Raw genomic sequence first — 72,089 nt, 5'->3', positions numbered from 1 at the left:
CCCACAATAGATTTGAATTCCTTTTGCAAACTGTATAATTTTTTTTTAGCAACCAAGTCACCTTCCTTCGGAAACGTAAATGATGTCCCTATAATCAGCGTCCATACTTTTAAGGAAGTCCTGGATTGGCAACAATTCGGTTCCTTGGGCGATATGAAATTCACAGCTTTGCTGACTATTTGCATGACATTATCCATGCAGTGACATTTTATCTGGCTGCACTGCCAGGGGCAACTGAATCATCTCCTATTAATTTTACAAGTCCCATTTTTTTACCAATCACCTCCACGGCGCCATCAGTAGCTCCTAACAGATATCAGGAGAAATTATATCTGCCACACTTCTCAAACACTGCTTAATAAATTCAGTCAACAGTTTTGATTTTTTTTTTTTTGCAGTCAGATGTGCTACCATGTAACTACGTTTTAAAATAAAGCCCATTGAGTTTCAATTTTAAAGATTTTGTTGAGATCAACTGTTTTGTATTTACAAAGCGTTCATTGTTATACACTGAATTTGTTAGTATGTTTCTGCATGTAATGTCATTTCAAATTGTTATCTTTGAAAGCTGACACTTTTTTTTAACAAGTTAAGCATACTGCCACATTATTTATCTTGACAAAAGAAAAAGTACTAATCTGTCCTTTTTTTTCTTTCATCCACAATTTTTCTTTTTTCTGGGTTCTGTTTGCTTCTGAGACGCTGTGACTCAGGATCAAATATTAGTATTGGCAATCACTGCATTTTGCTCAACAAGAGGCACAAGCACATGCTACACAAAATACATGTGGGGTTTGATTAGAGTGCATGTGTGTATGACAGATGTGAGAGGGAGAGTCAGCACTCCCCTGCATCCTCCCTTACCCATTTCCAGCCCAATATGTGCTGATAGCACAAATCTTTTGGTAGTTGTGAGCAATGGGTGAGTGCCTAGGGAGAGGCTGCTTGGCAGGGCAGAGCCACCACTGTGATGCCATGAGGTGAGGGGAGCTGCAGTGCAGCTCTGCTGGGGTGCATGTGGCCCACAGGACTGCAAGGTAAAAATACAACCACAACTCTTGTCTTTTCAAGAAAGGTTGTCATCTTGAGTAACTATGGCTTTTAGAAGAGGATATTATTCACACATTTGTATACACATCAAATGACTCGGATACAACAGTTATATCAACACTTTAACATATGACAATATTGATGATTAGACTAGATGATCTTGTAGGTCCTTTCCAACCTAATGTATCTATGAATCTATGAAATTTATGCCAAAGCATGTTCTGAAAAACTCTACGGAGAAAATTCTGATGCCAAAAAGAATTGGTAGCAACAACCTCAGAGTTTATTGTCTGTTAAACATCAGCAAGACATTTTAGAAATCATACCTACCTAAACTGTTATGCTGCTAGTTGACCAGGAAGCTATCCTATCTCTTAACTTTTCCTTTTTACAAGAGTCCTCAGATTTCACAGAAAGCTCTACTTTCTCCTTCCTGATTTCTTGCACCAGTCGCATGCGACACTGACTAAAATCCTGGAAGGAAATTTTTCCATTTTCATCTGCTCCCAGCTGGTGCATCTCAGTGACAGACTCGTCCATTGCTGATGGCAGCACACCATCAGCAAGTTTTCCTAAGGATATTTTTAGAGGGAAAATGAGTGTTAGGGAGGGAGAAAAGTGCAAGAAAGATTGGAAAAATGGGAATGAAGAAGAAAACACAAGAACAATTTCGTTTAGAAGGAATACTGACTGTGTCTAATTTTGAAATTCAGACTTTTAAATATACATATTATAAGACATTTAAATATACTTATACATATACATGCATATAATACATATTCAGACATTTAAATATACACATTATATTATTTATAGACATTTAAACCCAATAAGATAACTACGGTTTTCTGTCAATCTATGACCCAAAGTTGGAAAGAAATCTTGAGAAAAAAATCGTTGGTAAGATCATGGAAAAACAGAAAGATTTCTCCTTGAGGATGAATCTTTATTTTCAAGACCTCCACTACCAGAGACACAAATGGGAGCTGAATCATGTTGCTGATCTTGAGACTAAGGTGACACAGTAAGAAATTAAATTTAAACCCAATAAGATAACTACGGTTTTCTGTCAATCTATGACCCAAAGTTGGAAAGAAATCTTGAGAAAAAAATCGTTGGTAAGATCATGGAAAAACAGAAAGATTTCTCCTTGAGGATGAATCTTTATTTTCAAGACCTCCACTACCAGAGACACAAATGGGAGCTGAATCATGTTGCTGATCTTGAGACTAAGGTGACACAGTAAGAAATTAAATCATCATATTCCAGCTGGATCAGTGGCAGCTTTGATTTCCATTTATTCAGGATAAGCCAAGGAAATCTCTTCAGCCGCTAAACAGCAGCTAAGTTAAAAAGGAGAAAGATATTTAGAGACAAAGAAAAGAGTATTTGGAATAATTATTTTTAAGACTGCCTCCAAATATTATGACTGCAAAATCCTCTCAAGAAGTTTGTTTGATCTAACTGTTCAAGGAAACTCAAAGCAGAGAGGAGGGCAGCACTACACAAAATACTCTGACACTAAGTGCAAGCAGCTAAAAGACAACTGCCAACAAGTCAGTAGGGTAGATACTGAAAGCATACAATATACTTAAAAATGTGCTGTTAGAATAAATACAAATAAATACATATAAACAAGGAACAAACCGCCAGCAACACTATGGTCAATATTATTTTCTATTTTGTGTGAAGAATGAAAGAATCTCAAGAACACACTGCAGGCTTAACTTGAAGTTAAACATCTTCAGCAGAACATGTTCTATCTGTTCCTCATTATTAAAATTGCATTATATGTTTGCTGAAAGAGTTCACAGTAGAAGCAGTTGGTAGAAACCAAAGTATGAATTCAAAGTTGATGACTAAATGATGACAAATAAATGAACTTATTAGACAAACATCTGACATTCTCTAACAAATGCCTTCAGAAAATGGAGGATCTTCCTGAAGAGATGGACATATTATCTTTTCTCAAAATGTAAGCCTCAAGAAAAGCCACTGCCATTCTTGTGCTAACAGAACTTACTCAGCAAGACTGAATCACCTTCCTGAGCATTCCCTGCTACAACTTCTCCAGCAACTGAAGGAAGACATATGTCAAACAACAATTGCATTCTAAATGAAACGTGAGCAACAATCCAGACCTCAATCAGCTGCCCTACACTATCAAAAACCTGGTGCTCTATTCTCTCCATTTTCAAAGGTTAAAAAAATTTATTACTTTGGCAGTCTCACCTTTTGCTATTTCTTTCCTTTCATCACTTTCTTAAATACTTTTTGTTTTAGATTGTGAAATACTACCACGCTGATTCACACCAGACATGGTATTTCATAGCTTATTTTAAAATATGTTGCTCATTTATACATTGGCCAGAACCTTTCCAATGGAATGCATAAGAAAAAATATTATGTGAAATATACCGTATTTAGTATTATTATTTCAATACAAATAGTGACCATCACTCGGAATATATCTATGAAAACATCATAAAGTGAAGTATCTAAAGTTCCTGCACAAACTGCTTCATTAAAGGCATTTAATACAATTGCCTGTAATATGTAATAACTTGTCTATTCTACAGATCAAAGCGATTTGCTGGGTAGAACATGGCAAGAGCATCCCCAGAAGATTTTTTGGCAGAGATTTTTACAATGAGAGTGAACTGTAACAACAAAATAACAAATGCTATGAGCATGTATTTTAGCATATATTGTCAGATAGAACAATATATTACTATAAGACAATTAAATTACATGCACCAACCCTAAATGACTGACATTTGTTGTTAAAATTTTGGTCAGAGTTTTTTCTTAGCATTTAACCCAGACAATGAATAAATAAGTAAATAAATAACAACTACCATGGCTCTTTTCCTTTATTTTAAACATTAGGATAACAATACAAACCAATCTCATAAGGATGTTGCAAAGAAAGATGCCCAACCATTCTCACAGGGGATACAGCTAAGCTATGTCTATATTAAAAATTTAAACCAGATCTAGCCTGAATTCAGATGCCAACAGCTGAACCTGAAATTAGCCCTCAACTTTAATATCAGTGGTGATGTGGTGGCATTGACAGCAACTGTTTTAGCCACCTCGTTATAGCAACAAATATATGAATAGACATTTGTAAAGGAACTTTTCTTGCACTTCAAGCCGTATGTTCTCTTAGACCAAATAAGGGGTTGTGCTCTTCATGGATAGAGTTCAGGGACTGTCTGGACAATGCTCTCAGGAATACAGCTTGAATTTTGAGTGGTCCTATGTGGAGCCAGGAGCTGGACTCGATGGTCCTTATGGGTACATTCCAACTTGGAATTATTCTGACTCTACAGTTTCAGCTACTAAAAGGTTTTACGGTAATTATGCGAAGAAACATTTTATCTTTGCTTATGCAACCTGCAGTTGCACAAGTGATTTTGAAGATTAGAAGTCAAAAGTAAAGATTATCTCCTTAGAGGCAGACAAAGCTAAAAAAACAACAAACAGAAGAAAATCTGTTCCATGCAGTTGCATTATGATCTGCTTCTGAACATGTTCGCACGTTCTGTAGACAGACAGATCTATCTTAAGTATTAATTTTGAAAAGACTGATTTGGAAATGTCCTTCCAGTAGAGTATTCATAACATCTTCGGGAAGTGAAGCAATAAGAAGTTTTCAGTATAAAAAACATACTGGAGTTAGATGACTTTTTTCTTTTGTAACAGTATATTTTATTTATTTTTCTGGTGTAGCCATGAATTTTCAAAGCCTCCTCTGCTGGACATCTACCACCCTGCTGTGTTTCTAGGCCTCACACAGTGTCCCAACTGCTCTGACTCCCTCTGTGTTCACAACGAGTCGAACTGCTGACTAATTAAACCATGGAATTACACCAGTTCACAAGCACTGTCTTTTCTGTGAGCAGCCGTGCACAAGTGACTCTGGAAACACTCCAGGAATTTTTTCCCCCACTTATGATTCATGTTTGCTATTCATCTGCAGACTACTGACCTAAAATACCTGATCTTGCTTTTCATTTAAGGAACTATGGGTCCTAGCAACAAAGAAAAACTTCATTTAAACAGCTGCTGACAGAATATGAATATGAACACAAGAATGAACTAAGAATGAACATGAATAAACAAGAATGAACAAATGGAGATGCTCCCTCATCCAGCACCAGCATATCCATACAGGAGAAAGACTCTTTTAGACCTCCAAGTGTGAGAATGGCTTCAAAAGCTGTCCTGACTTTAATTGGCACCATCACATCCACACATGAGAGAGACCCTACAAGTGCCCTGAGTGAGGGAAGAGCTTTAGAAGCAGTTCTAAACTCAGCTCCACAGGAACATCCTCAAAGGAGACCAACTGTAACAGTGCTGTGAGTTTGTGACAACCTTCAAATGCAGTTCCTGCCTCGGAACCTACCCGCACATCCACCCAGGAATCACAGAATCACAGAACTGTCGGGGTTGGAAGGTACCTCTAGAGATCATCTAGTCCAACTATAATGTTTACTATTCGTGGTACCACAGCAGCTAGAGCTGAAGAGCAGCATGGGTTGATGCTGCAACACCTCAGTGGAGGGAGCCCCAGGAGCCCGGGATCTCCTGGATCACTGCCACACAGACAAACCAAACCCAGCGCATCAACAGCACTCCATGGCTTCTATCTTTTCCCTCCCTATGCTGTTTTCTTTGTGATCCCAAAGCAGTACCAAGGAATACTTCCTTGTCCCTACAGCTCTTTCTTCCCCCAGGAGATGCACATGCTGGGGTTCTGCTGCCACCTGCTGGAGAGCAACTTTTGTTACCCACTGCATATTTCAGCATCTTTTCCCTTTGTTACTTGTTTCCCCCAGTTGTTACCTCATCTTCACAGCCAGCTAGCAAGGACAGCTTCTCAAACACATCCCTGTTCATTGCTTTGCTCCTGTTTTTAACATGCACACACCACCTGCTGCCTCCTCTGCACAGGTTTCCTTGTCTGTGTTCACACAGAAGAAGAAGAAACAAGGTGAAGATCCTTTTTTCCATGACACTTACAGGAAACAAGATGACTCTTAAGAAAAAAAACTTGAAGAAACTTTGTGGCAGTTGTAAAGGAAAAGAAAAATCAAAGGCAACACAAAACCCAACCATATTTTGGAGATGTGAACAAGTCATTGTGCCTCAGCACGAAGTGCAGGGTGTACTTTCAAACACCATAGCTTTCAGCTGTGGCCCCAGCACACAGAGATGCTAAAAGCAAACATGAAGAGCATTGCTCTGAATTACAGCTTTACAGGTAACATTCTCTAAGCAGAGAAACGCAAATCCCAGTTCATCTCTTCCACTGAAGGAACCATCTCATACACACAGCACCTCGCATCCTCCAGGTGAGCGACAGCAGCCAAGGAGGACTTTGGGCTCTGCGGGGTCCCAGTGTATTACACACAGGAACAGCTGGGAATAAAGACGATGGCAGAGGTACAGCGCTAACCATCATCAATAGGCACAGTGGCTCAGCACGTTTCTCAGCATAATGCAGGGTGTGAGAGCCATGTGGAAAATGCAGCTGCACTCTGCTTTCCTCTTCTGTCCCATTCCTTCTGCCCCCGTCAGAGGGAAGGAACAAGCTTTAGCAGTAGGAAACAGGACTGAGCTCGTACTGGTAAACAGAGTGATGGCAAATGGAGTCACTCCCAGCTGGCGACCAGTCCAAGTGGTGTTCTCCAGAGATTGGTACTGGGGCCCATCCTGTCCAATACCTTTGCTGATGACCTGGGCAAGGGCACTGAGTGCACTCCCAGAAAGCATTCCTCTTCAAATGCAGGAGAAATTGCTGGAAACTTTCCTTTTCCTTTCCCACTGATGACGAGCAGGACTGAATAAAATAAATAAATAAATAAACAGTAGCACGCATGAGTTGACATAACAACTGTTTACTAAGACAGAAAAAATAATGTAATGGTAATGACAGCATATAATATAATATACATACACATACATTCTACAAAACAAGGGGCGTGCAGTGCAGTTGCTCAGCCACTGAGTGATGCCCAGCCCATCCCCAAACTGCAGCTGCTTCTGTCCGGCCAACTCCCCACTGGTTTTCCAGCTTTATGGCATGATGTCACCTGGTATGGAATAGTCCTTTGGCAGTTGCCCTGGTTCTGTACCTTCCCAGCTCCTTGTATCCCTAGCCCCTTGGTGGATATGCAGTACGAAAAGCTGAAAAACTGAAGCGTCGCGGTGTTACTGACACTGCTCTTCTCGTGCAGCCAAAGAACTACGTCATGCCAGACATTAGGAAGGAAAAATCTGGCCCTGATTAAAGCAGGACAATCCTTTTCTGTGAACTTGGTGGGACAGTATCAGAGGAAACAACACTCTGTTGTGATGAGTGCTTCCCTGTGAAACTCAGGAATCTCCCTTGGAGATCGTTTCCTTTCTTAGCACACCAGTATGGACCACTAATTAACAGTATGGACCAGAAAGGAACAGTGTGGACCCACTGTGGTCAATAGAGACCCATAGGAACCAGTACATGGCAGTATGAACCACTACAACCCCGTAGGAACAAGTAGGACTCAACAGTACACATTTCTCCAACATGTTCTCCCACACATGTCAGGATCAGTATTTACCAGTATGAACCAGTAGGGACCCACAGTGGCCAATGGAGATCCATAAGGACCACTAGGAACCAGTAGGAACCAGAAGGGACCATCAGAACCCATTTCTTCACCACATTTTACTGGACCAGTGTGCACCACTCTAAATGAGTATGGACATTTACAAACCAGTATGCATCAGTAGACGCCATTATGGACCAACAGTGGACAATAGAGACCACTGGGAACCAGTAGGGGTGCACACCAGTATGGAACAGTAAAGACTAGTAGTGACCCACAATGACCACTAGAGACCAGTGGGAACCAGGAGGAACTGGGAAGAACCAGGAGAACCCATTCCTTCACCACTACCCTCACCAGTGTCATCCAGTCTAAACCATTACACACCAGTACAACCCAGTAGCCAGAGGAGGCAGGAACGATGCTGGGGTGCAGCTGCAAGAGAATGTGAGGAGCTCCCCAGCAGGAAGCAACAAACCCTGCAGAAACCTGCACGAGAGTCGGAGACCATGCGCGTGCCCAGGAGGAAATGCAGCACCTGGCCATGGAGTGCTGCTGCCTCTGCTGATCTGGCTTCCAGAGAAGGACTTGTGTGTCCCTATCGAACCCAGGGGGCTGGTTCATCCAAATGCTTGCTGATTGCTTGGAAGCCCAAACCCTTCCAGCCTCCAAGCTGGAGGCAGCTCGGGGCCAATGTCTCCTGGGTCCCATTGAGCAGTACCTGAGCAAGAGGAGGACCCGAGCTGGCTGCACAAGACTCATCTGAATTTGACTATTTATTTGACTTCAGATGACTCCATTGCATGACCCTGGTGTTGGTTTCCTAAAATTTGGAACTGAGAGGTGACCACTTGTCGTGTGGGGCTCCACACAGCAGCCTTCCATCTGCGATGCTTCCCAACGATACGACACGATCCATCAGTGAAGAGGGCATACATCTTTTCATTCTCTGGTAGTTCGTTATATGGTGGGGCCTCTTTAGCACGTGGTATCTCCTCTGATGGGGATGTTCCAAATTTCTTGCCTTCAGGCCAGTCCATGATCACCTCCAGGATTCCTGGATGGTTGAGGTTCCCCATCCGAGCTCGCTGTGTAATCAGTGCAATCTACTTACTCCAGGTGGCATCGGTAGCATGATGGGTGGGGGGAACCTTTCCTTTGAACATCCAATTCAGCACTGGCAGTCGAGGTGCCAGGAGGAGCTGTGTCTCAGTACCAATTACTTCAGAGGCAGCCCGAACCCCCTCGTATGCTGCCAAAATCTCCTTCTCAGTTGGAGAGTAGCACTCCTCTGAACCCCTGTACGCTCTGCTCCAAAATCCAAGGCGTCGGCCTCAGGTCTCTCCAGGAGCTCTTTGCCACAGACTCCAAGTGGGACCTTTCTCTCCAGCAGTAGTGTAGAGGATGTTTTTCACATCCTGTCCCAACCATACTGGTTCCAGGGTCATAGCACGGGCTGTCTCCTGCTTAATTTGCTCAAAGGCCTGCTGCTGTTCAGGACCCCATGCAAAATTATTCTTTTTTCAAGTCACTTGATAGAGGGGGCTTACTATGAGGCTGTAGTTTGGGATGTGCATCCTCCAAACACCTACTACACCCAGAAAAGACTGTGTCTCTTTCTTGTTAGCGGGTGGTGACATACTGGTGATTTTGTCAATCACATATCCTGGAATGTGACGACGTCCATCTTGCCATTTTACTCCCAGGAACTGAATTTCTTGGGCAGGTCCCTTCACTTTGTTCCGTTTAATAGCAAAACCAGCACCCAGAAGAATTTGGATTATTCGCTCTCCTTTTTTAAAAACTTCCTCTGCTGTATCACCCCACACAACAATGTCATCAATGTACTGGAGGTGCTCAGGTGCCCCACCCTGTTCCAGTGTGGTTTGAATCAGCCCATGGCAGATGGTTGGGCTGTGTTTCCACCCCGGGGGCAAACGGTTCCAGGTGTACTGAACGCCCCTCCAGGTGAAAGCAAACTATGGTCTGCACTCTGTGGCCAAAGGAATAGAAAAGAATGCATTGGCAATGTCAATGGTGGCATACCACTTGTCTGCTTTTGACTCCAGTTCATACTGCAGCTCCAACATATCTGGCACAGCAGCACTCAGTGGGGGTGTGACTTCATTCAGGCCACGGTAATCTACCGTCAGCCTCCATTCTCCACTGGCTTTACACACCGGCCATATGGGGCTGTTAAACGGTGAGTGAGTTTTGCTGATCACTCCCTGGCTCTCTAGCTGACGGATCAAGTTATGAATGGGGAGCCAGGAATCCCTGTTGGTGTGGTACTGCGGAACCCTTAGTCACTCCAGAAATATTAATCAATTCTGTCCCTTAATAACTCAAGGGCATTAGAGTGCACTGTGCACCAGTGTCCACCAGTGCCTTATATCTTTGTGGCTCTAATGTGCCAGGCCATCTAATCCACACAGTCCAATACACTCTATTATCCCTTTCCCTCCCCTGGCTGAGGGCAGGGCCCCTCTATTAGTTACCTGCAGTGACAGGAGCAATTTTGTTGGTGGCTGATCTCTGCTCTAGTTCTCTCACCCGTGCTCGCAGTGCAGGAGTGGGTTTTTTATGCCACTTCCTCATGTCCTCTCCGTTTTCTCATAAGAAGCTCCACATGGCCACACGTGACATGATGTTACTGCTGTCATTTGCTCACGGTCCTGGTGTGGATTGTTAGGGATGAAATTGGGATCATACAGCATCTCTACTACGGCTGTTTCTCTCAAAAATTGGATGCCTTTCTCCACGGTGTTCCATCTTTCCACCCTAGGCTCCAGATCATCTTTGTAAGGATATCTATCCTTTACAGCTACTAGTACTCATTCCCAGAGGGTAGTGACTCCATTTAGACATCTGCCAATTCCTCTGTCGATAGTTGTGTCTCCAGCAATGCTTCCCAGTTGTCGGGTTTCGCTGCCTTCTAGGGACATGCTGCTGGCACCGTTGTCCCAACACCGCAGCAACCAGGTGATAATAGATTCACCTGAGCGCCGTACAAACTCCTTTCTTGAATCTTGTATTTCAGTCATCTTTAGGGGCCGACAAGTAGTGGTAACAGTGACTTTATCATCATCGCTGTCTTCTCCATGTCTCTCACTTTTCTTAGTGGCCTTTCTAGGTGGTGGTGGTGGTGGTGGTGCTGAGGAGGGCCCCTCGCCTGGATCTTCCTCTTCTTTCTCTGCTTCTTCTTCTTTCCGTTCTAGGCGCAAGGATGGCCGTGTCCATTTCTGACCTTCCACAGGGGCAACCGACACTGATACCGGTGTTTCCTGTGATTGGTCAGGTCTAACTTCGAGGTTTTCATTTTTGCTTTGGACCTTGGTTTGGAAACCATTTCTCTCCAGAACATCAATTATAGCTCGATAAGCACAAGCCAAACCCCAAACAATCCATTCCTTCTCAGATCGTCCTGAGTCACATGGCTCCTTACCTAAACACTCACTGAATTTCTCAGGATCCCACAGATGCTCAAGATCAAAATTGCATAACACCAGGGGTCCCCATGCTTCTAATTTCTTTCCTAATTTTTCCCACCTTCCCTGCCATCCAACACTCTCTGGTTTTGAGGAAGGCTTCCTCCACGCAATATAAAATGCTATTGTAAAGAACACATTCAGGAAAATGGATAACACAGTTACCAGGCTGGCATCCTGAACATAGGTAAAGACCTGAAAAGAGTAACTGGAAACCAATCCAAATGCTGTATAATTGGTCACATTAGCCAGGGTGTTTAGGCAGGAGGTATTTTACCCTCCTCAGCGCACTAAAGTAGCTGTATGCAGATATGACTCCAGTGCTGAACATGAGGAGCTTAAAAAAACGCCAGCATGCTCTAAGGTACATGAAAACCCTTAGTCCACTTAGCACCAGATTTACAATGGAGTACAAATACTTTATGCCTGCATTCTCTACCAATAATAGTCACGGTGCTATCTGTGACAGTGACCCAAGGGAAACCAAGAAGGGAGAGAGCAGAGAAAAAGAAACTGTGTCAGTGGCCACGCGGCCACCGGAGCAGAGCCGCGCTCCGGGGGGGAGGGGGAAACAACGGGAAGAGATGGGTCTACAAAAACAATGGCACGATCTGAGAAGGAACGGTAACTTTACTAAATATAATAAAATTGAACAATTGAGAGATAAAATTTCCAAACCAAAGCTGTGAGCTGACGTTAAGGCGGAACTGCAGGGGAAGCACACGTGCTGAACCTCCAGGGCAGCCCAGAGGAACGCGCCCAGGGCAGCCCAGAGGAACGCGCCCAGGCAGAGAGCCGCCTCGCATCCGGTGCGGAGCTCCGCCCCTCTGCTGCTCCCACAGCATTAACTCCTTCACTGCTGCATGATGCTCTGATGTGGAATACCGGGATCAAAACCACGAAACCACAACAAAACATAAACGGAAAGCTCCTGCATGTAAGAACCTCTTGTGAGCTGTGGTGTGGGTACATGCCTCTAAATGGGGCTGCATGAAGGGGTGTGTGTGATAGAAGAGACAGGAAAGTACGCTCCAGATCTGTGCTGACTGCAAAAATAGCGCATCTTTGTAACAGCGGAAGGACATATTGAATAAACTACACTTGAAGACGATGTTTGTGGTTGGCTGTGCTAACATCTTTCTCCAAAGAGATGCTCTTCAAGTATTTCTTCTTTCTGTCAGAAGCTGATGCAAGCAGCCTTCCTTGGAAGCACAGCCTTGCAGAAAGCCAGGGGAGGAGCACGGAGTGTACCCAAGAGATGTACAGACACACAACAGACATCTGGGCTTGGTGGTCTTAATCCCTGGGATTTACAGTTACCTTTCCAGTTCTGATCTGTAATGTGAACCCAATTTTCACCCAAGACCCTAAGATGCCTTACCTGGAACACAGTAGGGGAGAGCTGCCATTGACCCTTTGGGGATTTTCTTACTGTTCCATCAGTGACGACTAGTTTGGATGTGCCAGACGACATCATGGACATTCACGGTCTGTTCTCTTGGATCAAAAGTGAATTTGTGGGCTGCAGAGCCCACAGGTGGGAAGGCTATTGAATGTGGGAAGGCTATCATCACCATTTTAGGGGATGTGCTTGCCTTTTCAGATGTGGCAAGAGCTGTCGAAGTCCCCCAGGAGGGATTCTCTCTCGAGGTCCCCCCAGCAGCCCTGCCACTGAATGTTTCATCTCTGAGCTCCCTCACATCCCCACGGACAACAGAGAGCTCAGTACAGAGGGACTGGAGGTCATCCTGGAGATCTATCCTTTCCTATCTCTGTCTAACTCATTTCTTGAACAAGTGTTCCCTGTGAAAGACAAACCTCATGAAATGCAGCTTGGACATAGCATGCAGTTCATAACTGTGTTTTACTGTTCGTTCAATTGCATATTTCCTTCTGTTTGTTGGCAAAAGAAAGAGAAATCTTTCTTTTTCCATGTTCAGCAAGGTGGAGTCGATGCAAAGGCGGTTTAACACTGAGTTCTCATTACATTTTATCATATTTTATTTTGCAAGATTGTCCTTCAGGTGTGTGGCCATGGGCCAGCACCAGTGCAGCACCAGTTTCCCCATGCAGGGTGAAGTTCTCCATGTTCTAGACATGGATCACACCTCCTCGGCAGGTACTCAGCACCATGGGGTGGCCTGGGATGAAGGCCAGGGCACAGACCCAGACTCCGTGCACATTCGGGATCTGCTGTAGGCATGGGGTAGAGCAGAGATCACCATCAGCCTCATGCATGCACGCAGGGATTCAGATCATCACTGCTGCCCCAGGGTCGATGCAAAGTACTGAGCCGGACTAGAGACTTAGTCTTATCTCTGCAAGGACAGATCAGAGGGGTCCCTTCTGAGCATGGGAACAAGGACACAGACACATAGAGCTTGGCTTTGCTGAGGGTTTTATTGATCATCAGAGGGTGTCATTGATCATCAGGGTCTTCACTGGTCATTGGAGGGCAACACTGGTCATCAGAGGGCTACACTGGTCATCAGAGGATGTCAAAGGGCATCACAGGTGAGAAGAAGCCTTGTCCATGCAGGGTTTGTCCCCAAGGACTTAGCACAGGAGAAAGACTGGCAGCAGCCTACAGGCCCAGGGCAGGATGTGGGTCCCCTGGGGACAGCAGCCACAGCCCCTGTCCCATCTGCACGGTGACCCTGGGCCATCCATTAGGCACCCTGTGCCTGCCCCTTCCAGATGCCCTCCTCAGCACATCCCCATAGAGCGCAAGACAAGGTCTCGAGGTGACAGTGCCCAGGTTCACCTGGAACAGGTCGGGTACTGCCCTCCATCGCATCCATCCGCAGCCCCTGATGCCTGGTCCTCAGCGCTCTGGAGACACCCAGGTTCCCCCCAGGTGCCCTGTGGAGTCTCAGATATCCCCGTGCTGCTCACCTAGACATGGAGATCCAGGGCCGCACGTCCCACACGCAGGGGATTCTCCTCTGTTCTGCTGAGCACGACCTGGGAGGAAGGGGATGCTAGGGATACACCGAGGGCACTAGGACAATGGGACACGCTGGGGGCAGTGGGATGCACTGGGACACACTGGGAGCACTGGGGAAAACGGGACATACTGGGACACCCTGAAGGCACAGGGACCCACTGTGTGCACGGGAACACCGTGGCCAAGGCACGGTCCTGCAGCCTACTCAGCCACAACTGCCCCCCATTGCCTCCTTCCCCTGCTCATTGCCTGCCCACAGCAGGAGGGAGCGCAGCAGAGGCCTTAGGGCCTCAGGGGTGCCCCCATGTCCCAGGGAAACAGAGAGGACAGCAACACATCCAAACCCCGTCCTCAACCCAGGGGCACCCCACAACTCACAGGAGGCGGATGGACATCAATGGAAGGTGGCTGCACCTGGGGAAGAAGAGCCATGGGGCAGCCATGAGGGAACTGTGGGGCTGGGGGATCACCAGGTGTCCCCATCCAAGCCCCCAAGTTGGCCCCGGGGCTGCCCCCAGCCTCATGGCTGCTAAGGTCTGTGGGCACCTCTGCCCATGGAGGAGCCGAGGGTTGGGGACGGACATGGGAAGGGGAGAGGAGATTGGGGGGCCCAAAGGGAGGGGCATGGGAGTGCCAAAGAAGTGAGGTTTGGGGGTCCAAAATGGATAAGTATAGAGATCACAAAGAGGAGAATGGGAGAAAATGAAACAGGTCCCCATATCAATTGGGGACCTAAAGAGATGAGAATCAGAGTGTCAAAGAAAGGAGATTTGTTGGTGCCAAAGGGATGGGCTATGGGGACCAAAAAGAGAGTTCCATTTGGAACCCCAAAGACAGGAGATTTGGGCACCCAAAGAAATGGGGAGTAGGGTGCAAATGGAAGAAATTTGGAAGCCCCAAATTGAGGGGTGGCTTCTGCCAGGCAGGACCAGACCCCACCTGTCCCTGTGAAACTCCCTGCTGGGCCACCCATGGCTGCCCAGACACTCACCACAACATCATCTTCCTTGGGCTGCAGACGCAGCAGTGGCTGTGGGGAGAGGAGTAGGAGAGGGAGTGAGAGAGACCCTGGCTTCAGGGACCCCCATGACTGAACATCTCCAGCCCCAGCCCTCATCCCCCATGGATGGTTCACCTGAGCTTTCCCTGTGTGGCACAGGGCAGCAAGGAGCAGCACGAGGCTGAGCACAGCCGCCTTCATCTTCCTCCGTGCTCTGGGAGTTGGGTGAGGCAGCAGGAGGACAGGGCTGCATTTATCTTCCCAGAGCTTCTCCCACAACCCCAAGTGCCCCTGTGCTTGGCAGACTCCCCTGGCATGGACCGAGCCTGACATGCAGCCATACTCTGCCCTAGCCCAAGGGCACATGAAGAAGCCAAGGATCAGAGGAAGAACATTGAGTGCTGGGACACTGATAACATTGACCCCAAAGTCACCGCCAGCACCCAGCACACCCCATGTGTGTCCCAGGTTCACCCAGAGATAATACTGCCCCCACATCAAGGCTTTCTACAAGGAGTCATCCCTGAGCTCTCTCCAGTCCTGTGAGGCACCAAGATGTGGGGCTGATTTCTTGAGGAAATGGGGACATGGCATCTGGGGACACGGGGAAGTGTTCTCAGAAGCTCCTACACCATCCCTAATGACCCTGGCCTTGACAGAGTCCCCTGGCACGGGCTAAGCCCAGCATGCAGCCAGCCACTGCCCTGGCCCCTGGGAACAGGAAGGAGCCAGGGATTATGGGCAGGCACTCTCTGCTGGGATCCCAATGGCATGTAGCCTAAAGCCACCAAGTTCAAGAACCCAGCAAAGCCTGTCCTTTCTGTCACTCAGGATCACCCAGAGATGAAGACATCCCCATATCAAGGCTTTGTCCCAAGAGTCATCCATGAGTTCTCTCCAGTCCTGTGGGGCACCAAGGTGCTGGGCTGATCCCTTGGGGAAATGGGGACATGGCATCTGGAGACACTGGGAAGAGGGAAGACAAAGGGGGACATGGGCAGTGGGGACATTGTGTGGATATGGGGACAACAAGGGGACACTGGGATACAGGGACATCATGGGGACATGAGAATATCATGGCAATATGGAGTCAGCATGGAGATATGAGGACATGGGAAAATGGAGGTATGGGGGCATGGGGGTGTGTGCACAAATGGGAACTGGTTGGTGACAGGGACCTGGAATTCCATAGATGGGCAGTGGGGACAGGCGGGTGACGGGGACACAGACACAGGGAGGCTGGCAGTGTGTCCACTCAGTGCCCTTGTCGTCATGCAGGAGGTCGGGAGAGAATAACAGATCTTGGCTGTGGAAGATGGCTTTCCTCCTTATTTCTTTCTGCAGAGAAAGAAACCCAGAGACTACAACTTCTAAAATCATGGACTCTAAGAATCATGGAATACCTGAACCATGGGGTCACAGACTCACAGAACCAATGAGTCACGGAATCATAAAACCACCGCACCACTATAACTATAGAATCGTAGAATCATTTAGGTGGGACAAGGCCCCTAAGGTCACATCAGGAAATGTGTCATGCATTCTCTGTTCTCTTTAGATCGCTCGCATTAGAAGACACCATGTTACATCCAGAAATCTGTATGGTATACCTGACATGGCAGTAGTGCTGCCTCTGTCCATGGGTGCAGTTTGTCAATAGGACACGCAGGCAGGGAATCCAAGGCTGGGGGTGAAAATTGGCTTTGAAAGCCTCTGGGCTGTGTGCCTGAGCTTCAGCAGAGCAAAGGTGTCCTACCAGTTTTGTTCCCTTGATGATGCAGCCTCCTGTCATGGCTTCAAAGAAAGTGAGTCTTGTTTTACCCAGATGAAAAGGAAGACAGAACAGAACACTGATAAATGGCTCCGAACTGCAAACAACTCAAGGATACATCTGTCAGAACAGCCAGCTGGTCACAGCTTCACGGAGCATTTCCCATAAATAAGAGAGCTGCTGTGGGTCATCTCTGACAAGAACACTTGAATGTTTGCTTTGGGAATCGCCCAGAGAGCAGTCAGCTGGAAGAGTTTCCCTTGGGCTGATTCTGCTCTGGGCAGTGTTTGTCAGAGCTTATCAGTGCTGCATTATTCACCGTATTTCAATGCAGTGTGGCCTGTATTTCAATACTGTATTTCAACGCAGTATTTCTACTCTGGAGTTACTGTTACAAGAACTAATGAATTGTCCGTACTGCCTCATGGAGAAATATTGACAGAGGTGCAGTACAGACTGTCTTTGTGATAAATGCGAAGCAGGTGGATGACACTTGATAGCAAGTGTCTCATTAAAGATTCTCCAGGAAAACCCCTTTGATGGTTTGATGACACCTAAAAAGAAATACTCAGGCTTTGTAACAGCAGAACACTGAAAAAGTAAAACGTGATGAGGCCTAAGTTCTCCAGCTGCTCAGTCAGCAGCCTCCTCTGCAGCGATCTCCCCATCGTGGCATCACGGAACCATTTAGGTTAGAAATGACCTCTCGGGTCACCCAGCTGCTAACTCAGTGCTGTTAAGTCCACCACTAAGCCCATATCTGTGACATGTCACTGTGTCTGTGGTGCGTCACCCTGCTGGGGAGCAGGTGCAGGGACTTCCACAGCACGTCATGGCCTTGGCTGGGCTTGTTGACCTCAGAGGTCTTCTCCAACCTAGATGATCCTGGGATTCCAGGACATTAGGATTCTAGGGTGATACTAGCATTCTAGGTTTCTACTTTTCTAGGGTTCCATCTTCCTAGGATTCAAGAGTTCTAGGAGTGTAGGAATACAAGCGTGTAGCATTCTTGTTTTGTAGGATTCAAGGTTTCTACTTTTCTTAGATTTGGAGGATGGTAGGATTATATGTTTCTTAGTTTCCTAGATTTCTATGCTAATAGGATTCCAGGTTTCTAGGATTACAGGATTATAGGATTTGATGGTTCCAGGATTGAAGTTTCCAGAATTGTAGGTTTCTTAGGTTTCTAGGATTCTGTGATACTGGTATTCTAGGTATCTTCGGTTTATAGGATTCTACGTTTCTAGGATTTATAGAATTCCTGGATTCTAGGTTCAAGGCTCTTAGGTTTCTAGAAGTACAGTTTTCTTAGGTTTCTAGGATTCCAGGATTCTGGGTTTCTAGGATGCAGGGATGGGCTCTCACGACCACACGTCAGGAGTTCGACCACATCCAATGAGAACTCACTGATAGATTAGGGAGTAGTGCAGTTTATTAAGGCAACAGATTGCAGATTCTTTGAGATAAACACAGTCTGCAAAGCATGTGAACTGCACAACGGTTTTTCTCAGTCAGCTTACCAAGTTTCTCTGGTTTTGACTAACAGATATGGCTGCAGGTCACGTTGCTTAGGGAAGTATCATGGAAGGGATTACCCAGTGCTTTCCTCCCTGGAGGTTTGTCTTCTCTCCAGAGGTGGACATTTTAAGAAGTCACCTCCAGTAAAAATTCCACAAAATCTCATAACCTTTGCAGGCACCACCTGGTACAGCTCCAACACTCAAGAGGTCACAAGAGAGTGTCCTGTGGCCCCAGACAGTTTTTATCTTTCCCTCTGAGCGGAAACACATAAAAATGCAAAGCATCGCACAGTCCTCTGGGGAATGTAGTTCTTCTCTTCTGAGACAGGTATACCCATAACTATTGATGATCCACGGAGCTGGAGCATTAACTCTTTAACTCTTAATGCACTACATGACGTTATGATGTGGAATGCCACTACCAAAAATCACAAAACCATGACATTCCACCCCTTATTGCACATCACTACATCATGCTTGATAAATACATAGAAGAACAATGATTAACATGCATTAAATACACGCACACACACCACATATATACATGTATGTACATGGAATTACTGACTGCACTCCCCCAACATCAAATTCCCTTGTGGTACACATTGAACATCCCCATTCTTCTGCATCACCCACCAGGTAGACCCAGGTCCCTGAGCAAAGACAGTTCCATGGAGAGGTTTGCCCTCTCCAGAAACTGGAAGGACCCACACTGCTTTTCCCAACATGTTCTTTGCATGTACTACAGGGACCTTATCTCCCTCTACAGTAGGTAGAGAGCTGGATTGGGCAGGACCATCACGATTGATGGATCCTCGAGTGTTGACCAACCAGGTGGCTTTTGTCAAATGCTTCTCCTAATGCTTAAATGTTCCGCCACCCATTGCTTTCAACATGGTTTTTAACAACACATTTTATCATTTGATTTTACCTGGAGAAGGTGAATGATAGGGGATACGATAAATCCACTCGATGCCATAATCTTTGGCCCAAGGATTTACAAGAGAATATTTGCAATGAGTCCCATTATCTGACTCCATTCTTTCTGGAGTGCCATGTCGCCACAGGATTTGCTTCTCCAAGCCTAATATGGTGTTTCGGGTGGTAGTATGGGGTACTGCATATGTTTCAAGCCACCCAGTGGTCGCCTCCACAATGGGAAGCACATAACACTTACTATCGCGAGTTCGTGGCAAGGTGATATAATCAACCTGCCATGCCTCCCCATATTTATACTTTTCCCATCACCCTTCCTGCCAGAGAGGTTTCATCCTCTTGGCCTGTTTAATTATGGCACATGTGTCACAGTCATGGATAACCTGTGCAATAGCGTCCACAGTTAAGTCCACCCCTCAGTCTCTAGCCCATTTATGTGTTGCATCTCTTCCTTTATGGCCTGAGGTCTCATGGGCCCACCGAGCTAAAAATAAGCCTCCTTTGTTCTGCCAGTCCAAGTCTATTTGAGCCACCTCAGTTTTGGCAGCTCAGTCTACCTGGTGGTTATTTTTCTGTTCTTCAGTAGCTCAACTCTTGGGCACATAAGCATCTATGTGATGCACCTTTACAACCATATTTTTTGTTTGGGCAGCAATGTCTTTCCACAGTCCAGCAGCCCAAATAGCTTTACCCTTCCTTGTCCAGTTGTTTTGTTCCCACTGCTGCAACCACTCCCATAAGGTATTTGCCACCACCCATGAATCAGTGCAAAGATAAAGCACTGGCCACTTCTCCCATTCAGCCACATCTAAGGCCAGCTGGACAGCCTTTACCTCTGCAAATTGACTTGGTTCTCCTTCTCCTTCAGTGGCCTCTGCAACTCGTCGTGTGGGGCTCCACACGGCAGATTTCCATCTGCGGTGCTTACCCACAATGCGACAGGATCTATCTGTGAACAGGGCATATCTCTTTTCATTGTCTGGTAGTTCATTATATGGTGGGGCCTCTTTGGCAAGTGATACCTCATCTGCTGGTGATGTTGCAAACTTCTTGCCTTCAAAATTATTCTTTTTCCGCGTCACCTGATAGAGGGGGCTCACAATGAGGCTGTAGCTTGGGATGTATATCCTCCAAAAACCTACTACACTCAGAAAAGACTGTGTCTCTTTCTTGCTAGTGGGTGGAGACTTACTGGTGATTTTGTCAACCACATCTCCTGGGATGTGACAATGCCCACCTTGCCATTTTACTCCTAGGAACTGAATTTCTTGGGCAGGTCCCTTCACTGTATTCTGTTTATTAGCAATACCAGCACCCAGAAGAACTTGGATTAATTGCTCTCCTTTCTCAAATACTTCCTCTGCTGTATCACCCCCCACAGCAATATCATCAATGTACTGCAGATGCTCAGGAGCACCGCCCTGTTCCAATACAGATTGGATCAACCCATGGCAAATGGTTGGGCTATGTTTCCACAGTTCATTGCTCCTTGCTACCCAGAGGTGAGCAGGGATGAGGGAAGAGGACTACCTCCTTGTACTGTTCCTCCACTTTTTGTCTGAGGAGTGCACTGAGCACGGAGAGGCCCGAGAGATGGGGGAGAATGTGGGCAGTGTGAGTTGCACCACCACAGTTGATGTAGGCACACCAAGAAATCAGAGCACCAAACCTTGCATATGAGTTTTACCAAGCGGAGAGGAAGGAAGAAGCATGAAATTTAAGCCTTGCAAATGGCCCTCTCACCCCTCCTGAGGAATCAGCTCCTGTGCAAGGCCCTCACACACTGTGCTTTGAGTGCCACCAACTAGATCATCTCTGGTGCTCACCAGAGCCTGCAAGGCATTACCCCGGTCTCCAGAAACTTGCAGGAGTTGCACTCCTGCCACCTTGTCCCGAAGGCATCATACTGCTGCCCCCTCCAACATTCTCTGGTTCAAGCCTTGACTTCTGATTTCAGTCTGACTGTCTTTCATCCTCCTTTATTTGCAATTCTTGTGATTTACAGCTCAAGCTGAGTGTCTTCTAGGAGGAACCTCATTACCTCCAATCCCGTAGTTTTTATGAGTTGCTATAAGCCCATCCTTACACAGTTCCAACTCAAATTGTCCTTTTTAACCAATCCAATTTTCTGTGTCCACTGTCTCTCCCTCCTTCCATCCATCCATCCATCCATCCAGTTCAAGGTGGTGCTACTTGGGCAGCATTTTCACAGAACAGGCAGTACTTCTCCAGCTGCCGCTATGCAGATCCCATCATTCTTGATGTCTCTTGTGACTTATCCAGTTGAATCCTGTTCCTCACTGTTAACAGTAACACGGGGAAAGCTACATTTCCATACAACCTAAAGCCTCAGTTACTGTAGTCACTAGTGCTAAGTCTCTTCCTACGGTTTACGGGCAGGTTCAGCCCGGTAAACAACTGGACAGCCTTCACCTCTGCAAATTGACTTGATTCTCCTTTTCCTTCAGTGGCCTCAGCAACTCATCGTGTGGGGGTCCACACAGCAGATTTCCATCTGCGGTGCTTACCCACAATGCGACAGGATCTATCTGTGAACAGGGCATATCTCTTTTCATTGTCTGGTAGTTCATTATATGGTGGGGCCTCTTTGGCAAGTGATACCTCCTCTGCTGGTGTTGTTCCAAACTTTTTACCTTCAGACCAGTCCATGATCACTTCTAGGATTCCTGGACGGTTGAGGTTCCCCATCCGAGCTCGCTGTGTAATCAGCGCAATCCACTTACTCCAAGTGGCATCAGTAGCTTGATGGGTAGAGGGAACCTTTCCTTTGAACATCCAGTTCAGCACTGGCAGGTGCCAGGAGGAGCTGCGTTTCAGTACCAATTACTTCGGAAGCAGCTCGAACCCCCTCGTACGCGACTAAGATCTCCTTCTCAGTTGGAGTGTAGCGCTCCTCAGACCCCCTGTACGCCCAACTCCAGAATCCAAGGGGTCGGCCTCGGGTCTCTCCAGGAGCTCTTTGCCACAAACTCCAAGTGGGACCTTCCTTTCCAGCAGCAGTGTAGAGGATGTTCTTTACATCCTGTCCCGTCCGCACTGGCCCCAGGGCCATGGCACGGGCTATCTCCTGCTTAATTTGCTCAAAAGCCTGCTGCTGCTCAGGGTCTCACACAAAATCATTCTTCTTCCACGTCACCCGATAGAGAGGGCTCACAATGAGACTGTAGTTTGGAACATGCATTCTCAAAAAGCCCACTACACCCAGAAAAGCTTGGGTCTCTGTCTTACTTGTGGGTGGAGACATGGCAGTGATCTTGTTAATCACATCTGTAGGGACGTGACGAAGTCGATCTTGCCACTTTATACCTAGGAACTGAATTTCCTGTGCAGGCTCTTTCACTTTGCTTCGCTTGATAGCAAAGCCAGCTCGCAGAAGGATCTGGATTATACTCTCTCCTTTCTCAAAAACTTCCCCTACTGTATTGCCCCACACAATTATATCATCAATGTACTGGAGGTGCTCAGGAGCACCGCCCTGTTCCAATGCAGTTTGGACCAACCCATGGCAAATAGTTGGGCTGTGCTTCCACCCTTGGGGCAAACGGTTCCAGGTGTATTGAACGCCCCTCCAGGTGAAAGCAAACTGTGGCCTGCATTCTGTGGCCAAAGGAATTGAGATGAAAGCACTGGCAATGTCAATGGTGGCACACCACTTGGCTGCTTTTGACTCTAGCTCGTACTGGAGTTGTAGCATGTCCGGCACAGCAGCACTCAGTGGGGGTGTGACTTCATTCAGGCCACGGTAATCTACCGTCAGCCTCCATTCTCCACTGGCTTTACACACCGGCCATATGGGGCTGTTAAAAGGTGAGTGAGTTTTGCTGATCACTCCCTGGCTCTCTAGCTGGTGCAGTACTGCGGTCTGTGTATCCTTTTTGTAGCAATCAGTACCTGTTGCTCCTCCTCTTGTAGCAACCCCACAACAGACGGATCTTCTGATAGGCCAGGCAAAGCAGACAGCTGCTTAATGTTGTCTGCGTCCACAACAGCTATTCCAAAGGCCCATCAATACCCTTTGGGATCCTTAAAATATCCCCTTTTGAGGTAATCAAGTATACATGGAGCCCCTGGGCCAGTCACAATAGGATGTTTTTGCCAGTCTTTACCAGTGAGGCTTATTTCAGCCTCCAACATGGTTAACTCTTGGGAACCCCCAGTCACCCCAGAAATATAGATTAAGTCTGTCCCTTGGTGACTTGAGGGCATCAGAGTGCACTGTGCACCTGTGTCCATCAGTGCCTCATATTTTTGTGGTTCTGATGTGCCAGGCCATCGAATCCACACAGTCCAATACACTCTATTATTCCTTTCCCCCACCTGGCTGGGGAGCAGGGGCTATTGTGTCTGGTAGGTACCTCGCTCAGTTCTGAAGGAGTACTGTTCAGACAGGAGGGTGTCTCGCTTGGACTGGAAGGCGTCCTGCTGAGACTGTAGACCATCTTGTTGAGACTGAGGGTTGTTGAGTTCGAACTGGAGGGCATCTCGCTCAGTTTGGAGGGTGTCCCTCTCAGTCTGGAGGGTGTCTCTCTCATATCGGAGAGCTTCTTGTTGAGACTGGAGGGCATCTCTCTCAGTCTGGAGGGCGTCTAGATTGGACTGGACAGTCTGATTGTCAGTTAAAAGACTCTCTTTCTGGATCAGGAGACTGTCCCTTTCAGCTCGGAGACTCTCGTGCTCTATTTCAAAAACTCTATGCCTCTCTGGGATAGTATTGAATAAGGCCCGGTAAGCATAAGCCAGACCCCAAATAATTTGGGCCTCCTCAGATCTGTTTGAGCCGCAACATCCCTGTCTCAAATATCTGCTTAAGTTCTCAGGATCTTGCAGGTGTTCAGGAGAAAAGTTCTATGACACCGGTGATGCACATTTCTCTAAAGTCTCTCCTAAGTCCCTCCAAACTCCCTGCCAGTCAGTATTCTCTGGCTCTGGGGAGGGCTTTCTCAAAGTATTATAAATACAGATACTGATGAAGAGTACGTTCAGGGAGACTGATACCACAGTCATAAAAAGCATTGGATGGGCATTCAGAAAACGCATAATGAATTCAAAGGAGAGACCTGGAGTCTGTTTAAAAATCACAAGTTCCATAGAGTTAGCAACTCCATCTGGAGTTACTCCCTCTGGAACTGAATGCCACATCGTATACAAAAGCCAGGTAGGTATTTCCATCAGTGTTTTTAGTTTATCATATAGAGACCAAGCTCCATGGATCAGACTGGCAAACTAAATTAAGTCCCAGTACGTTCTGAGCATTACAAGGGAAAAACCGATGAAATGCAGTCCCTTTAAGACCAGTTTAAAAAGAGAAAGCATTTTTTTATCTTTTTTTTTTCTTTACTAAAATTAGCTGGCAGCACCCAAAAAGTTTACAAATATCCCAGGACAACTGGCAGTATGCCCAGACTTCAAGGTCGTGTTTTGCCGTACAGCACCTGCAGTACAGATAAGCTTCCTAACGAAGCTTTCTCTGAGAGCAAAGAGAGATTCGTTCTAAAAGTATGTCTCTGCCCAGCTAAGGCAGCTGTTTTTGCCCCACGTTGGGCACCAAAAATGTCAAAGGTTTACGGGCAGGTTCGGCCCGGTACCGTGACAATTGGTGCGGGGGACCCACAGATCCACGCCCCAGGAAAGGGGAAAAGGGAAATAAGCCTAGGAACAAAACAGCGGCAATGATCTGAGGAAGAAAGCTAATTTACTAAATAAGATATCAGAAAGCAAAATAACACAATATAATACAATATAATTGGAATTAAAGCTAATAAATCAAATAAAAAGAGCAAGAGAGATGTATGGGAACTGCTGAATCACAGCCTGAACCACTGATTGGTCACCTGAGGTGAGTACCGAGTCAGCCATGGGCGCACAGGTGAAGGTGATATACCTGTGTGAGTGGAAGGGGTGGAGCCTGGCTCCACCTCTCCCAAACCCCATTTAAGGGCTGACCACCACCAGGGAAAGATCTCTTCTTGGAGATCCCTCCCATGTGGAGTCCCCTGTAAGCCTTGTCATCATAAAGGTGAGCCATCTTCTCTTTTGTATTATCTGTATACTGTTTATATAGAACTACTTAAAATATACCATCCCTTATGCTATCTCCTTGCAGAATATCATCATTGGGAATTATTTACCTTACAAGAGAGTGTCCATGTTGCAGTTTTGTGGATTTGATGCCGGTATTCCACATCAAAGCATCATGCAGCAGTTAAGGAATTAATGCTGGGGGAGTTTCCCTTGGGTCACTGTCACGGACAACACTGTGACAATTATTGGTGGAGAATGCGGGCGGTGCAGTATTGGCACTCCATTGTAAATCTGGTGCTAAGTGGACTAAGGTTTTTCATGTACCTTAGAGCATGCTGGCGTCTTTTTAAGCTCCTCATGTTCAGCACCGGAGAAGTGTGTATATACAGCTACTTTAGTGTGCTGAGGGGGTTACATGCCTCCTGCCTAGACACCCTGGCTAACGTGACAGATTATGCGGCATTTGGAATGGTTTCCAGTTACTCTTTTCAGGTCTTTACCTATATTCAAGATGTCAGCCTGGCAACTGTGTTATCTGTTTTTCTGAATGCACTCTCTGCAATAGTAATTTACATCATGTGGAGGAAGCTTTCCTCAAAACCAGAGAGTGCTGAATGGCAGGGAAGGTGGAAAAAATTAGGAAAGAAATTAGAAACGTGGGGACCCCCGGTGTTACGCAATTTTGATCTTGAGCACCTGTGGGATCCTGAGAAATTCAGTGAGTGTTTAGGTAAGGAGTCATGTGACTCAGGATGATCTGAGAAGGAATGTATTGTTTGGGGTCTGGCTTGTGCTTATCGAGCCATAATTGATATTCTGGAGAGAAATGGTTTCCAAACCAAGGTCCAAAGCAAAAATGAAAACCTCGAAGTTAGACCTGACCAATCACAGGAAGCACCGGTATCAGTGTCGGTTGCCCCTGTGGAAGGCCAGAAATGGACACAGCCGTCCTCGCGCCTAGAACGGAAAGAAGAAGCAGCAGAGATAAAAAAGGAAGATCCAGGCGAGGGGCCCTCCTCAGCACCACCACCACCTAGAAAGGCCACTAAGAAAAGTGAGAGACATGGAGAAGACAGCGATGATGATAAAGTCACTGTTACCACTACTTGTCGGCCCCTAAAGATGACTGAAATACAAGATTCAAGAAAGGAGTTTGTACGGTGCTCGGGTGAATCTATTGTCACCTGGTTGCTGCGGTGTTGGGACAGCGGTGCCAGCAGCGTGTCCCTAGATGGCAGCGAAGCCCGCCAACTGGGAAGCATTGCTCGAGACCCAGCTATCGACAGAGGAATTGACAGAAGTCTGAATGGTGTCGCTACCCTCTGGGAACGAGTACTAGTAGCTGTAAAGGATAGATACCCTTACAAAGATGATCTGGAGCCTAAGGTGGAAAGATGGAACACCGTGGAGAAAGGCATCCAATTTTTGAGAGAAACAGCCGTAGTAGAGATGCTGTATGATCCCAATTTCGTCCCTAACAATCCACACCAGGACTGTGATCCTGATGTATATCGCAAGCTCTCAAAAACAGCACCAGAGAGGTACGCAAGTACACTGCTAGCAATGTTCCATAGATTCGAGGGTCAAGACAGAAGACTCCCAGTTTATGAATTGACTATTACACTCCAAAACTTTGAACAACAGTTTCCACCGTCACGTGCTTCCATTGCAGCTGTAGTAGCAGAAGAAGTAGGTGAGATTAAGGAGACACAGAAAACTATACTGGAGGAACTGTCATTACTGATGAATAGGGATGAACCTGTGTCAGTATTGGAAACACCTGATGAAGACGAGCATGACCCAAAGAATCTGATGAAGCAATTTATCAAACTGTTGAAAGTCTCGGCCACCAAAGGCAACCGCCCCTCTGCACGAGCAAATGACGGCAGTAACATCATGTCACGTGTGGCCATGTGGAGCTTCTTATGAGAAAACAGAGAGGACATGAGGAAGTGGCATAAAAAACCCACTCCTGCACTGCGAGCACGGGTGAGAGAACTAGAGCAGAGATCAGCCACCAACGAAATTGCTCCTGTCACTGCAGGTAACTAATAGAGGGGCCCTGCCCTCAGCCAGGGGAGGGAAAGGGATAATAGAGTGTATTGGACTGTGTGGATTAGATGGCCTGGCACATTAGAGCCACAAAGATATAAGGCACTGGTGGACACTGGTGCACAGTGCACTCTAATGCCCTTGAGTTATTAAGGGACAGAATTGATTAATATTTCTGGAGTGACTGGGGGTTCCGCAGTACCACACCAACAGGGATTCCTGGCTCCCCATTCATAACTTGATCCATCAGCTAGAGAGCCAGGGAGTGATCAGCAAAACTCACTCACCGTTTAACAGCCCCATATGGCCGGTGTGTAAAGCCAGTGGAGAATGGAGGCTGATGGTAGATTACCGTGGCCTGAATGAAGTCACACCCCCACTGAATGCTGCTGTGCCAGATATGTTGGAGCTGCAGTATGAACTGGAGTCAAAAGCAGACAAGTGGTATGCCGCCATTGACATTGCCAATGCATTCTTTTCTATTCCTTTGGCCACAGAGTGCAGACCGCGGTTTGCTTTCACCTGGAGGGGCGTTCAGTACACCTGGAACCGTTTGCCCCCGGGGTGGAAACACAGCCCAGCCATTTGCCATGGGCTTATTCAAACCACACTGGAACAGGGTGGGGCACCTGAGCACCTCCAGTACATTGATGACATTGTTGTGTGGGGTGATACAGCAGAGGAAGTTTTTAAAAAAGGAGAGCGAATAATCCAAATTCTTCTGGGTGCTGGTTTTGCTATTAAACGGAACAAAGTGAAGGGACCTGCCCAAGAAATTCAGTTCCTGGGAGTAAAATGGCAAGATGGACGTCGTCACATTCCAGGATATGTGATTGACAAAATCACCAGTATGTCACCACCCGCTAACAAGAAAGAGACACAGTCTTTTCTGGGTGTAGTAGGTGTTTGGAGGATGCACATCCCAAACTACAGCCTCATAGTAAGCCCCCTCTATCAAGTGACTTGAAAAAAAAATAATTTTGCATGGGGTCCTGAACAGCAGCAGGCCTTTGAGCAAATTAAGCAGGAGATAGCCCGTGCTATGGTTCTGGAGCCAGTATGGTTGGGACAGGATGTGAAGAACATCCTCTACACTGCTGCTGGAGAGAAAGGTCCCACTTGGAGTCTGTGGCAAAGAGCTCCTGGAGAGACCTGAGGCCGACGCCTTGGATTTTGGAGCAGAGCGTACAGGGGTTCAGAGGAGTGCTACTCTCCAACTGAGAAGGAGATTTTGGCAGCATACAAGGGGGTTCGGGCTGCCTCTGAAGTAATTGGTACTGAGACACAGCTCCTCCTGGCACCTCGACTGCCAGTGCTGAATTGAATGTTCAAAGGAAAGGTTCCCCCCCACCCATCATGCTACCGATGCCACCTGGAGTAAGTGGATTGCGCTGATTACACAGCGAGCTCGGATGGGGAACCTCAACCATCCAGGAATCCTGGAGGTGATCATGGACTGGCCTGAAGGCAAGAAATTTGGAACATCCCCATCAGAGGAGATACCACGTGCTAAAGAGGCCCCACCATATAATGAACTACCAGAGAATGAAAAGACGTATGCCCTCTTCGCTGACGGATCGTGTCGTATCGTTGGGAAGCATCGCAGATGGAAGGCTGCTGTGTGGAGCCCCACACGACGAGTTGCAGAGGCCACCGAAGGAGAAGGAGTGTCAAGCCAATTTGCGGAGGTAAAGGCTGTCCAGCTGGCCTTAGATGTGGCTGAATGGGAGAAGTGGCCAGTGCTTTATCTTTGCACTGATTCATGGGTGGTGGCAAATTCCCTATGGGAGTGGTTGCAGCAGTGGGAACAAAACAACTGGACAAGGAAGGGTAAAGCTATTTGGGCTGCTGAACTGTGGAAAGACATTGCTGCCCGAACAAAAAGGTTGGGTGTAAAGGTTCGTCATGTAGATGCTCGTGTGCCCAAGAATCGAGCTACTGAAGAGCAGAAAAATAACCATCAGGTAGATCGAGCTGCCAAAATTGAGGTGTCTCAGATCGATTTGGACTGGCAGAACAAAGGAGAGCTATTTTTAGCCTGGTGGGCCCATGAGACCTCAGGCCATAAAGGAAGAGATGCAACACATAAGTGGGCTAGAGACCGAGGGGTGGACTTAACTATGGATGCCGTTGCACAGGTTATCCATGACTGTGACACATGTGCCATAATTAAACAGGCCAAGAGGATGAAACCCCTCTGGCAGGAAGGGTGATGGGAAAAGTATAAATATGGGGAGGCGTGGCAGGTTGATTATATCACCTTGCCACGAACTCGCGATGGTAAGCGTTATGTGCTCACCATGGTGGAGGCGACCACTGGGTGGCTTGAGACATACGCAGTACCCCATGCTACCGCCCGAAACACCATCTTAGGGCTCGAGAAACAATTCCTATGGCGATATGGCACTCCAGAGAGAATTGAGTCCAATAATGGGACTCATTTCAAAAATTCTCTTGTGGATATCTGGGCCAAAGAACACGACATTGAATGGATCTACCATATCCCCTACCATGCACCAGCTGCTGCAAGATCGTGTGCTACAACGGGTTGTTAAAAACCACGTTGAGAGCAATGGGTGGTGGGACATTCAAGCACTGGGAGATGCATCTGGCAGAAGCCACCTGGCTGGTCAACACTAGGGGATCAGTCAACTGAGAGGGTCCTACACAGTCCAGCTCCCTACAGACCATAGAGGGAGATAAGGTCCCTGTGGTACATGTGAGGAGCATGTTGGGAAAAGCGGTGTGGGTCCTTCCAGCCTCTGGAAAGGGCAAACCCCTCCGTGGAACCGTTTTTGCACAGGGACCTGGGTCTACCTGGTGGGTAATGGATAAAAATGGGGACGTCCAGTGTGTCCCACAAGGGAATTTGATTTTGGGGGAATGCAGTTTGTAATTACGTGTGTATGTATATATATATGTTTCTGTTTAACTTATGTTATTGCTGTTTTGGTTATGTATAGATGTGTGTTAAGCATGATGTGATGATGTGGAATAAGGGGTGGAATGTTGTGGTTTTGTGGTTTTGATGCCGGTATTCCACATCAGAGCATCACGCAGTAGTGAAGGAGTTAATGCTGTGGGAGCAGCAGAGGGGCGGAGCTCCGCACCGGATGCCAGGCGGCGCTCGGTCTGGGCGCGTTGCTCTGGGCTGCCGTGGAGGTTCAGCACGTGTGCTTCCCCTGCAGTTTCCTCCTTAACGTAAGCTCACAGCTTTTGGTTTGGAAATTTTTATCTCTCTCTCAATTGTTCAATTTTATTATATTTAGTAAAGTTACCGTTCCTTCTCAGATCGTGCCGTTGTTTTCTTGTAGACCCATCTCTTCCCGCTGTTTCCCCCTCCCCCTCCCAGAGCGCGGCTCTGCTCGGGCGGCCGTGTGGCCACTGACGCAGTTTCTTTTTCTCTCCTCTCTCCCTTCTCTGTTTCCCTTGGGTCACTGTCATGGACAACACCGTGACACTTTGCAACAGAAATCTATACCAAACACTAAAATAGAAACAGCATCCTTTGCCTAACACTAAAGTAATAAAAGTAAACCTAACCCTAAAACTAAAACTGAGTTAAAAAATCAACTATAAAAACAGAAACAATGGGACTCGGAGTCTGCAAAATTTTTTCTTAAACAAAAGAAATGAGGTTACTGAATGACACCCAGCTAATGCTGGCTGTGGGGGCTGCTGCAGTGCAGAAGGAGCCAAGCGCCTGGAGCAGCGATGGTGTTGCTGTGGCCATGCCAATGTGGGGTCCGGTACAGTGGTGTGGTGCCAGACCAGCTATGATGCAGGTAGATCCACCTCCACAGGTTCATCCTGAGGTGGATCCACCTGCATCAGCTCCATGGGGCCTGCACTCCAGGTGCAGTGGTACCAGAAGTTCAGGCTCCTGTACTGCATGATGTTAATTGCAGCCCCCTTCCTCCAGTTCTGGGAATTTAAGATCTCTCTTGCTATCTATAATGCAGCAGCCTTCACCCCTCGCTCTCTCAGCCTGAATGGCCATTAACTGACAGAACTCCCAGAAGTCAGTGCTTGGGGTCCTGCTGTGGCAACAGTCCTACTGGCAGGGGTGTTTCTAACCTGTTAGGCAGGTGGCTGGAGAACAGGGCACTGGGTGGCAGGTACAAGGCACTCAGGAACTTGGAAGGAGTACATGAGCATCCTTTACCTACTGCAGATGCTCAGCTATGGCAAGTGAGCATCTCACCTTGACTGTCAGAAAATCCTCAAATGACATTTCCCAACACAGTGCACTGTACACTTCCTAACCGTTATTACTCCAAGTCAGATGTGAAGCTGCCAGATCCTAGCTCTGAGAGCTGCACAAACAGACTGTCCTTTAAGATGGAGCAGTTCATGCATACTTCTGTACAGGTGTGCACAGTGACATTTGTGTAAGTACTGTGCTCTGACACCAAATGCCAGTATTTGCACTGCATGGCACTGCCAAGACATAATGACTCACACAGCTACAGGCACAAACATCATATCCTTAATGCTCTGAAAGGCCAAAAGAGAGAAACTTGATGAATTGCCCTTCCTTTAGCTGTAACAAAGTGAAAGATAAACACCGTGTGGAATATTTTATTACCTTAAACTTCTCTATTTACTTAAGTAACGTTACGGTTTTTCCAATTAGGATATTTTGATTCTTCTTTTTTTTTTTTTCATTTTCTGTTTGTCCTCTTCTTTATTTAACCACAATACATCTTGAAACTCTTATTTGAACTTGCCTGATTTCCACCTTTTCGCACTAACAATTCCAATATTCTGCTTTCATTAGCTGACAGGGTCCAAAACCTATGTAGGATTGTGAGATTTCTGAGAAGAAGATCTCCAGTTTTTCCTGTTCTACAACAGCTGAACAATGGGAATAATAGCACTAAACCACTGCTCAAATGCAACTGCTCATTGCAGACCACTTTTTTTTGTTGTTGTTTTGTTTTAACACAGAAAAATTTGGATCAAGTCAGGAACAGCAAACAGCACTCGTGGGGTCTTGTGTTAAGAAACATAGGTGGGAAAGCTGCTGAAGCTGAAGGCAAACAGCAAATAACCATCGCCTTCAGCTTCATGCTGAGCCTTTTGAAGGGCAGTACACCCTTCAATCAGCTATGTAATAAAAGTATAGTCTTGTTTGCACTTGATTTTCCCAATTTTTCTCTTCCTTTGTCACCATCTGGGGTTACCCCAAAGCTCTGTGCAGCACCATCCTGTTGGCTCTTCACTCTCCTCATTGCCACCACTGCCACTCACAGAGCTCACACCAGCTGTGGTTCACATTGTACAGCTTCCTTTAAGCAAAGGTGCATCAGGATTAAAACACATCAAATTTCTCTTGCTACCTGGCTATGCTGAGTAGGTATTGGTGTAAGCAAGCATATCAAGACCTACTTCTCCCAAGATGAAAATAAGGTTCTTTCAGCTTCAGCTTGACATTTGGACTCCAGCTTTTCCAAACGCAGATGTGAACTGATCTCTGACAGTTTGCTTATCCCTTCACACTGATAAAGTCCCACTATACTAACAAAAAGTTCTCAGAGAAGTCTGTAAAGTGAAAAAAATATAGGAACCCCAAGCTAAATCAACTCTCAAATTCCCATGTGTCAACGGTTTACGGGCAGGTTTGGCCCGGTTCCGTGACAATTGGTGCGGGGGACCCACGGACCCACGCCCCAGGAAAGGGGAAGGGGGAAAGGGAGAAGGGAAAAGGGAGATGAGCCTAGGAACAAAACAGCGGCAACGATCTGAGGAGGAAAGCTAATTTACTAAATAAGATATCAGAAAGCAAAATAACACAATATAATACAATATAATTGGAATTAAAGCTAATAAATCAAATAAAATGAGCAAGAGAGAGTGTCCGATAAACCGAAGGCCTTACGCTAACGCTGAAGGCGGACGGCAGCGAGCACCCACTGCTGAGTCGATCCCAAAGGAAAGAGAGTGTCCCGTGACCGCAGACAGTTTTTATCTTTCCCTCTGAGCGGAAACACGTAAGAACGCAAAGCATCGCAAAGTCCTCTGGGGAATGGAGTTCTTCTTCTCTTCTGAGACAGGTATACCTGGAACTATCGATGATCCACGGAGCTGGAGCATTAACTCTTTAACTCTAAATGCACTACATGATGTTATGATGTGGAATACCAGTACCAAAAATCATAAAACCATGACATTCCACCCCTTATTCCACATCACTACATCATGTTTGATATATATGTATAGAAGAACAATGATTAACATGCATTAAATACACACACAACATATATATGTATATACATGGAATTACCGACCGCACTCCCCCAACATCAAATTCCCTTGTGGTACACATTGTACATCCCCATTCTTCTGCATCACCCACCAAGTGGACCCAGGTCCCTGAGCAAAAACAGTTCCACGGAGAGGTTTACCCTTTCCAGAAGCTGGAAGGACCCAAACTGCTTTTCCTAACATGTTCTTTACATGTACTACAGGGACCTTATCTCCCTCTACAGTAGGTAGAGATCTGGATTGGGCAGGACCATCACGATTGATGGATCCTCGAGTGTTGACCAACCAGGTGGCTTCTGACAAATGCTTCTCCCAGTGCTTAAATGTTCCGCCACCCATTGCTTTCAATGTGGTTTTTAACAACCCATTGTACCTTTCAATTTTACCAGAAGCTGGTGCGTGATAGGGGATATGATAAATCCATTCAATACCATGATCTTTGGCCCAAGTATTTACAAGAGAATTTTTGAAATGAGTCCCATTATCTGACTCAATTCTCTCTGGAGTGCCATGTCGCCATAGGACTTGTTTCTCGAGCCCTAAGATGGTGTTTCGGGCAGTAGCATGGGGTACTGCATATGTTTCAAGCCACCCAGTGGTTGCTTCCACCATGGTGAGCACATAACGCTTACCACTGCGAGATCGTGGCAAGGTGATATAATCAACCTGCCACGCCTCCCCATATTTATACTTTTGCCATCGCCCTTCCCCCCAAAGAGGTTTCATTCTCTTGGCTTGTTTAATTGTGGCGCATGTATCACAGTCATGGATAACCTGTGCAATAGCATCCATAGTTAAGTCCACCCCTCAGTCTCTAGCCCATTTATATGTTGCATCTCTTCCTTGATGGCCAGAGGTCTCATGGGCCCATCGAGCTAAAAATAATTCACTCTTGTGTTGCCAGTCCAAGTCTGCTTGAGCCACCTTAACTTTGGCAGCTCGATCTACCTGATGGTTATTTTGTTGTTCCTCAGTTGCCCAGCTCTTAGGAACATGAGCATCTACATGGCGCACCTTTACAGCCATATTCTTTATTCGGGCAGCAATGTCTCTCCACAGTTCAGCAGCCCAAATAGGTTTACCCCTCCGTTGCCAACCATTTTGTTCCCATTGCTGTAACCACCCCCATAAAGCATTTGCCACCATCCATGAGTCAGTGTAAAGATAAAGCACTGGCCACCTCTCTCGTTCAGCAATATCTAAGGCCAGCTGGACAGCCTTTACCTCTGCAAATTGACTTGATTCTCCTTTTCCTTCAGTGGCCTCTGCAACTCGTCGTGTGGGGCTCCACACAGCAGATTTCCATCTGCGGTGCTTACCCACAATGCGACAGGATCCATCTGTGAACAGGGCGTATCTCTTTTCATTGTCTGGTAGTTCATTATATGGTGGGGCCTCTTTGGCACGTGATACCTCCTCTGCTGGTATTGTTCCAAACTTTTTACCTTCAGGCCAGTCCATGATCACTTCTAGGATTCCTGGATGACTGAGGTTCCCCATCCGAGCTCGCTGTGTAATCAGCGCAATCCACTTGCTCCAAGTGGCATCAGTAGCATGATGGGTAGAGGGAACCTTTCCTTTGAACATCCAGTTCAGCACTGGCAATCGAGGTGCCAGAAGGAGCTGCGTTTCAGTACCGATTACTTCGGAAGCAGCTCGAACCCCCTCGTACGCGGCTAAGATCTCCTTCTCAGTTGGAGTGTAGCGCTCCTCAGACCCCCTGTACGCCCGACTCCAGAATCCAAGGGGTCGGCCTCGGGTCTCTCCAGGAGCTCTTTGCCACAAACTCCAAGTGGGACCTTCCTTTCCAGCAGCAGTGTAGAGGATGTTCTTTACATCCTGTCCCGTCCGCACTGGCCCCAGGGCCACGGCAAGGGCTATCTCCTGCTTAATTTGCTCATAAGCCTGCTGCTGCTCAGGGCCCCACACAAAATCATTCTTCTTCCGCGTCACCCGATAGAGAGGGCTCACAATGAGACTGTAGTTTGGAACATGCATTCTCCAAAAGCCCACTACACCCAAAAAAGCTTGGGTCTCCGTCTTACTAGTGGGTGGAGACATGGCAGTGATTTTGTTAATCACATCTGTAGGGATGTGACGACGTCCATCTTGCCACTTTATACCTAGGAACTGAATTTCCTGTGCAGGCCCTTTCACTTTGCTTCGCTTGATAGCAAAGCCAGCTTGCAGAAGGATCTGGATTATTCTCTCTCCTTTCTCAAAAACTTCTCCTGCTGTATTGCCCCACACAATGATATCATCAATGTATTGTAAGTGCTCAGGAGCACCGCCCTGTTCCAATGCAGTTTGGACCAATCCATGACAAATGGTTGGGCTGTGCTTCCACCCCTGGGGCAAACGGTTCCAGGTGTACTGAACGCCCCTCCAGGTGAAAGCAAACTGTGGCCTGCATTCTGTGGCCAATGGAATTGAGAAGAAGGCATTAGCAATGTCAATGGTGGCATACCACTTGGCTGCTTTTGACTCCAGTTCGTACTGGAGTTGTAGCATGTCCGGCACAGCAGCACTCAGTGGGGGTGTGATTTCATTCAGGCCACGGTAATCTACCATCAGCCTCCATTCTCCACTGGCTTTACGCACCGGCCATATGGAGCTGTTAAAAGGTGAGTGAGTTTTGCTGATCACTCCCTGGCTCTCTAGCTGACGAATCAGGTTATGAATGGGGAGCAAGGAATCCCTGTTGGTTCGGTACTGCCGTCTGTGCACCGTTTTTGTAGCAATCGGTACCTGTTGCTCCTCCACTTGGAGCAACCCCACAACAGACGGATCTTCTGATAGGCCAGGCAAAGCAGACAGCTGCTTAACGTTGTCTGCGTCCACAGCAGCTATTCCAAAGGCCCATCGATACCCTTTGGGATCCTTAAAATATCCCCTTTTGAGGTAATCAATACCAAGTATACATGGAGCCCCTGGGCCAGTCACAATAGGATGTTTTTGCCAGTCTTTACCAGTGAGGCTTATTTCAGCCTCCAACATGGTTAACTCTTGGGAACCCCCAGTCACCCCAGAAATATAGATTAAGTCTGTCCCTTGGTGACTCGAGGGCATTAGAGTGCACTGTGCACCAGTGTCCACCACTGCCTTATATTTTTGTGGTTTTGATGTGCCAGGCCATCGAATCCACACAGTCCAATACACTCTATTATTCCTTTCCCCCACCTGGCTGGGGGGCAGGGGCTATTGTGGCTGGTAGGTACCTCGCTCAGTTCTGAAGGAGTACCGTTCAGACAGGAGGGTGTCTCGCTCAAACTGGAGGGTGTCTCTTTCAGGTTGGAGGGCGCCTCTCTCGGTCTGGAGGGCTTCTTGTTGAGACTGGAGGGTGTCTTTCTCAGTCTGGAGGGCATCTCTCTCGGATTGGAGGGCGTCCACACTGGATTGGATAGCTTCTTGTTGAGACTGGAGGGTATCTCTCTCAGTCTGGAGGGCGTCTCTCTCAGATTGGAGGGTGTCTCTCTCAGTCTGGAGGGTGTTTTTCTCGGTCTGGAGGGTGTCTAGATTGGACTGGAGAGTCTGATTGTCAGTTAAACGACTCTCTTTCTGGATCAGGAAACTGTCCCTTTCGGCTCGGAGACTCTCTCGCTCTATTTCAGAAACTCTATGCCTCTCTGGGATAGTATTGAATAAGGCCCGGTAAGCATAAGCCAGACCCCAAATAATTTGGGCCTCCTCAGATCTGTTTGAGCCGCAACATCCCTGTCTCAAATATCTGCTTAAGTTCTCAGGATCTTGCAGGTGTTCAGGAGAAAAGTTCCATGACACCGATGATGCCCATTTCTCTAAAGTCTCTCCTAAGTCCCTCCAAACTCCCTGCCAGTCAGTATTCTCTGGCTCTGGAGAAGGTTTTCTCAAAATATTATAAATACAAATACTGAGTAAAAGTACATTCAGGGAGACTGATACCACAATCATAACAAGCATTGGATGGGCATCCAGAAAACGCATAATGAATTCAAAGGAGTGGCCAGGAGTCTGTTTAAAAATCACAAGTTCCATAGAGTTAGCAACTTCATCTGGAGTTACTCCCTCTGGAACCGAATGCCACATCATATACAAAAGCCAGGAAGGTATTTCCATCAGTGTTTTTAGTTTATCATACAGAGACCAAGCTCCATGGATCAGACTGGCAAACTTAATTAAGTCCCAGTACGTTCTGAGCATTACAAGGGAAAAACCGATGAAATGCAGTCCCTTTAAGACCAGTTTAAAAAGAGAAAGCATTTTTTTTTCTTTTCTAAAACTAGCTGGCAGTACCCAAAAAGTTTACAAATATCCCAGGACAACTGGCAGTACGCCCAGACTTCAAGGTCGTGTTTTGCCGTACAGCACCTGCAGTACAGATAAGCCTGCTAACGAGAGACAGAGATTCACTCTAAAAGTATGTCTCTGCTCGGCTAAGGCAGCTGGTCGTGCCCCACGTTGGGCGCCAAAAATGTCAAAGGTTTACGGGCAGGTTTGGCCCGGTTCCGTGACAATTGGTGCGGGGGACCCACGGACCCACGCCCCAGGAAAGGGGAAGGGGGAAAGGGAGAAGGGAAAAGGGAGATGAGCCTAGGAACAAAACAGCGGCAACGATCTGAGGAGGAAAGCTAATTTACTAAATAAGATATCAGAAAGCAAAATAACACAATATAATACAATATAATTGGAATTAAAGCTAATAAATCAAATAAAATGAGCAAGAGAGAGTGTCCGATAAACCGAAGGCCTTACGCTAACGCTGAAGGCGGACGGCAGCGAGCACCCACTGCTGAGTCGATCCCAAAGGAAAGAGAGTGTCCCGTGACCGCAGACAGTTTTTATCTTTCCCTCTGAGCGTAAACACGTAAGAACGCAAAGCATCGCAAAGTCCTCTGGGGAACGGAGTTCTTCTTCTCTTCTGAGACAGGTATACCTGGAACTATCGATGATCCACGGAGCTGGAGCATTAACTCTTTAACTCTAAATGCACTACATGATGTTATGATGTGGAATACCAGTACCAAAAATCATAAAACCATGACACCATGTAATCTGGGTTTAAGAGTGGAAAATTTCTTTTGCCTATTCTTTGGGTGGTACAAAAATCTAAAATTCCTATAGCCCTGCTTCATTGCACCAAGTCAAAGAAGGATACTGTCCTTTCAATGTCTTGAAGGATCTGTTTTCTCATAATGCCAAAAGCAATATTTTTTTTTAAAACGCTACACCAGAAGTTTCCCAGCTGAGAAAACAGGCTGGTGAAAAATGGTTTCAGAAAATGAAATAAGCTGTTCAGGGTGTGTGTATTAAATGAACAACTGGATTTGGCTTGTTAAACTGCCTCTTTTTTTCCCACTCCTCCCCTCTCCTTTTTCTTTCTCCCACAGCTGTTGAAAAGAGTCCTAGAGGCTGCCCCGCAGCTCAGGCTCCCCAAGGCCCATCCCACCTGGCCTTGAGCACACCAAGGGATGGGGCACCACAGCTCCAGGCCGCAGTGCCAGGGCCTCACCGCCCTCTGGGGAAATAATTTCCTCCTCACATCTAACCTAAATCTCTCCTCTTTTAGTTTAAAACCATTCCCCCTTGTTTCATTGCTATCTGCCCATGCAAAAAGTCACTCTCCCACCTGTTTATAAGCTCCCTTCAGGTACTGGAAGGCCACAGCACATCTCCCCAGAACCTTCTCTTCTCCAGGCTGAACAAGCCCGACTCATAACCTCTCTTCATAGGAGAGGTCTGAGAAGCAGTTCAGATAAACAAGCATTAAAATGAAAGAGAGTGGTCAAGTGCATGCTGAAAGGCTTCACAGCTTCCCAGGAGTCTGAAGCCACAAAGCTGAAATTTGGCTTAGCGCTGACAAAGCCGGGGTCACAACAGTAGGCCGCACAAGAGGAGGCCGCACGCTCGTGCTGAAGGTATGCAGATGCAGTACAGACGAGCAGCGATGTGCTGGGACATGCCGTGTCCCCATGTGCACATAACTGCATTGGGAACAACAAACACAGTCGCTACATCAGCACACACTGACTGCACACTGACAAGCACTGGGTGCACACCAGTGCACACTGACTGCACACTGATTCAGACTGACTCCCCAGTTTTATTGTTGGCCCCTCCCCAGGTCCTGGCAGGTCACTATAACGTCCCATTCTGGAGGGGTCCCACCCACACCCGGACCCCCTCGCGTAGCCCCCGGTGGTGGCACAGCCCCTGGAACCAATGGTTCTGTGACGTCAGCGTCAGCACTGGGCACACTGTGGCTGAAGTCGACAGCGACGAAGCTGGACGTGATGCGCTGCCTCTCTCCTCCAGGAGGGATGGTGCTGCTGCTGCTCCTTTTCCTCATGCCGCTGGCCGCGTGCTGGCCCATGCACCACACCTCGGGTGTCTGCGAGTGAGTGGCCCCCAGACAGCGGCTCACGTGCAGCGTGCAGCGTGAGCGGGGCGAGGGAGCAGCCGGCAGCGGCACTCACTGTCTTTCTCATTGCAGCACTTGCGGGCTCCGGCCCATGGCCTCTCGGTCTGGGGGAACGCGCATCGTGGGTGGCACGGATGCCTAACGTGAGGCCTGGCCGTGGACTGTCCGCCTACAGAGTACCTGGTTTGCGGGCACGGGACACGTATGCGGAGGGTCCCTCATCAGCCCGCAGTGGGTCCTCATGGCAGCGCACTGCTTTGACGACACAAGGTAAGGGCTGTCCCTTTCCTTGCAGTCCAGCCAGCGTGTGGGTGCTCCTGGGTGCACCCCTCCTGGGTGCTGCAGGACGTGGCCATGTTCCCGCTGACCCCTTCCTCCATCCTTCCTCCAGTCCCTACACACCGTGGCACGTGGTGATCGGTGCCAACGATTTGACTCGCCTGGGCCCCGAAGCTGTAGTGCGCAACGTGAAGTGGGTCATAGTGCACGAGTATTACCACAGGGACACCATGGACAATGACATCACCTTGCTGGAACTGGACCAACCTGTCCTCTGCAGCTCCTACATCCAGCTTGCCTGCGTGCCTGATGCCTCGCTGAACGTGGCAGAGCTCTCTGAGTGCTATGTCAGTGGCTGGGGACATGTGGGTCTGAGATGTGAGTATCCAAAATGTGCGACTAAAGCTTGGCGTGCTGCTGAGGCAGGGGGCAGGCATCCCTGATGGCGGCACTGAGCCCCAGGGTGACACACACCACGGTGATGTGTCCATAGAGAGGGATGGGCCTGACCCATTTCCCAAAGCAGGGAAGCGTCGGTACGTCTCAGGATACAAAGCCAAGACCTAGGGGAGGGGGTTCACCCCCAAACAGGATGAGAACTGGCAAGGAGCTGACACTGCCAATTGTGCTCTTTGCTCTCAGCCCTACAGGAGGAACCTGTCAAACCATATCATATCCTGCAGGAGGCCAAGGTCCGGCTCATTGACCTCAGACTCTGCAACAGCAGCCACTGGTATGCTGGGACCATCCATCCCCACAACTTGTGTGCTGGATATCCGCAGGGAGGCATCGACACCTGCCAGGTAGGAGCTGCACACCGACACGCAGCCGTGCTGTGCCTGCAAGCCACCCTCCCAGCGCCGGGGGCCCACCACCTCTGGAGCTCACCCCCCTTTCCAATCTGCAGCTCCTTCCCCTGGCTCCCCATGCCTCACGTGCCTGGGACTCTGCCTGGAGAGACCCCCAGGTGCTCTTAGTGCCCTGGAGGTCCAGAGCCAGTCCTGGGACACGCCTCTCGCCTCACACCAGATCATTGCACAGAGATGAGGGAGGGAGAACTGCTTTCCATGCCTGCAACCCCCTCCCAGAAGCTTTATGGGGCTCTAGCACCCAAGCGGAGATTTTCTGTGCACTGAATGTGGCTCTAGGGAGTGTTGTGAGAAAGCCAGTTCTGCAGATGATGTGGCTGCCCAGTAACACCTTGGCCTTCTCTCCTCCTCTGCAGAGTGATAGTGGTGGTCCTCTGATGTGCAGGGATAAAAGAGCCGATTACTTCTGGCTCGTTGGCGTGACCAGCTGGGGGAGGGGCTGCAGGAGAATGCACCAACCTGGGGTTTATGCCTCCACTCAGCACTTCCAGCACTGGATCCTGGAGCAGATGGGACTGCTGACAACAGAAGTGCCCACTACAGCAGCACCTCCAGTGCATATGTCAACCCCATACCAGAGGCCAACGCAGTCCAGCCCCTTTACAGCGTGTCCTTTTCCAGCCCAGAAAGTCTGGGAGTTCATCAGTCGGCTTCAGGAACTGCTGCATTGGTTCAGAGGGAGCAATGCTGAAATAGCCACGTGACCCACGGCTGGCTGCAGTGTAGCATGACCCCTTTCTTCCCTGTTAATGCCCAAGTGCCATCTGTCCTATCCTCTGTCTTCTGACTTCACCCAAACGTTGATGTTTACTCCATTGTAGAAATGAAATTTCTCATTTTCACAGCAATCCGTGTCCCTGCTGAGTTCAATCTCCTATGCCGGGCAAAGACTTCCATACCTGGCACCTGCAAAAGAAGGCTGGCACGTACACAGAGCATACGTGCGTGGTCCCTGACCCTGTGTCCCCAGGCCATGCCCTCCCAGAGCCCCAGCTGTTCTCCCCCCTGCAGCGTCCTGGCTGCCATCCCCTGCTGTGGACAGGCACTGTGGGGCAAGTGCTGCAATGCCCTGTGAGCAAAGTAGGCACCTCCTGCTGCAGCATCAGCCCCCTCACCCTGCCTGCCAGCCCTGAAGAATTGATGGCAGTGAGCACAGCAGAAGCAGCTGTCCTAGCATCCCCCCCACTACTTGCCAGGGGCCAGGCCTTTAGGAGACGCAGGGCAAGGCACGCAGTAAGGCCTGGGGCTATGCACGCAGCTTCAACTGCTGGGGACAGGGAGTGATGGAAAGCAGAGCTCCTGAGCACACCAGAAAGAGGCCTGGAAAAGTGTGATGGGCCTTAGGAAGTGCTGGCTGCAGCAGAACCCAGATCGGACTGACCATTGTGCGCAGGTCAAACTGGAATCACGATTTATCCACGTGAGAACTCCCTGACCAGAACCAGAAGTGTCCTAAGGGCAGGACAGGCTGGATCGATGGGCTGAGACCAACTGGAGGAGGCTCAATAAGACCGGGTACTGAGTGGAGGCACAGACCCTGGTGTGGGAATAGAAGAAAGTGTATTTCGAGCAGAAGCTGAGGAACAGCATAAACAACATGAGAAAAGAAGGCTGAGAAACAAGGACGCTTCCAGAAGAAGAGGAAAACAAGTTCAAGTAAGCTGTGGGATGGCAGACCCTAATTGGAGCAAGAGTGCATGGCTTGGAACGACTCATGGAGCTGACCTTCAGCAGAGAGTATGCAGAACTAGTACGATATCACAGTCAAAAGTTACCTCCTCCGGGATGTGTTTTGCAGAGCTGTTAACTGCTGGGAGAGTTTTTAGAGTTGTTTTTCTCGAGGCTCTCTGCCAGTGATTATGCACTGTTTTCTGTACGCCCCTGTCTCAAACACTACAAGAATAAGGCTGCCCGGGTAACAAAAGGAGCACGGTTTAACCATACTGGTGTAGGTCATGACTCTGGCCGTTTCCTCCAATGACATTTCTCTCTATAAAATGGATAAGGATGAAGACTCTGACAAACTAATAGTTAGACCACAAACAGGTTTTCGACTAAGTTCTCATGACCTTGAAAAGGAAGGAATGGGAAGCCTAAACCCTGGGGAGATTTAGATTTCCACTGGGGATAACAGCAATACCTATTTTCTATGGCAATCTCAAGGCCATGCACTTTGAAATCATCACTTAATATACTTTTATCTTAAAAAACAAAATAAAACCAAAGTCTGAACAACAAAAACCCATTTTTGGATTTTACTGGAGGCTATATTTACAGCTCTCTTGAGCTCTCTGCTGCTAGACATGTGGTAACTTGCGGTCAGAATACAACCACAAAACTAATAAGATGTTTACAAATGCTTTCAGACAGTACAAGAGCAGCATTTTCTCTGAAGTATATTAAGTACATGCTGATATTGACATTTTTTCAGAAGTCTGTATAGTTGACGTGGCTTCTCTATCAAGTCCCTCCTTGCTGGGATTTTCAGCATTCTTGCTTCTCACTGCACCCCTGTAACATCAGCCAGAGTAATACTTCCCATTGGTACACATTACTTTTACAGCCAGAAATGAAAACAGACTTCAAAGTATAAAAGCTGGGATGGTTTATTATAAAATCTTGCTCCAGGAGCTCATAACACAGGCTTTCTACCAAGAGATGATTTTTTAGTTAACGAGGAAAATGAAAGGGTGTCCTGCATCAGATATGACATGCTGAGATGGAAGACTTTCCTCTCCAGTTGAAGTAACATATGTGATGAGAAGAGTCTGGCTGAGCATTTTGGATCTGAGCACTCAGTATAGGTTTATGCAGGCAAATATAAGGTCATATGCAGTGGAAAAAGGGTGAAAAAATATTTTTGTCTTAAATTCTGATCTAGATGTTTCATGCAAAGGACTCATTTCAAGGAGGCTGGAAGCTGGGACTGTAGCAGACTGGTGGCTTAGCTTATGGGGGCATGAAGAGTATCAGCAGCCATCTCAAGTGGATGACAAATGCAGTTTGTATAGACGTGTGTCATTCCTATACTGCAGCCAAGTGAAACTACAAACACTATTAAAAGTATAAGGAGGCTTTAATTTACATTCTTGTTAAGGCATCTTTATGTTGCCAGAACACTGCAAGTGGGCTTAGCATAAATGAGAACCTGGCCTTATTATTCTCAGACAGAACACTGCAATACACAGACACACTGACTTGCATTGCTCCCTTCTGTTAACCTGATGGACGCACAGTGACCAAAAGTGGGAGAGGGAACACTGCTCCACAGTCCTCCGCTGCACAGCAGCTTCAGTGAGCACAGGCAGTGCAAAGACTCGTTTCACATCTCCTATCTACTAGCTCTGTACAGCACCACAACTAACACCATCGCAACACACAGCTCGAGACACAGGCTGCACCACGGTGCCCACACCAACACAGCAATCCCAGAGCTGAAGTCGGAAGTTCAATTCCAGCACTCCTCACGACAAGGCATCCAGGAACCTCCCCTGCCTTGCTTCAAGCTCCAGACTTTGAGCACACAGGACTAAAACCCACGAATACCACACCTGTGCTCTGTCCTTCACAAGACAGAAGCGTTACAAAAGCAAATGGCAATGATCCCTGCCCTGTGACCGGGAGCAATGCACATCAGCCAGGAGCCCGAGAAGTTTCTTGCTACCACCAGAAGCAGCTGTGTACCCCATCCAACAGCCCATTTCCAGCTGAGGCCAATTCCTGATGCTTCAGAGGAAGACGGAAGAACAGACAAACCCAGAGGCCACGTTATGCATGAAAGGAAGAGAAAAAACAACCTTTCATGGTCCTGAGGAAGCCCCGGAGCAAAGAGATGAGATGTGGGGTTGAGAGCAGGCTGTGAGGAGACCATTCCATCAGGAATAAAAATCATCATATAAAAGACAAATGAGAGAAAAGGTAACTCTAAGAACACCTAAGGAAAAAGGGTAAAATTCCAAGGCCTCTGGAATCAGTAACAAAACTCATCCACCTTATTTCAGGCAAAGACTTTTAACTCCACGTATCTACGTTTATTTCTAAATAGGCAATCTGTAGCTCAGGAAATGTCATTTTAGGATGTGTTAATTTTCATAGGCAAATGAAAGGTGCTAATCTGTCCCTGTCACTGCATAATACTAAAGAGAGAAATGCAGACTGAGCTTGGAAACAGCATATGGCAGACATCCTTAAAAATTCATTCAGTAAACATTGAAAGAATCATCTTTTCCAAATCTGTCAACAAGATCCTAGCCACCGTTCCTGGCAAGAAAACCAGCTTAATTTCATAAAACAGTCACTACTGCTCTCACAAATACTTTAAAAGAAAGGAGGTCACAGAAGGGAAAAACAGAGATGTTAAGAAGAGCTTTGATAGCTCCTCAAGCAGCACGCGGCCGTATTACAGGGGCTATTTCCAAGGGACCTCATGGGCTGTAAACACACAAATGAACCTGGGCTGGGAGGGAGGTCAGGCTCCAAGCAAGGGCTGAGGCACTGCAAATTCAATTCACTGAGTGCTTTTGCACTGAGTGTTTTTCCAGGTCTCACACCGTTACACAGGATGTAACATCATGATGATGTCAACTCTTGGCCCAGGGAGCAAGCTGATTCAAGTTTTATGAGGGAAAGGATGAATACTTTCAAAGGAATGGTGAGTCAAATAATGCAGAACTGGTAGGATCACAGCTCAGGGAACTCGCTTTGAAGTATTTTTAGCAAGGTACTGCGAGTTCAGCAATAGCAAGAGCTCAAGTGAAGCACAGCCTCTCAAAGCACTGACAAATTTCTGTCAATTTTGCTGAACAGGAATCAAACCCTCTCTTCCCTTTCACTGAAGGTGACTGCTGTAGCAAGGCTGCTGTGGCCAACTCTGTACGCACGTGTGCAAGAAGCCTCCCTTCCTTGTGCTTCATCCAGGGATGAACGATGAACACTGACCTCATGCTTGAAGCCACACAAGCCCATCACCTCTGCTTCCTTTGGGATGCAGCAGGACCCAGGCTTTCTGCAGCCCTGGCACAGCTCCTCATCGTGCAGCACTGCCCTCCCACGGGCACTGGGACTTTGTTCTTCCCACGTCCAGAAGTTCTTCCCAAGCTTGACTTCACTCCCAGTGCTTTTAACCTGTAGGGGAAAAGTAACAAACAAAACCACCTCAAATTCAGATATTTATAAACAAGCAAGCAAACCAGAACCACATCAGCAGGTCAGTTTGCCATCCAGGTTTCAAAGCTGTTGCTGTTCCTGCAGTCAGAGCACATTAATAAAAATCTCTGCCCAACTTTAGGGAGCTGCTGCAGATGCTTGCTTCTTGAAAGCTCTTGTAAGATTATTACTTTTTTCTTTCTTTAAATGCACACTTGAGAGTACTGCAGATCTCCAGGAGTGCACAAGGAATGGATTGCTTTATAAGCATTTCTACAATTGCGGAAAACGTTGGAAATACATAGTGTACATTTCCTGTATGTTGGGACTGCTACAAGCAGAGAAAATCCACACGGAAGGGGATTTCTATGCAAGCCATGCACCACATGAAGATTGTATTACAAGCTTGGATTACTGATTTAAGCCTCTTCTCCCCACCCACTTCTATGATAGCTTTTAAACCTGAAAAACCATCTAAGTTGGAATGTTCTTTTATAGGGTGAAATAATCAGCTTTTACAGTCCAGAAACTGCATGCAACATTCACCACTAATTCACCACCGATTTTTTATGCTCTTTGCTCTGAGGAGTTTAGAAAGCAAAGGGGTCCGCTCTGATCCTCGTGACACAGCACGAGCGCCTCCTATGGGTGAAATGCATTCCTGCTTCTCCCTTCAGAGCCGTCTCCCGAGTCTCAGAGGAACACCCCACAGAACAGCCTGTGCCCTCAGCCCCACGGGCCCCCCCCAGCACGGCAGCCCGGCAAGGACCTACGTCACCCCATCCCGAGCGCCGCGCTACCGCCTCCTCAGCTCACGTGACGGCCGTTGTGCGTCACGTCCAGTGACGTCACGCTGCCGTTGCCCGGACTTGCCCTCACTCAGCATGGCTGCCCACGACCGGTTCTGCACATGCGCAGAACAGGCTGCCAAGCCCTCTAACCAGTGGAGAACTTGCATGGCCCCGCTCGTCCAATCGTCACCCCTCCCGGGCTTTAGTGACAGCCACAGCAGCCAATTGATTCTGCTCAGACTAGGGGGAGGGCACAAGAGTGTGGCCAATCATGGGGGCAGAGCTCTCCCGGAAGCAAGACCAGGGTGGGGGCGTGCATATGACAGGCAACAGCGACAACCAATGAGAGGAGGTCCTGAAGGAACTGCTGGCCAATAAAAGAGACGGAGAGGTGAGCAGTGTCCTTTGGTTTGGGTGGTGCTTGGATGCCTGCAGAGCAGTTCGGAGCTGACTTACACGCCTCCTTATTGAGTTGGGTGGGATTGATGAGTACATTTGGGTCATGCCATTACCTGTTCCACTACATACTGAACGTGCAGCTCTTCTGTTGCATCCCTGTTCATTTACTTGTTTGATGGCGTTTGGTACTGCACGCTGTAATGGGCAAATAAGTGATGGATGTTGTTTCATTCCAAAGGGATGCAAACTTTAGAAAACAAGCCAATTTCCACCCAGTCATAATTTTGTAATGGAAAACAGAAAGCAAAACCTCCGATCAGCATCTCGGACATGATTTTATAATATTTATAAATCATATTTTAATATTAAAATTCCTCTGGTTTCTATGAAATGCAGTTCTGCATGTTTCCTTCTTTAAAGTTTTCTTAAAAATGACCCACTGATTGTTCTGTGAAGTTACTGTTTTTTCAAATTTCTTACCATATCCCTGATTTTATATTCAAAAATAATTGTATAGATCTATATTAAAGAAAAATTGAAATTCAGTGACAAATACTAAAGAACGCTCAGCATAATTATAATTTTTATGGTCTTGCTGGATTAATTCTATAAAAGCAGTGTTTGTCTTTTCTGAAATTGTGTAGCTCCTTTGCAGAGAAAATCTTTGCTGGAATTTCATGAGAGAACGATGTTCAGATGTTCAAACTGAGCTGTCTGTGTTGGTGTGTGATGCCATGCCCCGTAGGCTGTTCAGAACACTTCTGTCTCCAACCTTGGTGATTCTGTGGACTTTTTCTTCCTCTAGGAACCCGCTGTAGCAGGTTGGACTACATGATCTCATTCCAACCGCTACGATTCTGTGTGTGATTCCACCCATACAACTTGACTGGTGATAGAATTACCCTGACCTCTGAACTCTGGAGCTGATAGCAGCACTGTGAGTGAGTAAGGGGGGCTGCTGAGTCTGGCTTCCTCCTGAGAAGTGAGAAGAGCAAGAACTGATGTGTGCTTCCAGCATACACTGCGTCACTCACAGCATCTGGCAATAATTCTAGGGATAAGCAAACCTGACTCTGAGTTTATAATGGGCACTGAGTAATAGAAAAAGACAGACTAGAAAATTTGGGTCTTAGATGTCTACATTCACTAAGAGGAATTGAGGGTAAAATCGGCCTTCTGTATTTAACAGAAAGCCGGAGGACAGGTGTGTATGTGTATACACCGACCATCTTCCCACCCAGAGGGCAGTACCACCCATATCAAGCACTGTGTGGTTATCCATGGCATCTGTGATACAGCCCCGCAGCACTCCTTTGGGCATTTCATTGTTCACTGGTGCTTCCATCTCTGTGACACTGGATGTTAGACAATCAAAGGGACACTTTAAATTATTGCCTGAGGGTTTGGTTTTTTTCTTATTGTTTTGTCTTCTGTCTTTAACATGTTAATTTTATCTGTCAATTCCTGCATGAGGCAGTGAGAGGCGTCACCATCTGTGTTGGGGCTATTATTAATAGGCAGCTGAAACAGATACCTCTCAATATGCTCCAACTGCTGTAACTCCTGTCTGTGTCCCACGCTGTCCGCAAAACTCAGGGCTGTTGGGCCACTTTTTAAGGGCTTGGACTTGGCAAATCAAACCCCAGGTATGGTCAAGTGGTTCAGGGCTGGGACATGAGCATCCCACCCATGGGCTCTGTCTCAAGTGTCCGCCTCATTTTGTGGGCTTAATGGCTTTGATGGAGTTCTGATTGTTCCTTATCACATATCACGGAGGAATGTTCTGTAATGCTTTTCACAATAAAGTGCAAAAGAAAAAGTGCACAAGCACATTTAAATTCTTTGTGTGTTTACATGTGCAAAACATCCTTCTCACTCATTCCTTTGAGTGATTTACCTTATTGAGGTAAAGTCTGAGAGAGGAAACACTTTTTCTGTTATTTTTTAAATCTGTATATGTTGTGGAATATGATTGGTAATGTTTATTGAATCAGAGAATCGGAGAATATCCTGAGTTGGAAGAGACTCATAATGACCACCAGGTTGGGCTCCTGGCTCTACACAGGACCAGACAAAAATCAGAGCATAGATCTAAGTGTCATAGAGGCATAGAGAATTCAAGTGTCATAGAGCCTTAAGCAGTGTCATAGAGCCTAGCAGTGTCATAGATGCATAGAGCCTTGCAGAGTCATAGAGGCATAGAGCCTTCCAGTGTCCATAGAGCCTTGTAGTGTCATAGAACCTTGCAGTGTCATAGAGGCATAGAGCATTCCAGTGTCATAGAGCCTTCCAGTGTCATAGAGGCATAGAGTCACACAGTGTCATAGATCCTTGAAGTGTCATAGAGGCATAGGGACTCTCAGTGTCATAGAGCCTTGCAGTGTCACAGAGGCATAGAGACTCCCAGTGTCATAGAGCCTTGCAGTGTCATAGAGGCATGGAACCTTCCAGTTTATTCATAGAGCCTAGCTGTGTCATAGAGCCTTGCACTGTCATAGTACCATAGAGACACCCATAGTCGTAGATATTTACAGTGTCATAGAGCATTGCAGAGTCATAGAGGCATAGAGACACAGTGTCATAGAGCCTCGCAGTGTCATAGAGCCTTACAGTGTCATAGAGACTTGCAGTGCCATAAAGGCATAGAGCCTTCCAGATTTGTAGAGACTAAAGCAGTGTCACAGAGGCTTAGAATCTTCCAGTGTCACAGAGCCTTGCAGTATCATAGATACATAGAAACTTCCAGTGTACATAGAGCCTTCCCGTGTCATAGAGCCTTGCAGTGTCATAGAGACTTGCAGTGTCATAGAGGAATAGAGCCTTCAGGAGTCATAAAGCCTTGCAGTGTCTCAGAGTCCTGCAGTGTCAAAGAGGCACACAGACTTCCAATGTCATAGAGCTTTGCAGTGTCATAGAGGCATAGAGCCTTCCAGTGTCATAGAGCCTTCAAGTGTCATAGAGCCTTGCAGTTTCATAGAGGCATAGATACTCCAGTGACACAGAGCCTTCCAATGTCATAGAGCCTTGCAGTGTCTTAGAGTCCTGCAGTGTCAAAGAGGCACACAGACTTCCAATGTCATAGATCCTTGCAGTTTCATAGAGGCATAGATACTCCCAGTAACACAGAGCCTTACAGAGTCATAGAGCCTTGCAGTGACATAGAGACATAGAGAATTCGAGTGTCATAGTATCTTGCAGTGTCATAGAGACTTGCAGTATCATATAGGCGTAGAGACTTCAAGTTCATAGAGTTTTAAGCAGTGTCATAGAGCACTGCAGAGTCATAGAGCCATAGAGACTCCCAGTGTCATAGATATTGACAGTGTCATAGAGCCTTGCAGTGTAATAGAGGCATAGAGTCACACAGTGTCATAGAGCCTCATAGTGTCATAGAGCCTTGCAGTGTCATAGAGGCATAGAGACTCTCAGTTTCATAGAGTCTTCCAGTATCATAGAGCCTTACAGTGTCATAGAGGCACAGAGCGTTCCAGTGTACATAGAGACTTCCAGTGTCATATAGCCTTGCAGTGTAATTGAGGCATGGAGCCTTCCAGTGTCATGGAGCCTTGCATTGTTAAAGAGGCATAGTACCTTCCAGTGTCATGGAGACATCCAGTGTCATAGAGCTTTGCAGTTTCATAGAGCCTTGCAGTGTCACAGAGGCATAGAGTCTTCGAGTGTCATAGAGCTTTGTAGTGTCATGGAGTTTTGCAGTGTCATAGAGGTATAGAGACTCCCAGTGTCCATAGTCTTACAGTTTCAAAGAGCCTTGCAGTGTCATAGAGGCATGAAGACTCCCAGTGTCATAGAACCTTGCAGTGTCATTATGCCTTGCAGTGTCATAGAGCCTTGCAGTGTCATAGAGTCTTGCAGTGTCACAGAGACATAGAGACTTCCAGTGTCATAGAGCCTTCAATTGTCACAGTGGCATAGAGCCTTGCAGTGTCATAGATCCTTGCAGAGTCTAAGAGCCTTGCAGTGTTATAGAGCCTTGCAGTGTCAGAGAGCCTTGCAGTATCCTAGAGGCATAGAGCCTTGCTGTGTCATAGAGCCTTGCAGTGTCATAGAGCCATGCAGTGTCATAGAGGCAAAATGCCTTGCAGAGTCATAGAGCCTTGCAGAGTCATAGAGCCTTGCAGTGTCATAAAGACCAGCAGTATCACAGATGCACAGAGCCTTGCAGTGTCATAGAGACTCGCAGTGTCATAGAGCCTTGCAGTGTCACAGAGGCCAACTGACTTGCAGTGTCATAGAGTCTTGCACTGTCATAGATCCTAGCAGTGTCATAGAGCCTTGCAGTGTCATAGAGCCTTGCAGAGACATAGAGCCTTGCAGTGTCACAGACACTCGCAGTGTCATAGAGCCTTGCAGTGTCACAGAAGCATAGAGCCTTGCAGTTTCATAGAACCTTGCAGAGTCACAGTGGCAAAGAGCCTTGCTGTGTCATAAAGCCCTGCAGTGTCATAGAGCCTTGCAGAGACATAGAGCCTTGCAGTGTCACAGACACTCGCAGTGTCATAGAGCCTTGCAGTGTCACAGAAGCATAGAGCCTTGCAGTTTCATAGAACCTTGCAGAGTCACAGTGGCAAAGAGCCTTGCTGTGTCATAAAGCCCTGCAGTGTCATAGAGACATGCTTTGTCAGAGAGCCATGCAGTGTCACAGAGACATGCAGTTTCACAGAGGCATAGAGCCTTGCAGTGTCAGAGAGCCTTGCAGTGTCAGAAAGATTTTCATTGTCACAGAGGCCAAGAGCCTTGCATTGCCATTGAGCCTTGCAGTGTCACAGAGGCATAGAGCCTTGCAGTGTCATAGAGCCTTGCAGTGTCATAGAGGAATAGAGCCTTCCAGTGTCGTGTACACTTGCAGTGTTATAGAAACGTAGAGACTTGCAGTGTCAGAGAGGAAAAGAGCCTTGCAGTGAAATAGAGCCTTGCTGTGTCACAGAGGCATAGAGCCTTCCAGTGCCATAGAGCCTTGCAGTGCTATAGCGCCTTGCAGTGTTATAGAGCCTTGCAGTGCCACAGAGGCATAGATCCTTGAAGTGTCAGAGAGCCTTGCAGTGTTGCTGGGGCATCGAGTCTTGCAGTGTCATAGAGCCTTACAGTGTCATAGACCCATACTGTGTAAGAGAGCCTTGCAGTGAAATAGAGCCTTGCTGTGTCACAGAGGCATAGAGCCTTCCAGTGCCATAGAGCCATAGAGGCATAGAGCCAGTGCCATAGAGGCATAGAGCCTTGCAGTGAAATAGAGCCTAGCAGTGTCATAGAGACTGGAACTTTCTTACAGGCATAGAGCCTTGCAGAGTCAGAGCCTTGCAGTGTCACAGAGGCCTGGAGCCTTCAATGTCACAGAGCCTTGCAGTGTCATAGAGCCTTGCACTGTCACAGAGGCATACAGGCTTTAAGTGTCATTAGAGTCTTGCAGTATCACAGAGCCTTGCAGCTTCTGCTGTCATTGCCAATGCAGGCATACCTTCAAGGTTTTCATCATGGACTGCATAATTTTCTCTGCAAATACAAAGGATCACGGAGCAGGCTTATGTTTTCCACATACATCAAGTGACTTCCCACAGACTGTCAGGGAAAACGTTCTTAGTGGAATTTTTTTTGTGGCTCAGCTGTTGAGAATTCAGTGCCAGACCAGAGTGTCTGTGGGAGATAGATATGGTATCCAGACCAGTGCTGGAGGATTTTGATTGGTGGAAAAAAAAAAATCAATAAAATGAACAGCCCTTGTCCAGGCCTTTTCCCTTTTTTTAACACACTGCCTTGCCTTGTTCAGAAGTACGTGGCTTTAAAAGCACATGGGAGCCAGAGGACTGTCTCACAGGAGATGGGGGATTCACCTGTGATGATGACACTTGCATTTTTGTCTTCTCAGTGATGCTGTGTCACTCCTTGCAGAGATACCATAAGATACCATTAGAGAAGGAAGGAGACAAGAAGCCTGCCTTCCAGAGCTCCCTGCCCACAGACCTTATATAACTGGAGGCCTAGATGAGATTTACCTCTAAAACCATTTCCCAGATTACCCTCCTCCACATCCTGCTCTACTGAGCTCTGCCACTTCTGTTAACTCCTTCCTCACAGCCAAACTCAGCTTTTCCTGGTGGAAAATACAACGAACTTACTCCCTCCTGCACTTGTCCCAGCCTTCACCTTCCGAGGTCCCCCACATCCTGCAGCAACCTTTTGTTTCATAAAGATGAGACTCTCATAACCCTCAGATTGTCTCACTGTCCATAAAATCTATAAAGGAATAAAAAGGCCAAGTGGCAGACCATTAAGGATTTGGGTTTTCAAAACTTAGCAAGGTATATCTTGGAGTATGAGCACAGCCCACCCGTGCTACTATCTGTCAGAGCACGCTAAAATGATTTGCTGTCACACTGGCAGAAGTAAGAAAAATCTGGTTTGGGTACAAAAACACTGTAGCCAACCTTCTAAATAGCTTGTGGTTCCCAGATGGGTGTATTGCACCAAGAAGCAGATCATTCGGGGAGAGGTGAAATTATAACCCCTATTGCCTTCCCTTGAAGAGGGACTGATACTCAATTATTTACGCGGGGTTTCAATATTTAGCTTGCCACTTACACCCTTAAGGAAACTACAGTTACCACTTCAGCATTACAAGGAGCCTATTATTTATTCATAGAATCAATATGAATGCAAAGCAACAGTAATGCTTCACTCTTTTGCACGCATCACATGGATCAAGGTGTAGAGATGGTGATCTTCTAGAGGAAGCCATCTGATTTTTTCAGGGTCAACACAGCTGTCCACAAGACAGATAGATGCGTCACAGTATCTCTGAAACTAAAAGTTAAGTCTAGGAAGTGGGCAACAGTCCAAACAGGAGCTGAGTGACACTGAACATCTTTGGTGGGATACTGCACTGACTGGTGATGGCACAGATGCAGACTGAGACCAGCCTTCTAGCGGCATCCCTGGATCCCTTTAAACCTGAAATTGGAAATATTTATGGCTTCCCAACGTATCTTGTTTTTAGCAAAGCTTAAAGTAGAGCACTGTGTAGCTCAGACTCTGCTAATGAAAATAATGCCAGGTAGTATTTCAACAGCATGAATTTGCTTTGCCCTGGCTGACCTCATTTCTTTGTGGGGTAGAAGCACCTAGTTTTCTTTAGCATCCATTTCTTCAGCAGTGGATCTCATTTCAGGTTTAACTCAATACAGAACAGCTGAACTAAGATGTAGACTCATCTTTTTATATGCTTCAAGACTGAATCAGAAGCCCTACATGCACCTTTTCTCTTAAACCTGCACTACTACCCCGTTAGCCTACCTACAAAGAAAGCTGATACTCACTTACTGAACATTATTAGAATGAGACGGTGCACTGGTTATTCAACCCCGACGCACACATCGCTGCTCCTGAGGTCCCTGGTACTCCTTCCCTCCCCTAGCTCTGCCCCCTGCACAATTTGCAGTCCCTTGGTTCCAGTTACTTTAAAGACCACTGACAATACTTCTGTTGACAATACAACTTTTTTAGCACCTTAACTTTCTACCATCATTCATCACCACCTTTTCTTCTGGCAGACATAGAAATAGAGACTGACATGCTGTAACATCTGCATTGTATTTAATTCCTTTTATTTTGAAACACTTTTGAAACACTACCTGCACGAGTCAGGATGCTCTGTGCCCCATTATGAACTAGACAGAAACATAATGAAAATTAATCACACTTGGAATGAATCTCAGCAGATGCTAGGACTGCCAATGGAGCTCTTATGGAAAATAATGCCCTTAAAACAAGAAAGGGCAGCTGGATTCGTAACACGAATGATACATGTGTTAATACTCATCATTGACATCAGTACCAAGAGGCACAGCTGGCCGGACACCATGGCTTTGGTCTCACTCTTGTCAAGCAAATGTACATTTGTTTTTATTGTTGCTGAGGCTAAAGTTCCAGCAAGGCAGGGCAAAAAAGGTAATGCAGCTATATTTATATAAGGTAGTTGACCAGAAATAACAAAAAAAGTACAAACCCAGTGTGCTGCACAAGGCATTGAAGTACAAGGGGTCTGAGAAACTAAATCCATCATGTTTCTAATTCTCCCTTGTATCCCAAACCTCCTCACACCCAGGTTTTGTCAAGCATCAGTCAATAACTCTATCACTGCCTCAGAGGAAAAATCACAATAACTGCTAACTTGGCAAAAACACAGCAGCCCATGAAGTGGTAAATACTGATGACTCCCAGTTTCCAATACAGAACTGGAACACTTAGTGAATGAAGACTACTTCAACTTTAAAATAAAGAAAAAAGAAAAGTTATATATCAAAGAATAAAGACAGCGATATATACCTAATTTTTTTTGAGGTAGTCAAGAACTGTGGTTGTTATTGAGCTGTTTTTTTCAAACTGAGATTAAATTCTCAGAAGAGGAAAAAGCAATTATGGTCATGAAGTATTTAAGGTTTGCTTCGTGCAAACTCTGGATATACAGGCTGGAAATTTGATAGCATAAGGGCTGATGTCCTCCTTTACTTGTTGTCGTACTGCTATATATCTCATGTACAGCAGAAAACAGTAAGAAAATTCCACCAGGAAGTGGGAAAGTTTCAAGAAACTAACATGAAAGCAGTTGTAAATTGAGAGACAAAAATCCTTCCTGCAGAAATAACAGCGGTATTTTAACATTTTTAAAATGCAAAAACTCCTGGCACGTTGAGAAGCTTGAAATGAGAATTTCTCTCTGGGGGTGCTGATGTGTACAGCATCGGCTTTGATGTCTCCTCCTGTAGCCCTGCCAAACACAGCAGCAAAACCACTCACACTCTGTAGCAGTCAGCACCATGTTTTTGGTGACTAAATGGCATCATGGATATCTCATGTGCGCAGTGCAGGAGGCTGCTTTCAGCAGGAACGTGGAGTCACAACAAAGAAAACCACAACTCCTATGCCCTGTGGAGACAATTCAGGTCCAGACTGATGCTGAAACCAACACAATACAATTTGCTGAACGGTTTTTTAACAGAAGAAAGGGAAAAGGAGAGGGAAAAGGAAAGGAAATCAAAGCTCTATTAGGTTTGGGCTGAATTATTTCCCTCAAATTCTTATGGTTTCCCAGACTTTCATTTTGCAAGAACTAAATCCTGTACAGAACTGGACTGAGCAGAGGAGCTCCCTTCAGCCCCACCACACAGGTCCCTGTGTGCAGGGCCCCAGCAACTCCCCCCTCCCCAAGCCCCAAGAAGAGGGGCTAAGACAGAAAACAGAGGAAGGGGGATACAGGCAGTTTCACTGATTTCCACTTGATTTTTGTTCAGAGAAGATCTAAGAATTTGAGGAATTCACCACAAACCCTGGTATTTGGAGTATATCCTTGAGAGGTCCATATGTTCTTCCAAATTCTTTCTCAAATTTGAATCTCTCTGTCATCAAAAGGAAAACTAAAGGAACATGATTGCCAGCAAGCAGCACCTTAAAACAAAAGTTATAGAAATAGCAGTGGCTCTGCCGGCCAACAACATCCTTCTTTTCCTCTTAAGGAAATGTCTGCTTGCTGCGTTTTAGGCTGTATTCTTTCAAGGGGATCATTTCATCAGTATTCCTTAGTAAGACAAGCAGGCTGCCACTGTAAATTTGACATAGATTAATATTAAACTAGATTTAAGATGCTGTTTTTACATAATGTGCTTGTAATTATTTGGCTAACAGCAATCACTGTGATAGAGCAGTGTAGTTAGTTACTCAGGGAAAATTAATATCAAATCCCAATCTGACAGGCACTAAGAGCCCATCCAGGAAATCTAGCTGTGTTCAATGGAACAATTTACTTTCTACTGCCACTGGAAGCATAAACAGTCCTGGTCCTCAACTACTATTCTGCAATAAATTGGGGTTGTCAGACACAGCAGTGATAGGACAAGGGATAACAACTTTAAAACAGAGAACAGCTTGAGAGTAGACACAAGGAAGGAATGATTAAATGTGAGAGTGGTGAGGATGCCCACAGAGCTGTGAATGCACCATCCACAGGGGTGCACCCGGGGCACTGGCTGGGGCCCTGAGCAGCCTGGTCTGTTGTGGAGTGGCGTCCCTACTCATGGCAGGAGTTAGAATTGGATGGTCTATAAGGTCCCTTTCAACCCAAACCATTCTACCGTTTATGACTATAGTCAGAAATACATACATATGAGGCTCAGATTGTTTCAAGTGTTCTACAGGTCACTAGCAGCTTGCTACAGCTACAGCTTGCATTCAAGACATTACAAAAGGTTGGTTGCAATTCAAGTCAGAGTTTCAGGATTTGGAACTCATTAATGCTCCTTTCTAGAAAACTCCAAGAGAAGTTAACTGTATTCCTGTTACAGCAAAAGCAAAGCCAACTGGGACAGCATCTGAGATGCTGGTTCATTACTGATGCAGCCCAATCCATTTTGCACCAGCTGCATGACCCACACTAACCAAGTGCACTTCTATGTCAGGCCGCTTTATTTACTGAGTAAATAAAAGATCATCCAAGTGCACTGTTTTGCACTCAAGGACAACTTCCTCTCCAATGTCAAGTCATATGAATACTGATGCAAGGCCAGTGGCCTTGCATAGCATCAGAATATAGCAGCAGAAATGCTTTTCTTACAGCATTATCCTTTGAAGAATCGGTTTCAGCAGACATAAAAAAAATCTATTGTTTGCCATCAGTGCACTTACTACTTCAGTACTTAGGAATGTGCAGTCTTCAAGAGAATGAAATGACTTTCTCAGAAGCATCACATATCTCAGAAGTATCAGGTATCAGCCACGGCTGGTGGTAGATATTGGATGTGCTAAGCCAGGTCACTGGCTGAGAAAAACAACCAGACTCCTGCACAACCAGCTACGAGTAGAGGAATTCTTTCTTTCAGAAATGCCTATAATATTCATAAAGGCTTGGATATTCAGACAAATCTTAATTGTGATGTCATGGATTGCAGTGTAATCAGCCTCTAGGGAAAAAGTGCTTTCAATTAACCAACATAAACATTACATGTTCTGCTCAATTTCATGAATAAGAGCTTAGAGTCATAACAGAGGTCCAGAACCCACAGCACAGAGGAGAAATGTAGCTCTGACTTGAAATCATCCCTCTTCTCCCCTCTATAAGGATGCCTGAAACTCCCTCATGTTTCTGCTGCTGTGGCAAGGCACACCGTAATTCATGAGTTTCTGCCTTACACCAGCTCACTACACTTCTGCCTACCATGCCACTTGTTCGTGTAATTAGATCCAAGCAAGCACTCAGCAAAAGTAATCTACATGTGTTTATGCATGATATAATATGATGGAAAGCACAGCAACAACAAGCAGAGCAGCAAGGACCTAGGCTACAGCAAGTGCAGATTTGTTCAAAGACAACAGCTGTAGGCACAGAAACCAGGGAAAGAAGCTGCATACTTTTAGAAGGCCTAAAGAACAAAGGGATCTCTAGTGAAAGAGCCTCACCCTCACTGCCAGCACTTACATGAGGTCTGGGAAGGGATGGAGCCAGGATCCACCTCTTTCTGTCACTCAGGTGCGCAGCATGCCCCTGAGCTCCCCTGGCTTAGCTCTGCCCTCCCACCAGGTGCTCAATACTATTTCAAGCCATGGCTGCTTTTCCAGCATGTAATGCAGTTCAGAAGGGGCCAGTGGGTTGGAAAAACTGTCTGAGGACTGAGTTAATGGGCAGTGATGCAACAGATACCCCCAGCACTCCTGTAAATGCTGTTACTTAGAAAAGGGGAGGTGAGATCTGCTCTTTAATCAATCATAGAATAGAATCAGTGTGCTATACTCATTGTGATTTTGCTTTTGGTTTATTCTAGCCGCTGCCTCTTTATACAGTTTAGTTTAGGATACAAGAAAGGTTGAGGGGATGGCCAGTGCCACTGCCCTCATTCCCAGGACAGATCCAGGACTTCTGCTCAGGATGCCCAGGGCTGCAGGTTGGAAAGACCAACTCTGTGATACTTTCCCCAGGCAATTCCTTTCTGCTTCTGTAACAAAGCTGAAGAGAACTCAACAGCTTCCTGGAGTGACATGGAAGTGCAACATGCCCCAGATTAGATTCTCAAGGACGAAGATATTCAGCAACAGGTGAATTTTACACAACGCAATAACAGCCTGAAGTATCTGAATTAATTTCTGATTTTTAAATAGTGAATGACATGCTAGCAACAATGCACATGGAAAAACGTGTATGAATAAAAGAATGGTTTACCCCTTCATCATTTCCACAAAACAGAGAAGTTATATTTTCTACATTTTTAAGATTGATTTTCTACCCACCTTTGATTTCTTCCTAGCAAAAATAGTTGTCAAAAAAAGAGTTAAAAAAGACTGGATGTAAAGAACAGCGCGTGTTCAGCATCCTGCACAGTTCAAGTGTGTTCAGGAACCGGTGGGTTGGTTTGTGGTTTTCTTTGTTGGATTTTGATTTTAGGGAAGGAGCTGAGGAACCTGAAGTTGTTAAAAGACAAAAAAAAAATCTCATAAACTATATATGTGACTGAGGATAAACTTGCACATTGGGGAAAAACGAAAAAGAGGTCACAGTTTATGCTGGGCCAAGTCACTGTGATGGTTTTGAAATGGCTATGCTCAAAGCAGATGGACAAGCCCAGGGAAATTTCCAGCCATTACAAGCCATTTCCAATAAACCTTCAGGAGACTAAAATATTTCTTCAAATAACTTTTCTCCTAAAGAACGGGAAGCTACCTAGAATTGGAAGCTCGTATACATCCATTTGCTAGGCAACTGCTTCCTACTTCCACAACATTTTATTTCACCTCGAAAATGTAGTATTTAATAAGGAAAATGCTAAGCTTCCTTTCAAGTAACTTAGTGTAGTGCCTCTTTTCAAAATGCTTTGTTGTGCTGAGTAGAAGAAGGCTGTCCTTGTTGCCAGTACTCCAGGGATAAGGGAAAGCAATTGCAAGACATTACTGTCCTGACAGACAGGAATATTTTGTGAGCTTTGTACTCCAAACTAGGGAAAAAAAGCACACATCCTGGGGCCACCATGCCTGTGTGTGCTTGGATCAGTTGCAGTTGGATTTCCAGCCCATGTCTCTCAGACCAAGTACTAGCTCTGCCTGCTGCCTGCATTCCCACCAGCCCCAGCACATGAGCTGCTGTGCTTGAGTGGATCACTGCTGGTGGCAATTTAGGAACAGGTTATGGATTCCTCGAATATTCTGGTCTGACTTGATCTAAAAACAGAAATTTATCTTCACATCAAAAGAAACCACACTCCTCTCCCCAGTATAAGAAGTCCCCAGTGCAAACACTTTTTCCTTCCCCTCCTCCTTTACCCTCCTCCTTTGTCATTTTGTATTCATATAAATCAATTCTCTAGTTTAAAAAATTTTTAACTGGAAAAAAATATTTTCAACTCCAATAGTGAGTAATATTCTGACTTTAAGAACTCATTTCCAATGATAGGGATCAGAATAAGGGGTTTATTCTTGTCTGTCTCGCTCCCTTGGCACAACATAAACACCTGTAATCTCCAAATTTTTCTTTTAACAAAAGCAAAGACAATGACATTTTCGTGGCTTCACCATCCCCCATTACTCGCAATATGACAAGGCCAATTTAGGTTGAGGTCTAAACTACCCGTACTAAGAGTTTAAAGAATTGAATATATTACTCTCTACACAGCATTGTAGCAGTAGCTATTTGCAATAAGAACTCAGTGACCTATTTATACTTGAACCAAAGTACTCAGTCCTCATTCTCACAGAAGCTTTGTAAGCTTATAATAACCTGAAAGACTGAATGAATTATCCCCTAAGATCTTTTCAAGTATCAGATGACATAGACAAAGGGTTAGACAGTAAAGTGAAGATGATACTCCCAAAGGAACTCCTTGACATGACAAAGATAAAGGGCAAGACCAGTGACTCTGGTTAAACAGCTTAAAGATCAGAGCTAGCTCTGATTGTCATTCACAGATTTTCATTCAGAAGTCAGCCTCATCACATATGAAGTTGCATAAGGCTTCACTGACTCTTTTTGGCAAGTGTGCTATGTTCTTCTGAAGCCCATCATACAACATAAGCCTATCTGTGTCAGATAAAACTGTCCCACAGCTGCAGGGACATCTGCCACTAAGAAACATTCACAGGGAAGTCTAAGTAAAAGAGTGCACATTCTCCAGCTATGATTTACTTCCTTTATGTGACAGGGCTTCACTGCTTCAAGTCAGTCTCCTCCCAGCAGGCATTAGTTGGCCCCGACTGACTGCTCATTCATCTTTGTATTTAAGGCATGCTCCCAGAAGCTTTCATTTGCTGGACACACTTTGAAAGCATCAATATTCAAAGCAGTAATCCTAATGCCTTTGTTTCCAAGGAAGCAAACAGCCCTCTTGGAGAAATGATATAGTCAGTTGCAGCAAAGCACCCAACACCTATTTCTTCTTTCTTTAAACTGTTCGTGCTCAGCAGTTCTGTTTGTGCTGAATATATAGCAACGACTAGAGGAGAGAGACCCTTTCTTGTCCCCTTTCAGCAGAAATATGAACCTACGTACTTGGTATGAAGCATTTCATCTCCTCCACTGAAGTCCTTGTTTGAATTCCTACAATGTGCTATTTTCTTTTATTTACTGCCTAGTAACCTATTCTGCTCAGGTGCTGCCTTCATTTCATTTCTCCTACAGCCAAGTAAATTTTTGGCACTTGAAACAATAATAAATATTTTCTACTCATTTTGACGTTTTCATAGCACACACAAAATCATTTGCCTGGCATCCACCAGCAACAAAGATACCATGAGAAAAAGCACAGCTGACCTCATGAGTTAACTTTCCTCACCAAGGAGGAGTGAATGGACGACAATTTCTTTCATCAATTGCAACTTCAGTTCCTGATTATCAACATGGTAAAAAAAGTCCTTCAGGAAGCAGAAACTTCCTGATCGAGGCATCTGCTTTTTCTGAACTTGTCTTTAGAGTAACTCTAGCGCCAGCTGAGCAGTGAGAAACTCAAACAGTTCTGTGTAAAATTAATCTGTGCAGCTCATGGCAGTTGCTCCCTAGAATCTCCAGAGAGAATTCCCATGCATGTTTTCAAGCGAGCACAGATTTCATGTCAACTTTTGGAAGTCAGAATATAAGACATCTCACAAGCAGGAGTTTTTTGTTAAAACTGGCAACTTTTTCACTGGTTTATTCATGTTCAAGTGCTTCCCTGGGAGTAAGAGAAGAAAAGAAGTTCATAACTTCAGTAACAGCACAAGGATGCCCGTCTAGAAAGAACTTGATTAGGAAGCTGGATACAAGGAAACACATCTCAGAAGATGTAGGGGAAGTAGAAGCTACATATCACTAAGCAAAAGAAAACATCAGATTATTAACACGTCATCTGTATCATCTGTACTGAGCTGCTGGATCTTCCTTACACATCTTTCCAGTGGGCATAGGGAGACAGTTTTCTGGGTGATGCTTTCAGTCTGCCTGCTGGTTGCAAAGAAATCAGTTTATGTGCAACCCTCCTCTGAGATTCAAAAAATCACTTACACTTCACAACATATGATCCTTAAGCTAAGTTACTGAAGTTAAAAGAGTCCTGAAATGAAGCAGGGTATGTTAAGCTTATGACCAGGGATCATAACTCTCTTTCCCCTTCATCTGCTCACCTTTAGGCACATGTATGAGATGAGAGCATGAGATAAGAAACAAAAAATAAGAAAGAATTATGAATCAAACTACTGATTCCCTCAATGACAACCAATGGTCTCCCTGAGCCCATTAGAGGGAACCACATGCCCATCAATGCGATGAATGCTGTTTCCCTTTACACCTTTCAATCGTTCCTTCACCCACCCAGCACATTTCAGACTGATCACTGATTTGGCAATATCTGTTGTCTCAAAGAGAATATCTATCCCATTTTCCCCAGGCACACGACATCATTAACGTAGTGAGATAAAGTGAAGGAAGCAATAAAGAAAGGGGAGCGGAATATTTGTTCTCAGAATTCCTCACTTCCATATGGAGGTATAGAAATCTGATACCTTCCTTCAATGGAATTTCATTCAGGACTGTTCCATTTAACCTGTGTTCCTGTGACCGCCTAACTTTCTCTACAAAGTATGTACCCTAGCAACTTGAACAAGAGCACTGTAATTCCAACATCTATGTTTATTACTCTTTATTTCCATTGTTTGCATCTCCCTCTTCCAAAGTAAAAGGAGTCCCAAAAGATGAGATTTTCCACATGCTGTTTCTAATGAGATCAGCAGAGTCACTCAGCAGTGAGCAGAATTAGAGCCACGGTTACAAATTGCTCTGGGGGATGGGAGAGAACATGCAAGATGTCAGGTAGTGATTGCTTGCTACACATAGGGCAGGGTTGATCTCACTCAATTTTATACATCCACAATGATCCTTAGTGAAGGGAAAGGTGCTTCTGTGCAGCTTATGCTGCAATGGGACAGATGAGCTGCAAACTAAATCACCTACCACACCTAGTCCCTCCACTGCAATTGAGATATTCTAGCAGTATTTGAAAAGAGGTGTTCACATGACAACTCAGACCCCTAAACTTGGGGGAATTTCTCTCCTGTTTGTGTCCAGTAAGAAAGATAAAGGCCAGATAAAGGCCAAAGATAAACGTGCCAGTTCTCAGTCTCCTTGGGCATGAAGCCCAGCATGGCAGAAAATACAGATGCACAACACCACAGCTTAGATGAGATTTGTCAACCCTAACATTACCAGGTGAGTTTGAAATCCCTAATGGCCAACAAATGTATGGAAATCCACATACCATGCACAGAGATATGGGTCATCTCTACTCTGCAGCTGATGTTGTGCTAGGTAGGCATGTGAGTATTTTTAGAGAAGAGCCAGATGCTAAGGACTCATAGCACTACAAGCACCAGCAGGCAGCAGAATCGCACAGCTGGTGTAAGGATGCTAAGCATTGCTAATGTTCTCAAAAGATGACTTTATTCATATTCTCCCCATATTGTCAAGCCCTCACTTGCTGGAAGAAATACTCAGGAAATTTCCAGCAGAGCCTCAGTGGGGAGAGAGAACAATTGGCAGACTACCTAATGGGTTTTAAAGAATGGTCCTGTCTGTTAGCATGAGGACAACAGTCTGTTGGCAGACTTCAATCAAATATCATAGCAGGGTAGAAGGTCTGGCAAGCAAACACCCTGCACAGTACATGCAGGGAGCACAGCAGGGGCTACAGCATCTCTGGGAACAAAGTAGTCCTGCATAGGGCAGACAAGTCTGGAAGAGCATCTCTCTCCTGTTCCCCATTCCCTGTTAACATCACAACCCTGTGTCTTTGTGGAAGGCCAGCTGTTGGACTAAGCCAGGCACTGGCTCATCTTGAACTTAACACAGGTCTTAATGGGGAAAAGAAGTCAGAGTCCTGTCTCTGTAGAGATACACGTTCTACAGCTGGTCAGTCAAGAGAAACAAGCAGTCCGGAGGTGCTGGAAGCTCTCCCCAAAAAGGCTAATTCTCCTCATCATCCTGAGACATCCAATAATTTAATCACCAAAACTGGGATGAGAATGCAGGGTGAGCTGCCTGTACACCTCTGCAGCAGCCCCAGCCCCACAACATTGCCAAAACCTTTCCTGTTTGTAAGGCAAATCCAGAACTAAATAACCAATTTTATCTTATTAGCAAATATGTGGCACTTCTCTAAAGCATTACATCATCTGAACAAACAGCAGGAGATTCTGTTCCCTTTCTTCTCTGCTACCGTGTTCAGTGTATGTCTGCATCAGACGTTCCTTTCTGTCCGAGTTTTCATACTTTTTTTCTGAACGTTTTTGATATCTATTTCTTTTCTCCCTGGAACATCTGCCCGTTTATTTTTCATGCACACAAACGTTACTGATTCCTTTTCTGATATTGTATGCACTTGAGAGCCCAGCAATGTAGAAGCTAATTGTGAGTGAAGTTGGCCCCTGTCGCAGCTTCTCGTGTCTGTCCCACCGGATAGAATATATCCCTAATAAACTTCATTACCGGAGCATCCAAGATGAGCCCGTACGAAACTGAGCCGAGTCGGCAACGAACGTCACACGCGAATCGCTCTTAACTGCGAATTCAGCTTGAAACTCATCAACCGCGGTTTCTGCTGCTTGAGCCGCTGAGGAAAGACGCGAATCAGCCGGCTGCCCTGCACTGTAGCCGATTCTGACATGCTTAGCTGAAGAAATTAGATAAGTTTTTATACCACTCAAAAAACTTCTATAAACTTTCTGGAATAGTATTTTTCATTTCTATTTAATTTTGAACTTTTAAAACTTAGTAAGTACTACTTTGTAATGTAGACTAAAGTTGAAATATGTTTCAATTTAGTTGTCAGGATATTTTACATTCCATGATGGCTTCTTTTCTTTGACTGTTTGTGAGTGATTTTTAAAACAAGAGAAATGAGTACAGCCACGGATTTCTTGTGTGTTTAATGAACAACACTTATGCAGAGTTTTATCTCAAGTGGAACAAAATGTCATGTTCTATAATATGCCGATTTGAATCTCAGTGTTTGCACACACCCAAAATTGTTTTAAACAATAACAATAACATTCCAACTTCTCCTAATCCTAAAACTATTCATAAAAAATCCTAAAACTATTCATAAAATGCAAACAAACACTGTCCCTTATGCAAATATTAAATCAAATCCTAACTCTAACATAAAATCCATCCCAAACCCTAAACGTTACCATAAACGTAACTTTAGCTTTAACCATAACACTAACACCCTAACCCAAACACTGCAACATACCAAAACTCTAAACAGAGCACGATAGCAGATCATACCCCTATCCCTTACTCTAGGACTATAAACCAACTAAACTCAAAGTCTCTCTGTATGACAAATACAAGCACTAAACGTGGCCAAAACACTATTCCTATTCCTATTTTTGAACCTTAACTAATACCAAAACAAATCCAGGCCTCAACCCTTCCTTCAACCTTAACTCAAACCCTACACTTCACAAGAAATTTAAAACTACCTCTATTCTTTAAACCTAGCATTAACCCTATACCTAACAATTACCCTATAACTTAACCTAAACCTAAACCCAAACCTAATGATAACACTAACCCTAACCCCTACACCTAAGCCTAAACATAAGCCTAACATTAAACCTGAAACTAACACTAACCCTAAAAATAACACTAACCCAAACCCTAAGACAGACCCTAACCCTAACCCTAACCCTAACCCTAACCCTAATCCTTACCCTAACCCTAACCCTAGCCCTAACCCTAACCCTAATCCAAACAACACGAACCTTAACCCTAAATCAAACCCTAACCCTAAACCTATGCCTTAATACTAACCATAACGCTAACCCTAAGACCAAATCTTATCCCAACAAAAATCAATATTCTAAACATGAAAATTTTACTAAAGCCAATCTTCACTGAAGCCGCTAAAATTACCTAAATACTTACCTAACCCTAACCCTAACACTTACACTTACTCTAATTCTTTATCCCTAACACTTACCCTAACCTTAACACTAAATCCAATTGGACACCCAACTCTATACAATAACATAAATCTTACTTTAAAACTAAATCTGAAAAACTATAACAATAATCCTAACACTAATCCTAACCCCTAACCTAACCCTAACCCTACCCTAACTCAAAACATCTCAGAGATCCCTCCAACGTGGAGTCCCCTGCGAGGCTTATGATCCTGATTGTGAGCCATCTTCTCTTTTGTATTATTTGTATACTATCTATATAGAACAACTCAAAATATACCATCATCATACCATCATCTATACTAATTCTTTGTGAAGTACCATCCTTGGGAGTTATTTACCCCACACTAACCCTAAACATAACTCAATCCCTAACCTAAACCTAACAATTGCTATAAATCTTAATCTAGAAACCTAACACTAAACCTTACCCTAACTCTAAACCTAACCATAACCCAAACCCTAAACTAAACTTAACGCTAAAAATTACACTAACCCTAAACATAACCCTAAATCCAATCATACATCTAACCCTATCCAATAACCTAAAACATTCCCTAATACTTACTGTAAAGCTAAATATTTATACTTAAACTTAACCCTAAATCATAGCCTTACCCTAACCCCATACATTCACCCTAACCCTAACACTAACCCCAACGCTAATCTGTACCCAGACACTGACCCTAAGCCAAAAACTTACCCTAATACATCTAATAAATCTAAACATAACACTATTATCAAAGCCAGTCTTCACCAAACCCACTGAAATTAACTAAATCCTTCCCTAACACTTACTGTAAGACTAAATCTTTAACCTGAACCCTTACTCTAGCCGAACACTAATTCTAAAGCTAACACAAAGCCTAAACCAAACCCTCAATGCAATCATACACCTAACCCTATCCAATAACCTAAATCATACCCTAACAATTACTGTAAAACTAAATATTCAAACTTAAACCAAAACCTAACCCTCACCCTCACTCTAACCCTAAATCTTAGCCTAACCCTAACCTTATACCTTAACCTTAACACAAACGCTAACCCAAACAGTAGTCTGCACCCTAACCCTAAACCCTAAGCCTTACACTTACCGTAACCCTAACCCTAACGCTAACCCATAACCCTAAACCAAACCCATACCCTGACCCTAATACAAAAAGTAACCCAAACTCAAACACTACCCTAAACCTAACCCAACTCCAAATGCAAACCCATACCCAAACCCAACACCAACACATAACCCCTAACCATAAACCCACACCCTAAACTTAACCCTCACCTCTACCCTAACCCTAAAACTACCCCTATTCCTTGCCTAACCGTATACAAAACCCTAACCCTACACGTAACCCTAACCCAACACTAACCCTAATCCTTACCCTAACCCTAACCCTAATCCTAACCCTAAACCTTAACCCTAACCCAACCCCAACAACTATCCCATCTCCAACCCCCAACACCAGCCCCAATTCTATCCCTAACACGAACAACAACCCCAAAACAAACAGTAACATCAAAAACCTAACCCTAACCCTAACCCTAACCCTAACCCTAACCCTATCCGTAACCCTACCCTAACCCTAACCCTAACCCTAACCCCAACCCCAAACAAAGCCCCAACCCAAATCCCAACACCAACCCCAACCCAACCCTAATCCTAACCCTATCCCTAACCATAAACCTAAACCTAACCCTAAGCCTAACCCTAACCCTTATCCTAACCGTTACCCTAAACCTGTACCTAATCCTAAACCTGCACTAACCCTAACCTAAACCTTAACACTATATATAACCCTTACCCTAACAACAACCCTAAACCAAGCCTTAAACCTGAGACAAAACCTTACCTTAAGACTATTCCAAGATCTATACATAACCTTATTACTAAATCCAATCTTGACCTAACCCTATGAAATAACCTAAATCCTTCCCTAACACTTACTGTAAGACTAAATCTTTAACCTAAACCCTTACAGGTTAATTAATTAGCCTAACACTAATTCTAAATCTAACACAAAGCCTAAACCAAACACTCAATGCAATCATACACCTACCCCTATCCAATAAGCTAAAACATACCATAACACTTACTGTAAAACTAAATATTTAAACTTAACATTAAACCTAACCCTAAATCTTAGCCGAACCCTAGACTTATACCTTAACCCAAACCCTAATGCTTACCCCAACCCTAATCCTTACCCAAATCCTAAGCCAAAACTTTACCCTAACACTAATCCATAATCTAAACATAACCCTCTTACTAAAGCCAATCTTCACCTAACCCGCTAAAATTACCTAAATCCTTCTTTAACACTTAGTGTAAGACTAAATCTTTAACCCTTTCCCCTGCCCTAACTCTTGCCCTTACCGTAACTCTAACACTTACCCTAACCCTTACCTTTTACCCTAAATACAATCTTACACCTAACCCTATCCAAATACCCTAAATCTTACTGTAAAACTAAATCTTTAAACCTAACACTAATCCTAATACTAGCCCTAACAACAAACCTAACACTAACCCTACCCTAACCCTAACCTTAACCCAAAATAACGCTAACAGTAACCGCAACCCAAACCCTAACCCCAAACATAACCCTAACAATAAACCCAGCCCAAAACCTAAGCACAAACCTAACCCTAAACATAACCCTAAGCCTTACAATAACAATAACCCTTACCCTACCCTAACTGTATGGGAACTGCTGAATCACGGGCTGAACACCGCCAGGAAGGGATCTCTTCTTGGGGATCCCTCCCACGTGGAGTCCCCTGCGAGCCTTATCATCCTTGTGATAAAAATGAGGGCTGTATTTGTTAATCAAACCGACTTGAGACAGAAGTGTCAGTGTTTTTCAGTGTTTTGCTTTCTGAAAACTATGTAGTTAGTAGAAGTCTCAAAATAGATGTATAAATGTTTTGTGTAAGAACTTTGGAATTGTGCAAATTGGAGCAACAGCGCGTAGTTCTAACAGCTGGATAATGAACAACAGATAGTAGTGACAGCTAACCCTTTACATATCAATCACCAGGTGGCAGAGAACGACCCCCACATAACAGCCAGTGCAGCCCAGGAAGGGAAAGATAAACACGAATGCAGAGATAAGAGACAATAAAAAGTGGGATCGGGAGGCCCCCGTTGCGCACCTCTGGTGGAGCAGAGACTCCCGTCCTCCCAGCGCTGTTTCGCTTGTTTCTTGCTTGTTCAATAAATCTTTTACCGTTGGTAACGATTGGTGTGTTTTGTTCTTCACAACTATCCTAGGTGAGCCATCTTCTCTTTTTTATTATTTGTATACTATCTATATAGAACAACTCAAAATAGACCATCCTCTATACTATTTCTTTGTGAAGAAACGTCCTTGGGAGTTATATACCCGACACTAACCCTAACCCTAACTCAGGCCCTAAAACTAACCTTAACCACTGCAGTAAATCTAAAACTTTATATGTAACACTAACCCTCAACCTAACCTTAACGTTAACACAAACCCTAACCCTAACCCTAACCCAAACCCAAATCGAACCCAAAACTTAACCCTCACCCTCACCCTAATCCTAACCCTAACCTATACCATAACCATATCCTTTATAAACAACCCCAACACCAACATCAACCCCAACTCCAACCCCAAACAACCACCTAAACCTTATCCCTAACCCTAAACTTAACCCATAACTCTTATCCTAACCGAAAACCTAACCTTGACCAAAATACCAAACTAATCCCTAACCCGAGAACCAAACTCAAAACATACACCTAACCCTAAAACTAACCCTAACCCTAAACCCTAGCCCTATACATAAACATAACTAAACATAACTTTAAAACTAAACCTAAAATAACCTCAACCCTAACAATATGATAGACCCTATCCCTTTCTCTAGGAATAAAAACCAACTAAACTCGAAGTCTATCCCTATGCCAAATACAAGCACTAAACAAGTTCAAAACACTATTCCTATTCTTATTTTTCAACTTTACCCAATCACAAAACAAATCCAGGGCTTAACCCTTCTTTCACCCTAACGCTCATACTTACCCTACACCACAATTAACAAGAAATTTATCCCTAACTCTATTCTTTAAACCTAACCCTAACCCTATACCTAAATATTACCCTATAACTTAAACTAACACTAAGCCCAACCCTAATGCTAACCCTAACTCTAAACATAACCTAAATCCTAACCCTAACCCTAACCCCTAACACTAACCCTAACCCTATCCCAAACAATAACCGTAACCCTAACCCTACCCTAACCATAAGCCTAACCCTAACTTTAACCTTGACCTTAACCCCAACACCAACCCCAAACCCAAAACCAAACCCATAAACCTTAACACTAACCCAACCCAAACCCTAACCTTCAACATTACCCTAAATTGTAAACCTAAACCTAACCCTTAACCTAAAGCTAACCCTAACCCTAATCCGAACCGTACTCCTACCTTTACCCAAAACCCAACCTCAAGCTCCAATCCTAACCCCAACAATAACCCTAACCCTAAACTCCAACCCTAGACCTGACTCCTGACCATATCCTGACTCCTACCCCTACCCCTATCTCCGACACTATTCCTAACACTAACCCTAACCCTGACCCTAACACTATCACTAACACTAACTGCAACCTCAACAGCAAACCCAACCCAAACCCAAACCCTGACCATAACCCAACAGCAAATGCAAACCCAACCCCAACCCAAAACCCAACACCAACCCTAACACTAACCCCTCTCACTAACACAAATTCTAACCCTAAAACCATACTATAAAGCCTAACCCTTTATACTTACCCTAACCCCAACCCTAACGCTTCCCCTAACCCTAAACCTAACACTACCCTACCCTACCCTAATCCTACCCCTAAATCCACCAACCCCAAACCCAAAACTAACCCCTAACCCAATCCTAACACTAACCCTAACCCGAAACCTATACCTAATAACTCTAAACCTAACACTAACCCTATTCCCTAAATGTTAGCCTAATGCTAACCCTATACCTTAACTCTAACCTTAACGCTAACCCCAACCCTAATCCG

General features: G+C 45.6%; 1 long non-coding RNA gene and 1 pseudogene across 3 annotated transcripts; one reads left to right on the top strand and one right to left on the bottom strand.

The window, feature by feature from the left end:
• Positions 1 to 13,521: 13,521 nt before the first annotated feature.
• LOC136046777 (uncharacterized) lies at positions 13,522 to 15,326 on the bottom strand. Of its 3 annotated transcripts, none has more exons than XR_010622016.1 (5): positions 15,223 to 15,326; positions 15,079 to 15,117; positions 14,466 to 14,501; positions 14,036 to 14,104; positions 13,522 to 13,784 (listed from the first exon to the last, which is right to left on the bottom strand). It is a non-coding gene; the product is annotated as an uncharacterized LOC136046777 (long non-coding RNA). The 3 variants fall into 3 exon arrangements; XR_010622017.1 differs by having other exon boundaries at positions 13,522 to 13,775; XR_010622015.1 differs by having other exon boundaries at positions 13,522 to 13,753.
• Positions 15,327 to 39,944: 24,618 nt separating this feature from the next.
• LOC136046770 (acrosin-like) lies at positions 39,945 to 41,983 on the top strand (annotated as a pseudogene).
• The last annotated feature ends 30,106 nt before the right edge of the window (positions 41,984 to 72,089 follow it).

This window comes from Cyrtonyx montezumae, unplaced genomic scaffold, assembly GCF_038088225.1.
Source record: "Cyrtonyx montezumae isolate F1298 unplaced genomic scaffold, pur_monq_1.0 scaffold_17, whole genome shotgun sequence".
NCBI lineage: Eukaryota > Metazoa > Chordata > Aves > Galliformes > Odontophoridae > Cyrtonyx > Cyrtonyx montezumae.
The sequence above is the reverse complement of the archived record's forward strand: the minus strand, read 5'-3'. Positions and strand labels throughout refer to the sequence as shown.